The 60,948-nt window shown below is 35.4% G+C and overlaps 1 protein-coding gene across 1 annotated transcript; it reads left to right on the top strand.

Annotated features, from left to right (window-relative positions):
• The first annotated feature begins 780 nt into the window (after nucleotides 1–780).
• LOC150108251 (RAB6A-GEF complex partner protein 2) lies at nucleotides 781–30,617 on the top strand. Its single transcript, XM_090415700.1, has 2 exons — nucleotides 781–2,081; nucleotides 30,597–30,617. The coding sequence occupies exon 1, from the start codon at nucleotides 882–884 to the stop codon at nucleotides 2,034–2,036; it is 1,155 nt and encodes a 384-aa protein (XP_090271826.1). The 5' UTR covers nucleotides 781–881; the 3' UTR covers nucleotides 2,037–2,081; nucleotides 30,597–30,617.
• Nucleotides 30,618–60,948: the final 30,331 nt, after the last annotated feature.

Below are 60,948 nucleotides of genomic sequence, written 5' to 3'. Positions count from 1 at the left end.
TAAAAGCGCATTAACATTACCCACACCACACATCACACTCATTGAAAATTTGTCTTTGACTCATGGATATGTGCTGAGAAAGAGTACATATTTGTGCACGCTTTCTTGGAGATGTATCCATTTTATAGCTACACATAATGAATAAAACATTATGAATGTCAACTTGTTTACACTATTAATAAACATTGTAGAGACAGTTAAAGCAGTTAAAACACGCAGCACTTAACCAAAATAGTGACCGAAGACCAAAACCGAAAATAGTAAACCGAAATTATTGTGAACTGAAACAAAAGCCAAATCAAAACAAAAAATTTGACGAAAATTTGATTTGTTCAGATTAATTTGTTCACTACTGTAAATATACGAAGTTCATTTTTTTAAGGCAGAAAATTTGTTTTTGGATCAAAACATTGTAAATATTCACAGGCCTTTGAAGAGCGCAAAGATGTTAGTATAGAATGCGTTATAATATATGTCATAATCGTTTACTCATCATGAATCTTTCTGCTTATCATTGACTATCAACGCAATAATAGTTAATAAATATGTTGCACTGTCACATCAATAATTTCGTAACTTGAGTCATCATCTGAAATTAACCCTTAACAAGAGCTTTTATGCGAATGCAAATGTTGAACTAAAAGACGCTGTTTGTCTTTTACTTTAACCTCGATACCCTATTTTTGTTTAATAAAACATCATTGTCACGTTAATATCAGAAGTTTAGGTTAGAGGGCGCAATGGTCAGATATTCTAAATGTTGTGTGTATCTTTGTTAAATGTGCTTTTTTTCCGTATGTAGTTGTTACTTTAATTTCTATTAATGCGGTTTGTGTTATGTAAGTTATTTTTATGTGTTTGGTGTGTCATCGTGTGAGATTATGATAGAAGTGTTAGCTAAACTGACTCGTGTACCAGTATACTTAGCTGGGGAAGCAGTTGAGTGTTTAGTGACATTCAGGAATCCACTACCTCATCCGCAGACGCAGTCACAATCAAACATTGATGTTGAGGAAAATCTGGCTTGGGCTAGCGCACAGATTCATTGTCAGTGCTCAGTTGTTGATAGTATAGTTAAATTTCCAAGTTCAGTCTCGCAAGAAGAGCTTGCTACAGCATCAAAAGACACTTCATTCATTCCTTGTAGAGGAGAAAGAGGTCACGTTGTGTTTTCTACGAAACCAAAGATTTTATTTTGTGATCTAAGACTCCTACCAGGAGAAAGTAAAACATTTGTTTATAGAGAGAGCATACCTAGCGATGCTCCACCGTCATATCGCGGACAGGCAGTGAAATATGTTTATAAAATTACTATCGGTACCCAAAGAGTAAATGCTGTAATCAAATTATTGAAGATACCAATTAGGATTTTAATTTTGTGCGGCCTCTCAGAAAGTCTTCTTCACACCGAAAGTGAAGAATTACAGGTTGCACCTACAAATCCTTTTCTTCAAAATCAACAAAAGCAATCTGCCTTGGACATAGCATTACAGCTCTTGGAAACTGTTACAGCTAGAAGGAGTGCAAGCTATTATAATATTACCAATCAGCAAGGAAAAGTTGTGCGATTTTGTCTTCTGAAGACTGCTTATCGTTTGGGTGAAGATGTTGTTGGGGTATTTGACTTTTCCCAAGCAACAGTGCAGTGTGTGCAATTTTTGGTTACTCTTGTAAGTGATGAAGAACTTAAGGAACACTGTAGAATGCAAGAAAAGCAAGCTGTAGCTACAGTAACTTATAATAAGTATCATGAATTTTGTTTACATTTAAGTCACACTCAAATGATACTTCCCATTCCTCTTTCAATTACACCTGCATTTTCAACAGACATTGTGTCACTTAAATGGAGACTACATTTTGAATTTGTAACATGTTCCAATCCAAGAAAATCTGCTGAAAAAAGTTTATGGCAAGGGCCATCATCACTTGATGTTCAAACTATGGTGTGGGATCTGCCAATTACTATATATCCAACACATCCGCTGCAGGTGTCTTATGGATTGCCATCTAAACAAGAGCATACACTCACTATATGAGAACTGGTTTCTGGAGATAATTTCCATTGTTTCTGTCCATCATTGGTATATATGAAAAAATTATCAACTTAAATTCATACTAAATACAGATTTAAAAATCAATTAAATATAATTTAGTGAATGACATAAGTAACTGCAATTTAAAAATCATTTAATTACTCCATAATATTGAGCATTTAATATAATTAAAGGAAAATTAACTTGTGTGAAACCTCAGAAACTAGGTAATATTTTCAGGGAGCAGAAGTTGAGAAATGAGACCAATATTACTTTTATTCACAACAATCTCTTGATTCACTTTTGTGTGTGTGTGTGTGTGTGGATATATTGCTTTATATGTGACTGTACTAATGGAAGAAGTATTAGCTTGTTTACCATGAAAAATATTGCCATCAGTATATGTTTTTGGTACATGTGCCAACTTTAATATTAAACAGAAGTTTACTATAGGAATACATTTAATGTGTTGACTTTAAGTTCAAATTATTTGGAAGAATTATAGAGGAACTTATATGAATGGATACTGTTATCTATGTTAGCAAAAATGAATTAAGATTATTTATTTGATTTATAAAACAAACTAAAAATTTTTCATAAGACATTTTTAAATAGCTTAATTGTTGGATTAATTATAATCTTACTTTTAAGGATCAATTTTTCAAGTGATACTCATATTTAAAGGAGGTGAAATGTTATTGCAATTTTTAATCTACATGGTTGTTCTTAGTTGTAGATTTTAATTTATAACAAATAAGTTCCATATGATAACTTGGAAATTTTATTTTATAAGATTGGCTGGCTTATTAAAGATTTAATTAAGATATTCTTAATTAAAGCATGTGTGAACTTTTAAATTTCACTTCACTTTATAGATTTGTACCTCTGATAAATACAGTCAAGTTTAACTTTTTGCTTGATAAATAGCGGTAACTGCCTGAGCTTCTTTTGTAGATCTTTTAAAAACCTGTCTTTGTTATGCCTTTACACAAGTTAGGAATAAATTATACACTTCTGTTGAAGTAGGTATGAATCATTCTATCCCTAAGGGATGAATGATTTTTAATACACTCTTTCTATATTTGTAACAGTTTGTGTGTGTGAGAGAGAGAGATGAGAAATATAAAAGTTTTGCATTATTAGTAATAGCAAAAACACATTGGTTTGGTGTTTTTTTGCTATTCACTAGTTTTTGCTATGCAATATTTATGATTCAGGTTACATCAATGCTCTTCGATCTGGGTGGTACTCCCCACTAGTGGGCAATTTAAGCTTTCAGGTGGGTGGCAGAATAATTATATGCTAGTGTTAAAATAATCCAGAATTTACAAACTCAAATTTGTGAGATAATATATGTGAAAAGAAAAAGTTACTATCATAAATAAACGACCCTGGAATGGAAAAGGTAAAACAAAAATGGAAACGACAAAATATAATTCACTTAGCAAACTGGAATGCAAGAGGAATAGCATATAAAGAAATACAATTAAATCAACTATTAAATGAAAGAAATTTTAAAATAGCAGTAATCACTGAAAGAAAAAAGAAATTAAAAGGAACTGTGAGAACCGAAAATTTTAATGTGATATACAGTGGAGTCGACAGAGACCAAAAGAGCACAAGCAGGAGTCATGATTTGGATTCATAACTCCCTTTCAAAACAGTTAAAACATTATAAATTATGGAATGAAAGAATAATAGAAGCTAGAATAAAAATAGATAGAGGCTAATTAACAATAACTGGTTTATATGCCCCAGAAGATGGAAGAAAACAGGATAATATTGATTTTTATAATCAGCTACAAAACATATATAATAAAATAAATAAAAATGATTACGTAATTTTAGCAAGAGACTTAAATGCAAGAATTGGAAACAAGAAAATTAATAATAATATAGGAATACATGGAGAACACACCGTAAACAGGAATGGTAAAAAATTGTTTGACTTTGTGGTTTATAATAACCTAAAAATAATGAATTCCTTCTATAAACATAAAGACATATATAAATATACTTGGGCAGCAAGAGGATGGAAATCAATATTAGATTATTTTATATTAAATGAAAAGACATTAAAATTTTCACTAGATGTTAGAGGTCACAAAGGATATGAAATAAGCAGTGACCACTTCCTTGTTAAAATAAAATTAAGATTACCACCTAAATGACTACAAGTAACAAGAACAGAAAGAAAATTTGAAACATTTGTTTATAAAACTAGACTGTTGAATGACACAAATGTATAATGGCTATATGAACAAAGAATTAACAATATCTAGATAAAATAAAACAAAATGAAGAAATAGAATGGCTTAATATAAAAACAATACTAAATGTAGCAGCAAATGAAAGCTTAGGAAAGACCAAAAATTTTAATAAAAGGAAAAAACTGAAGATCTGGGATGATACAATCAAAGAAATAATCAAAAAGAAAAAAGAAGCCTATCACAAATGGTTAAGCAGTAAAAGATTAAAAGATGAAATAGAATATAAAAGAAAATATAAAAGAATAAGAGCCATAGCTAAAAAGCCATAGCTAATTTAGAACATGATTTATATAAAATAAGACCCATTGTATACAAGATTTTGACACACTTAAATGCAGATACCAAAGAAAACATAAAATTAAACACCTAATTGAAATTAGAAGAATTTCTAAATTACTACACAGAATTGTGGACAGACAAATATTTTAAAAAAGACAACTGGCAAACAGTTAACGAAAATGAAAAGGAAATAACTAAAGAAGAATTAGAAACCAGCCTGAAAGAAACAAGAAACGGAAAATCACCTGGAGAAGATAAGCTAGGTTCAGAACTGTATAAATATGCAGGAAAAAGATTCAAAGAAAGACTTATTATTTTTAAATAAAATTTATTCAACTGGTATCCCCCCAATAGAATGGAAAAAAGCAATTGTGATTCCTATCTTTAAAAAAGGTAATAGAGATAACCCTAAAAACTATAGAGGTATCAGTATACCAAATTCCTGTTACAAAATATATAGCAGAATCTTAAATAGCAAACTAATGCAATATTCCGAAAACTTTATTTTAGAAGTACAGAATGGATTTAGAAAAGGACGATCATGTATAGACCCGGCTTTTTGCCTAAAATTAATAATAGAGAAAAGAAGAGAATACAATTTAGAAACACATATTGCATTTATTGACTTTGAAAAAGCATTTGACAAAGTTAAAAGAAACATATTATTTAACATTAAAAGAAAGACAAATACCAAATAATATCCTAAAAGATATCACAAGTATATATGAAAATAATCAAATACAAATAACATTAAATCACGAGCTATCATATACGAGAGAGATAAACCAAGGGGTCCGACAGAGATGTCCCCTCTCAGCAACTCTTTTTAATAACTACTTAAATGAAATAATAATAAAATGGAATAAAAATTTACATCAAGGAATTAAACTTTCTCCTACAATGCACTGAAACACTCTCCTTTTTGCCGCCGACCAAATAATAATTACAAATTCTGAAGATAATTTACAGAAAGCTATTTTAGATCTAAATGAGATAGCCAAAGATTATGGTATATAATAATATCAACAGAATAATCAAAAACTGTGGTCTTTAAAGGACAAGATCCAGCAAGAACTAAAATAGTAATAGATAACAAGATCTTAGACCAGGTGAATTCATTTAACTACCTAGAATGTATGATCACATATGAAAAAGATGTAAATGTAAAAATTGCAAAATATTTAAAAATAACAGGTGTAATTAACTATATTTAAACCAAATCTAGTTCAAAAACAAACCAGACTAAAAGTATACAATACATTAGCTCTACCAGTCTTAATGTATGGAAGCGAAATCTGGACAATAAAACAAAAAAGACAAACAAAGATTAATAACAGCAGAAATGAAGTTTATGAGAAAAACTGCAAAGTATACCCTATTTGATCACAAAAGAAACGAAGAAATTATGAAAGAATTAAACCAAGAACCAGTAATAGAAAAAAATTAAAAAATATAAACATAAATGGATGGAACACGTTCAAAGAATGAAAACAGAAAGATTACCAAAACAAGTCTTAAAGTCCAAGCCATTAGGAAAAAGAAAACCAGGACGTCCTCTTAAACGATGACTTCTAAGGCCGGAACAGGCCATGCTAGGCCTAAATCCTTGATATGCATGATGATGATGATGATGATGATGAGCAAGTAATATAATACAAGATTGTTCCAAAACAATTTTATTTGTTGTGCCATGCTATTGGTTGAATGCCGGGAGTGCATACAGTTGTACAGGTATTGAATATACATAAAACAAGTTTGTGCCAAAACATTTTCATTCAATGCACCATGATATTGGTTCAGTAGTGTACACAGCCTCTGTGACTCAGTCAAAACATATATTGCTAGTGCCTGGTATTGCTATTGATGAGATTTCTGATTTTTTTCATATTATTATTATTATTGTGAAGTGTCTGAAGAATTGGTTTCATCAAATCTGTTTCAAACATAGAACTTCCAACGTGTTTACTGTGCCACAAGACATTTTCTAACAAAGCAATGAAACCAAGTAGTTTGTGAGAACATCTTGCTACAAAGCATTCAAAAGATAAAGATATAAGCCCTTTGAAAATTTTCAAGAACTCTATGAAAGATTTCAAAATCGTTCTACAATAACTTCATTCAAGAAACAAAATGCAAAGAACAAACATGGATTAACTGCAGCTTATTATATATCACAGTTAATTGCAAAAAGGGTGAAAGTTATAACATTGGAAAAACTTTGATAATACCCTCTATCAAAGAATTTATATCAGCAGTAATGCATCAGGATCTAATTGAAGTTATAAAAACATTGCCCCTTAGCAATGTTAGTTTGTTAGCAATACCACAGTGAGGCAACACATTGACAAAATGGAGGTTAATATTATTACTATTATATTATTTGACACCTCCAGGGAGTCCAAAGACTCACTGAGGGAGGGCACCTACTCTACAACTCTCCGGCTCCATCGCTCACCTCATCATATACACCAACGCCATCTACCGTCCGCCACCATCACTATTATTTTCACAGACAATCACAAACATCCATGCCCACGGCAGGATTCAAACCTGCAGCCTTTTGGCTGGAGAGTGGATATGCTAACCACTCAGCCAACCAGGCTGGCAATTAATATTGAAAATAAACTTATAGCTATCCTCAAAACTCATAATTTTCCATGCAGTTGGATGAGTCTCCATTGCAGGTAATAATGCTTTATTGATGGCATATGTAAAGTACCTTGATGAAAACAGTATATTGCAAGAAGAAATGTTATTCACTTTAATCTTATTAGAGATACAAAAGGATTATCAATATTTACTGCTGTGAAATTGTACTTTGAAAAAAAAATAATATAACCTTGAACAATATTGTTGCATGCATTACTGATCATCGATGATAGGTCACTATCGTGGTTTTGTTGATTATTTGAAGGAGGAAGTGCCAAACGTTTTGTGTATTCATTGTGTGGTACATAGGCAACATCTTGTAGGAAAACATTTGAGTACAGGCCTTCAATCATCATTAAGTATAATAATTAGGGCTATAAATAAGATCAAATCGAATGCCAAAAATGATAGAATATTTTTTTTTTCTACTTAAATATTAATGGGTGGTAAGGAAATTTTACCCTCATGAAAGTTACCAAAATTGGCACTAAGCATTAAAAGGCAGAAGAGCACTGGGATAGATGAAAATTTCATTTTTCTTTTTGTTTGTTTGTTTGTTAAGCAGAGCTCTCTCACTCTGAAATGCTGCAATCCTTTTTTATTTGATTGTTGTTAGTGATCCTAAACTAATTAAACAGTGAGCTGTCTGTATTTCCTAGATTAACTCTTGTTCCACCACAACAATCTGAAACCTGGAGATGGTACATATTTCTACTCTTAGGTTTCTGCTGTGCTTTACATTCTTTTGCTACATTTCTTCTTGTGGATTTGCAATACAGCACTGTTCAATTTCCATGCCAGTTGGTTTGGCACTGACAGGTAGGAAGAAATTCGTGTGTAGAGGCTTAAGTGCTGTGAGGACATCATGTTGGAGGCTTAATGGATTTTTTACAACACTCAAAAAGAATTAAAATAGAATTTAATGCTTCCTATATTTCGTCCTAGTCACGAGGACATCTACGGGGATTACAAATTATTAAATTTGTTACTTAAATTAAGGGGATATTAAATTTGTAATCCCCGTAAATGAAGTATTAAATTCTATTTTAATTCTTTTTGAATGTTGTAAAAAATCCATTAAGCCTCCAACATGAGGTAGGAAGAAAGGTAGTCAGATAAGATATTGACTACTGCATTTCAGCTTTTGTTTTTGTGATTCTAATGCAATGCTTCCCAAACTTCTGGATGTCAGGGCCCCCTTTGCAAAAATTAAAATATTTCATGCCCCTCCTTGAAAAAAAAAATCGTAATAGAGACATATATTATTATAATATTTATTGTATTTATATTCAATATAAAACATACACAGTGAATATTGCAAAAATCAAATGCATATATTACATTTTTTGCCTCTTACCATTTGGTTCTGAAGACGATGCAGGCTGTTCTGGTAAAATATGAAAAATATGAGTCTGTTTCTGCTTCTTCTGATTGTTTGCGAGAAATTTTTTTTATTTTTTATCAGCCACTTATCCATCTCAGGGTTAAATTTTTTAACATAGAATAGATCAAATAATATCACCATTTACTGATACTGGCACACCACAGACTGATAACATGAAATTAGTGAATATTACCTGAATAAGGGAATCCCCAGACCAGGAACATTTTTCTCTTTTGTGACTTTTCTCCCTTTAAGGTAATTAAGCCTAACGCGAAACAGACAGCAAAGGCAGGTTATTAAAACATGTATATGATTGGTGAGGTATTAACAAAAGATCGCGCAACCGAAAGATAAAAGCATAGCTGACAATTGAGTTGAAATGTTAACTCTCTTCAACCGAATTCCATATGTGAAACTGCCATAACATTCATTATATATATATATATATATATATATATATATATTACCTAGTTTTAACACTTTTATGAATTTTAACACGTTCAGTTGAATTTTATTGCTGCCTTGGGAAATCGAACTCGCACACATCTAATTAATAACAATAGTTTTTAGTTAGATACTGTGTTTGCCCATGCAACATATGGTTTTGTTTCAGTCTATACAGCATAATTTCTGTATGAGGGGGACGTGATCATTAATTAGTGTGTTTTTATCCCAGTTGTCTCTAATTGCACTATTTGTTGAGAAATATATTACACAGACTCCTCATACCTTATTCACTGGCATAATAAAAGTACTTGTTTTATCGCCTCTGCAGTATAGTGGCTGTTAGGGAGGGCGTGTTGTTTACCACTGCAAGCGAGTTACTATCTCTCCACATGAACTTGTTTAAGCTTTTTTTCATGTGTGAAGTATATGCGAAACTTTTATTGGTAACAGAAAACTAGCTCGGATGACAGGGATAATATAAAACGAGTTTTGATATGTGTATAAAGTCAATATCAACAGTCCCTGATAGGGACAGGAAGATTTGGAGCTTCCCTGGAGAGCATTCAAAGTAAATACAATTAGCCACTGCTTTGAAATGAAACATATGAATAAGCAATATTTACTAATATTCATTAAGCGCCGAAATACGCAGGAAGTAAAGTTTGTGAACCAACACCAATGTGTGAATTTTTCCATTAAAATATAAAAAATAACAAAAAAGAAATAAATAATAATAAAAGTTAAATACGTTTCTTTTAAAATAAAAAAATCTACTTAGTTTTAAAACATTTTAAATTTGTTTTCATTATTTCACGCCCCCCCCCTCATTATTTCACGGCCCACAGTTTGGGAAGCGCTGTTCTAATGCATATAGTTCTAATAGAAAGAATCTCTATTGCTGAAAATCCAGTGCTCATCAGTTGTATGGTTCTTAGTCTTGCACTATATTTTCTTCTGAAGCAGTCACTGTTGGCTGCATCTGTGTCCTGTAGAATTTTTTATATTCCTCTTTATACTATTTAGTATAACAAACTGAAATTAAGGGATGAAGTGTTATATTATGAAGGCTGGATTCTTGAATACTTGCTTATAATAACATGATTTTCTGCACAAATACTCATAAAAGTGTACTACAAATTAACATTTGATGTGCTAAATATTAAGTTCAAACTCTTTATGTGTGTGTGTGTGTGTGTGTGTGTGTGTGTGTGTGTCATATAACAATATTCAATATTATTCCCACATGCAAGAGATTTCTGGGTCTGTAGCACATTAAGGCCATGTGGGTAATTAATATGTTGGGTTTACACAGTATTAACATAAAAAAAAAAAGTTGGTAGTATAACCATAATTGAAATAACAGTTGAATCCAATGGTATTCCCTTCTTGCATATGAATTTTTCAGTTTAGATAGTTAGTTGTTACCCTGTGTTAGAATAACTATCTAAATGGCCTTGCATTACTACTAAATAATACCGACTCTTCATTGTGGTGAAAATATGGTGAACAAATTTCACCATATTTTAATTTTCTATGCAGAAACTGGCCATCCACAGCATGGTTCATACTCCAGGGACTCTATATATCTCTCTCTTTCTCGACTCTTTAAATGTTGAAAACACCTGTGCACAGCTCAGACAGTCATCACTATAAACTTTTTTTTTAGGTCTTGATAAATTTCTGTAGCAGTTTTTCCTAACTTACAGTAAACTTTTATCACAGCTCTTTATTTCACGATGCAACTTTTGACATGCTCCACTCACACACTCTTACTTCAACAGTTGTCACATGAAAACTGTTGCGCCACCTGACTCGAAAGTTGCATCTTTGATTACAACATGCTCTAGCAGTCTAAACTATAAACATGTTTGTTACTTTTATTCAAAGGACTGTTCTGAAAAAAACAATCTCATTGCTTAATGAGATTGGGATGGGGGATAAAAGAGTTCAATAATCTTGGGATCTTACTCTAGACACCAAACAGAATTTTTTCAAGTCACTTCATACCTCAAATAAGCAGGGCAATGCCCTAGCGGCAGATAATGAAAATCTTGTACCTCCTAAAACATTCACAGCTATCTATGCCACAGTGAGTAGATTTTTGAATGGATAGAAAGAAGGGATAATGCTATCAATTTGACCAGGCTGATGTGAAATCTACCAAAATGATTCCATGTCTTTAAATCATTTTAAAAGATAACTACTATCTGTTCTGTACTTTTCATTTTGAAGTTTTTATAATTGGAAAAACTGAGATACTTTCATGCCATAAATTCTCCTTTTTGCACTTGGACAGTAGCAATAGTGGTAAATATTGCTACCCTGCATACCTTCTTGTGATTATCAGTCCAGCCATTCATGAACATGATCTCATATGCTACCATGCAAAATATTAAATATCTTCCCCAACACTGCTTAAGTCACTGTCTGCTTGCACTGCTAGATTGATATCATCATCATCAAGCTGTGATGATGACTTTCCACCCACACTGTTGTTTTCTTCTTATATGCTTATTTGGCCATGTTCATAAAAAAAAAAAAATTAAGTAATAAATAATTTAATGCCATTTAATCTACAGAAAAGTAAGTCAAGTTTTTTTAGCCAAAACCAATTTCTCAGAAATTGGGGCCCATGACTATCAATGATTTCAAAAACATTGGGGCAAGAATATGGCAGACAACTGTTGCCATCGTGTGATCCTCAATCCTAACACTATACTGTTCACAGTAATAATGCAAGTTCTACAGTTTTTTGATATGCAAGTTTAAAATTCAGAGATTTACAGGAGAAAAAATCTTACTTGTCTGTGCCAGACATCAACTAATTCAATGTTACCAGCCTATGTCAATCTCTGGCATAGGCTGGTATCATTTTCTCTGATAATTTTCTGACTTGTGTTAGTACACAAGTCAGAAAATAGCATGTAACATGCAAGAAAACCTTTGCACGTTACTAACTAATGTACTGATATATTTAGCCAAAGCTTTTGGTGAATTTCTATTGGTAGGATCCTCTTTGTCTACTGAAAGAAATTACTGTTTGTCTTTATTCCTTTCTACATTTGCCATTTTCCAATTAATCTGCATAGGCACAAAGGAATTTCTTCATGCTGTCACTTACACAAAAGCAATAATAATTATATCACTGAGTTAGACATTTTGGGCCATTTTTCTTTCATAATCACCAGTCCAAATATCATTGTTTGACACACTGGTCCAGTTTGCACATACAACATTCCTGTTCTTCCCAAAACTATTTTTATAAAGTTGGATTTGGGATGTTTTTCATACCTGTTGTGATTTTTTTCCAAATAATTTTCCTTAAGCCAAGTCAGATGATAGATATGGATGATTCATATTGTTCTAATCTAATATTATTGTTAAATTAATAATATTAAATTATATTATCAGTGAAACCTCCTACGATGAGTGCCCCTTTGACCAGGGCACTCATCGTAGAAGGTTTCACTCAATAAGCAACAATATCTAATCTATCAAGTTAAACCTTAAACTCATTCATTACCAGGATGTGTGAATTCCATTCATTTGCTGCTCTTTTCTTCACTATACCTTTATACAACTTTCAGAAATGGCCTCTTGTTCTTAATCTTACTAACAAATTTCTTTCACAGCACCTATTTTCCAAGCTCTACAGTTTACATTCCCTCAACCTCTCCCCATAATCAACATTCCAGAGTCCTGATAATGCCTTAGTCATTTGGTTCCACATCACAATGGCAACTAGGTGACCATATCTGAGGCCAGTCCATCTGGTCTGACTAATGCGATATATAGTGGATTGCCACCTTGTGATCCTTACCTCTCAGTGTGCTCCTTATTACAGCAGCAATCTGCTCTCTTAAACTTCTAATCTGATCACTTTTGAGCATCATACCCAGATCTCCACTCTCATCTACTGTCTGAAGCACAATATTACAGCATTATTTTTCTGGATAGTAAAACAAAAGTCTAACTCCGTTATGGTTATGCCAAGTCACAAAATGATGCACTCTATATAAGTTATTCCCTAGCATCTGCCACATTCACATGTTCTCATCTCACTGGTGGGTGGGATGTAGCATGATTTCTCATTCTATAGATTTCCATTGTTCTGCAGATCCATTGCATCTCCTTTACATCACTTGAATATGCATTGTTGATTGCTATGGTTTAGAAACAGGCTCTGCAACTCTTACATAGGATCTTACTACTAATTCAAGCATTTATAGATTCTTTGAACTTTTGGTTGTTTCTATGTGAGACTGCTGAGATTCCAGCACTGTTCCTTAACTAAGTGAATCATCCTGTGTATTTCTTGGCTGAGGAGCATTCTTACATTACTATCAACAGATAATGTTCCATAGTTAATTTTGGATCATGCTACTTGATTTCTGTCACAAGTGTATTGTTGGCAGTTAACAGTTAACTGATTATATGCATACATTCCAGGCAATTATATCTGTTTATCTGGAGTCTATGTAGTATAAATAAGGGGAAGAATAAGAAGAAACATATTCAAGTCTAAAAAGCAGGCAAGAGTGATCTACCAACATCAGTTTGCTATCTTACTGGTATACTATTTGACACTCATGACACTTATATTTAATCATATGTACTGTATTCTGTAAAGCGATGTGTTACTTTTTTTTGTGGTTTTCGTAATTATCTAAATACATACGAAAACTATGTTTAATTCGTATAAAATCATATACAACTTATTAAACTGAAACTTATTACACTGAAACAGTCAGTTTCATAACAATATATAATACCTGTTTAGTTTAATATGGTATGTAAGCTATTTTTTGGTCATACCCCATTACTCCCACCCCTGATCTTATCCCATCATATCCTCCTCCTCCAAAAATTTCCATCTTTCACTTCCCCTCCCAAAGAATTCTCTGCCTACCCTTAAAAAACCCAGGTTTAAAATTCATATACCTCTTGCCTCACTGATAATTCTCCCACATTTCCATCTCCCCCTTCCTTTCAGTCATACTTCAATAGCAGATAAATGTATATTGCCATATGCCAGATGCCACTAAATAAGAAGACAACCAGAAACATCCTACAAAGGTATGTCTGGATTATTATTCCTATATTCCTATATATTCTTCATATATCTGTGTTTAAAACATCAGTAATGCCCTAAAAATTAAGTAAAAAGCCAATGACATTATAAAAAAGGGGTACTCCTACACAAAAATAGGCTAAATAACCATAAAAATAATATTTACTTAGAGGTGTAACATGGGAATTTTTCTAGAAAAATTCCCATGTCCATATCCATAATAACTGACATTAAATTAAGAGCCTGCCAATTCTAAAAATTACCCAATAGTTCAGTTGGAACGATGACACAACATCTGCCTGTTAACTGGAAATGTCCTGGAGTCATTTTTCATTGCTGACATAAAGAACATTTCCCTAAAAATCTCAGGTTTTCAGCTGAATGTGAATTAGCATGCTTCATGTGGAAGTGAACAGATTTTTATTACACACATAAGCTGGCCTGTGACCATAGCCAAGAGTCATTCAAGAACACTGGGATGTATATGGCAAGATACAAGAAACTTGGGTGCTGGGTATTGCTTTATAAAGTTAATTTCTGGGATCAGCATTGGGGGGGGGGATATCTAATGTGGGACTGATTTGGGAACTGTAAAATATAAAAATCTGGAATAACAAAGTGTCTTATTCAAGTGAATTTCGAAATGAGGATTGACCTGAGGGCTGCACAACAGTAACTAGCACCTCAACTATAACAACCAACCAGCATGCAAATTCCAAAGCAAAGACATCATATTATAACATGACAAGCCATTAAAATTATATGAAATTTAGCAATATTAAAATTATGAATTCATGCATATACTTCTATTTCTGCACTCACATAACTGGAATGACAGTTTTGATGGATAGAAAAGCTCCCACAACTTCATACAAGTTCTCTCATTGTTAAGAAAATTAAAATTATTGTCACCATAGCAATTAATGTGTCAGGATCAGAATTTGGATAAATTGGGAACACATCTAGGAATACACACACATCTTAATGTTTTAATCACAAAATGCTTTAATCACCGTGATGAGTCTTCTGACTCCATGGAGATATCCATATAATAATAAAACATGCTACTCTCAATGAAGCCCATACTACTGAATATGTCAAAGGTAATTTTCCAAGTGACCCTAGCCAGTTGCTAGGGTCACTTGGAAAACAATAAAATATTTTATACAGGAAAACCTACATAGCATACAACAGTGAAGTATTATGTTAGAGCATTTTTAACAGGTCAGCTTTTGCTATCAACCAGCCTCTGGTTTTAATATCAGTCAATCTTTTTAATATTAAATATCAGTTATCTTAATATTCCTTTTTCTATATTTAATTACCAAATAAAATTAAAAAACAATTTTTCTTAGTGTAAAATGTTAAAAATTTAAATAATAACCAAATTATTATTTATACTTACTCATAAATTTAGCAACTTTACCTATTGTCAGTTGTCTTTCTAATTATCTTCCTTTATGACACTTGGATGGTTCAGTTGCAGCAATATAGATATTTGCTCTATATCAGTTTGAACAACTGGATTCAAATCCTATTTAGGATGCTCGATTTCAGCTGATTCCTTTATCAGTCATTTCTCATGATTGGTAAAAGTGATTCACATTCATAATGACTGCAAATAACAAGTCTGAAGATCCTCATCATGTATTGATATATGCACATGGCCAAATGTTACCTGTGTGTACCAGGTTAGAGACTACAACAAAAGTTAGAAGAAAAATGCTGACAACCCATCATGTGTGGGCTCTCCATAATAAAAATAAACAAAATTTATATATGTATATATATATATATAAGCCTGTGTAGCTCAGTGGATGTGATGTTTGCACACCATGGCGCTTGGCCGCATGAAGGAAGACTTGGTTTCGAGTCTAGTCGGTGACTAGAGGAAATTTTTCTAAGCCTTTTTTCAACCGGTTCCCAAGTTAGTCGATCTCTGGCATGGGCAAGCGGGTTTTTTCTTCCGGAAACTCGGGTTTTTCGTCCCGTAAACTCAAGAAAATCGACCGTAGAACCCACATTATTTCAGACGTTAAATACGAGTGTTAGGGTTAGAGACCACGAGATGGTGGCACCTGTAGAGCTGTCTCTCTTCACTGCATGCCACTTAATTGGTGATAGCCTTTGGCCAGCTATCTCTGATTGGGTACCAGTTGAGATTGAACTGACCACTCAGGCTCCAAAAAGTTAGATGGGGCTAAAAACGGCCTCGCCTCCTCCCTGTATATACGGGAATAAAACGGCATTAGCTGATTTATATATATATATATATATATATATATATATATATATATATATATATATGAAAGGGATGAAGTAACCTTGGCGAGGATGTGGAGATAGATAATAAAAACGATATCAGGACTGTTCAATGTTGGTTATGAGACTGTGTACACTACAGAGCTTAGTGAATAGAAGAAAAAAAGGGGAGGGGGAGACATTTAAGCTATTGAAATATTATTATTATATTAACACAGTTTTTCATATGGCAGAATAATGTGAAGGAACAGGGGCCATTCCTGGATGTTACAAAAGGAAGTAATGAGTAAAAGGATAAGAAATAAGTTTTTTTGCATGAAAAACTGGAGAGGAAACAGATAATATTAATGGATTAATGGCAGTATCATATTAAAAATGAGGATATTAGGAAAGAAGTTGACATTGTTAGCATTTGGGAATGTGTGTCAACAGATTAGGAGAGGAAAGGTTAGTAAAACAAGATTATTTTTTGTTAAAGATGCCAAGCTATTTTAAACCTGGTTTTACTCCATTTCCCAACTAAGCAAACAGACAAATAAGGCAAGTTTGTGCCTGCATGTATTGCAAGTCTAGGTGACACCTGTAAAGTAGTACAAGTCTAGGCAACTCGTGGTAAAGGGTGGAATAAGCTGTGATCACTATTCTTAATATTTATCCTTAATACAAAGCCCATCTCCTTGAGGAGATGTATGATGCTATGTATTAAAGGCAAGGGGCCACTACCCAGACTGGTTTCGACCTTTATTGAGGTCTCATCAGTGGGAGTCAGGCTTAGAAATACCAAGGCTAAGTAATACAGAACTTATAAGTATTAGGTCGAAACCGGTCTGGGTAGTGGCCCCTTGCCTTTAATACATAGCATCATACATCTCTTCAAGGAGATGGGCTTTGCATTAAGGGTAAATATTAAGAATAGTGATCAGAGCTTATTCTACCCTTTACCACGAGTTGCCTAGACTTGTACTACTTTACGGGTCACCTAGACTTGCAATACATGCAGGCACAAACCTTGACTTATTTGTCTGTTTGCTTACTTGGGAAATGGAGTGAAACCTGGTTTAAAATAGTTTGGCATCTTTAACATATATTATACCCAAGGTAAAAAACTTTCTACATCTATCTCTCATCTGAAGATTTTTTTTAATTTTTATTATTATTATTATTATTATTATTATTATTATTATTTTTTTTTTACCAAGATGGCAAGAAAAAGATCCGGAGGAACACTGAGATCTAAGTTTGTTTGATACAGTAAGAAATAAGATCTGATAACGTTGGAGTCTTGAGATATAACAGATTAATTTGGGACAAAACTATCAATAGGAAATTAGTAATTATGTAACTTTCATGTCATACTATAATAATATCATGTATGGCTATGGGGCAGATTCTGCATGTCTAATTAGAGGCTTAGCAACAATGATATAATAAGAATATATGAGAGACATCCAGAAAGTAAGTTACAATGAGCTGTCAGAGAAACAAAAATATACTTACAAAAAAAAAACTTTATTGGAAATTAAAGTAGACATCTTTCACTACTTTTCTTCATAATTTCCGCCATTGTTCAGGCACTTATCATAATGGGCACCAAGAGTTGTATACCTTTGTCGTAGAAGGTTGCCGTCTGTGATGCAAACCACGTATTGACTGCTTCTTTGACCTCGTCGTCGTCGTCTTGAAACTGCCGCCCACCAAGGAAAGATTTCAGATGTTTGAACAGGTGAAAATCGCTTGGCACAAGGTCAGGACTATATGGGGGAGGATGGGATTGTTCCCAACCGAAGGTGGCGAGAAGTTGTTGTGTTACGTGTGTTCATTGCGTGCTCTCCGTAAACCTCAATAATTTGCTGATGAATTTCAGCTGCTTTAACATTCCTCGCATTCAAGAAACAGATAGCTGACCTAATTTCACATGGAGTGGGTGATTTGATTTTACATGCGGCAGGTGATTCAATTTTCTTAGACATTATAAACACACACCAAGAAGCGTACGCACTCCAAGAATGTCTGAAAATGGCACCAACACCTTGCTAACGAATCGACAAACTCAGCATGAATGCGCACCATTGTAATTGCAGCGCTGAGTGAAAATATTTAAAAACGGAACTTACTTTCTGGATGTCCCTCGTATTTCAAGTCACATGACTTTTTTATGTGTATTTTTTTTAGGTACAAATTGCTGCAGTATGCTTTTTAATCAATACCATGTAAGCAAGGTTATGGAATTTATAGCATATTAATTGTCTATACTTGGCACTAAGGAATCATAGTTTCTTAAATCTCTTGTTTGTGTGTGTCGATGGGTAAGATTGATATTAAGTTAAAGAATACATTTTATTGCTACTATAGGTTGGAAACAGAAGGAATCTGTCGAACTCTTCTTAAATAACTGAAGGCTGTATTCCTCAGGGAACAATAAGTGAGAAAGGCAGTTTAGAGAGATTGAAAGGAAATGTAATGAAAGAAGGAAAAGGAGATGCTAGTTTGGTAATTTTTACTTGGATTATGGAAGTATATATATGTATGCTACTTGCATCTCTTAACCAACAGTCAGTGATCTGGATAGTGGGCAGGATTTTTCTCTGAAACTGGAAGTGAAGATTTTTATTCCAATAATTAAATTGGTAAACTTGATTAGATCAGGAGAGGATTATCAAAATCATGGAAAGGGACATTTAAGGTTATATTTTAGAGAAATGTTTAAGAAAAGTGACACAATCATATTGCAAGGCTCATCTTTGTGCATTCAAAACATTATATAAATTTTCAAATAAACATATGATATGAAGCACATCTCATACTGATTTGACACAAAACATATGAGAAAATGCCCTAAATGGAAGAAGGAAAAAAAAAAAAAAAGCAGCCCATAAAATACAGAATGTTGAGGGCATCTTGTACTACAGCCAGCAGCAGTATATAGTATTTATATAAATTTTATTTTATTTTATTTTTTTCTGCCAGTTTTTTCCCCAGTTTATCCTGGGGTTTTTCATCCTGCAAAGCAGGCAAACCAGCCTTGAGAACTCAGCACTACGGACATAGGATACACCGGGGCGTAGGGCTCCTTATCCTGTGAACGGTTTGAGGTCCGATGATTAATAAACCCTCGACACCATAAGGTGAAAGAGGGAAAAGAAAGATGAAATGAGTATCTCATAAGAAGGGATTTTTAGTATTTAATGTTTTACAGAAAATGCTTTCACTTTTTTGAGCAGTAGGATATATAATGCTCTTGCCTTCCATGTTCCATGGGAAGAAAAAAGAAATGTTCCATAATTTTTATAAAACAGTCATGTTATACATCACTGTTTTGCTGCCATAATTCTTCAATTTCAAATCTTTAACAAATTTCAGATTTGTTTATCATGTAATGGATTTTCAGATTAAAATCCTGCTTTTGAAAATATTATGAAGAATCTTAGCAAAGCATCAATTTCTAAAAGTAGGTTTCACTTTAATGAGGTGCATGTGATTTTTCTATATACTGATATGAATGTGTCGTCACAAAATGTGTATTTGTAATTCAAATTTGAGCATTCTTCAGGATGTATAAAAAAGATACCTTGCTCCACTATTGGCATATAGTGCATGGTTTCAGCATTATTGGAATTACTTTCACTCTATACATTCTATATTTTAAGCATGCTTGTTGCCATACTATTCTATTAATGGTATAAAACAGGTTTATCTACAGCCTTACAGCTATTATTTTGCTAGTGTAACACTTAGCATGGCAAACATTGACAAAGCAGACAGTTAATAAACATTAAAATTGAGTCATTTTGATAAATGAAATTGTCAAGTGACTCTTCTTTGTTTTTATATTTAGAAAAACAAAATAAAATTGAATTAACATTTTAAAAAAATATATATTTTAGGAATATTTATTTATTTTTTTTTTTAAATCTTCATCTTCAGGATAATGTTCTCCCAAGTGTGAGAAATTAGCCTTGTTCAGATTTGGCTGGTGTAGAATAAAAAGGATTGTTCAAATTTGAAGAATCTGTGATGAAGTGCTATTTGAGTGCCATGGTCACCCAATTCCAACATATGATGGAATTGGGTGACCATGGCATAAATAGTGACCACTCAAATGCATAACAAAGTGACCATTGACCTGTTGTGTCATCCAATTCCAACATATGCTGGAATTGAGTGACACAGCAATACTGGCCCTTCTATCAGAATGACCAGTATTGCTGTGTGATTCAGGCCACATTGAGTAGTATGGAATTCTGTATACCAGAGATGTACTGCATTTGATTCGTTGGGGGAAACATAAAGAGCAACAGAAAAATTAAATTTACATGGGATATGAGCATTTCTTGCAGAATATTTTGATATAAGGGATAGTTAACCAACTTTCATTCCCACCAGAGGTTATTTTGGTAAATGGTTTATCAGTATCTTATTGTACTAACAGTTTTTTTTTTTTTATTCTAAACGAATCTTAGGATTATGTAATTTAAATTTTCCTTCTGCAAGTTCTGTTTTAAATTTTCCTTAAATTTTGAACTGCAAGTTCAAAATTTGATTTTTAGCAAAGCTTTTTAGCACCTGTCTCCTCTTGATGTTATACAGGAAAGTGCTTCATTACCTGTTGACTCCAAAAATAGCCTCTTAGACTGTAACAACTTATAGGCAGTGCTATAGTTTTCTTTCATTTAATCCTGTGTGACAGATTGTCCAAAGTATATTCTGCCAGTCCTGATCCACCATAATGATAGCAACAAATATATTTCTTATGTTCTTCCAGGTGGATGTTAACAGTTCTTCCTCTCTGTCCATATTTAAAATGTTCTGTAAAAAAAAGTGCTCTGTGCCTACAATAAGTTGCAGGCACAGCAGGTGAGAATTAATGGTTTAATATGTGGTTAAAAGTATTATGGATATTATTATTTGGATGTATCTCAGATCGCTTCCATAGCGCAATTGGAAGAACGACAGTACGTTGCGCCCTTCAATTGGAAAAGGCCTAAGTTCGAGTCTCGTCATGATAGGAGGAATCTTTATATGGACTTTTTCAATTGAAGATGAGTTAGCCGATCTCATACGGAAGTAGCAGGGATTTTTCTCCCAGAAACTCAGGTTTTTCATCCTGCATACAGACAAATCGGCCCTTCAGAACACATGCAATTTATAGACAAAAATACTAGCTGTGGTGGTGGGGGTGATGGGCAGTAGATGGTAGTGATGTAGACGACTGGTAGTAGAAGTGGAGACGGAGAGTTGCACAATAGGTGTCCTCTTGCGATGAGTCTTCGGATTCCTTGGAGGTGTCACGAAAAAAATTATTTTCCTAACGTTTAATCATGAGTAAAAAGTGTGAAAATGATTTGAAAAGTAATCTGATTGGAAGAAAAACCTGAAATAATAAAGAAAATGAACAAAACGAGTCCAGAGCAAAGATAGGACAAGAACACAAAAATGGGCGAATCAACTGCTGAATACAAAGAGATAGGTAAGGCTGCTTCAAGTTGATCCCGCTAAACCCTGGCCTTATTAAATCAGAAGCATTGTCTCTTTGTAACCTGGAAAGAAAGGACTATCAATGCCAGCCTGGTTGGCCGAGTGGTTAGCGTATCCACTCTCCAGCCAAAAGGCTGCAGGTTCGAGTCCCGCCGTGGGCATGGATGTTTGTGCTTGTCTGTGGAAATACTAGTGGTAGTGGTTGGCAGTAGATGGCGTTGGTGTAGTTGTGGTCAGTTGGTGGATTGAGTGGTTGAGACAGTTTGTAGAGCAGGTGCTCTCCCTCGATAAGTGTTTGGACTCCCAGGTGTCAAATAATAATATAGGCATTAACAGATCTTTCTCTATTTAAATAATTATAACTGAGTCAAAACTGGTAAATAGAAAGCCCCCCCCCCTCTCTCTCTCTCTCTGTCTGTCTCTGTGTGTGTGTTAATGTTAGGGTGCTGTATTGTTTGCTTGGGTGATGATGTAATTGTTTATGGATGTTCTATCTGTGAGAGAGCCCCCTCTCCCCATAAACAGAAAAAGATAAAACATTCACAAGATATGTGACCTGTTGTGTCTAGGAATGGCAGAGAGTTATTTGGTTCTTTTCTATTATAAAGTTTATTTTAGGATGGTTGTTGTTTTATAGCACTAAAAATGAATTTAGTGTCTCTAGAGGCCATGGTGCCAAATACTTTGCAAACATATGCTCATGTAGCCTCAATTACTGTAATCAAACTGGTAATTCTGCTGAGATTAAATATAAAGAACACAGTATAAATACTGATCATTATATCAAATGGCAGGAAATGAAACTTCACCATAGTTCCTTGAAACTTGTGAGATTAAGCATGAATTTTATGAGAGTTTTCTATACAGCAGAACCTTAAGACTATTTATGGATGTCTTGCATTTGGGAAATAGTTATCTATAAGATAAAAAATTTTTTTAAAAAAGTTCTTAAAATTCTTGAGTTCCAGCAGACCACATAATTCTGAGATGGGGGAAAAAAAAGAAACTTTGTTAGTACTGTACACAGAACAAACCTCCATAACTCAGTTTTGACCCTTTGGTTGAAAAGACCTGAGATCAAATCCCATTGACACCAAGAACCTTTATCAGGACTTTACCTCCTAGAAACTCAGGTCTTTCATCCCACAAACCAGCCAGAAGAATATGTGCAATACAGACATAGCAGATAGGATTAACTGCCCTGTCTAAAAGAAGTGATAAGGTTTCTAAGGTGCCAAGTTACTTGACTGACAGGCTATTGAGCCTAAATTGAGAGTACTACACTTTTCTACTGATTTTGTGTAATTTTTTTTTTTACACTTCTTCAGGAGGTTTCTGTTAAATGACAAGAGACTTTTTCTATATCACAGTTAGTAGGAATCGAATCAGTGGTTGAAACATGGTGCTGGAGCTATGCATCATATTTATCATATTTAAGGTCAGCATGTGAGAATTTTTGATAAATGATAACCAGACTTAGTGTAATGCAATAAAAACCAAGATGTTATCTTGGTTTTTATTGCATTGGGTAGATGTGTATAGCATTGCTGAAGCTTTCTTGAATTTTCTGACAAAGCAGTTGTGATCTGTATGTGGCATTTCTATTTTCTATCATATTACAGGATGATCTTCATTGATTTTATGATAAGCTGATCCAGATTTCTGTTTTTTTCTTCCTTTCCACATTGTTAACATGTTCTGACATGTGGATCTCTCTAAAGTTGAGGAAGATGTAGCATCTTGTAAAGTGGGGTAAAAGCTACTTTAATGTAATATTTTGTTGGCTGTGGGTAGGGTGGGATGTACAAGATCTTTTCATTGAGTCTTGCACCCATATTTTAAGACAGGCTGAGGTATGTAAGTTCTTGATCCTTCTTCCCTATGTTAGTGTTTTAATTTCCTATCTTTTGTGAGGAGTGGTGGTGAGATGTACCGTAGAACTATCTTCCAGTATTGGTAAGCTTTCTGTATCACCGAGTAAATGAGTTTTTTTTTTTTTCCTTTGGAAACCTCCAGGAGTATATCGAAAATGGTAGAGATTATTTTCCAGTTCAAGCTGGAAACTGAAATAGAGATGAATCCATAGTAATACCACCCTCTGTTCAAAGAATTTTTCTTGAAACTGGAAAAAAAAAAGTGTTTTTATGTAATGGTTTGAAGAGTTGTTTGGTGTCCAAAGGAAAAGATTTTGAAGTAGTTGTAGAGTTTCTTCTTTGAGACATTTCTAAGCAAATTTGTAACACCTAGAGTTGTTAGAAGGTTGGATGGTTCTATCACTAGTTCTTTCATTTTTCAATGAAATGTGAACTCTATAATTTCTCAAATGAAAAAAATTCATTTGAGAAATCATGTGGAGAACATGGCAGAAGAAGCACAGATGGCTGCAATATATTAGGCACACCAGAAAAATGTGTGAAGTGACAAGGAAAATATGCTCCGAAAGATGCAAGTAAATGCTATAAGAGATAAAAATGGTAGTGTTTAGTGTTCTAAATGAACAGGATAAGATTGTTAAAAGATGGAGAAAGCACTTTGATATTTTAAACGTGGAAAACAGTATAACTGACATAATAAGTTCAATAATGGAACTACCTGTGAGAATGGATTTAAATATTACATTAGAACCATTATCTGAAAAGGAAATAATGTCATATAATGTCATATAAATATAAAGATGATATAGTGTACTGTATCTATGCAGTAGCAATTTCTTTATGTAGTGTACTGGTCCACAATAGAAATACTTAACACAACTACAGAAATTGCTACTGATAAATTGCAAGTGATCGTTAATATTGTGCTAATAACTGAAAAGATACTCAGACAGTGGATAGAAGCAATGATTACCATAATTCCAAAGAAAGGAGATCTCACTAAATGTAAAAACTGGAGGGGAATTAGTCTCCTGTCAGTGTCTGCACAAATATTTTGTAAAACTTTATTTAATAAATAGGATTAAAAGTGAAATAGAAAAGACATTAAGGCATGAGTAATTTAAAATAAGAATAATTAAAGCATGAGTAATTCAGGTGGAAGGTACCATACACATCACATTTTTACTTTAGGGAGTATTACTGAAAAAATATAGAATTTAGACCCTCCTGAAACCTCAGTTTTATAGATTTTTGCCAAAGCTTTTGACAATATTCATAGAGAAAAAAAATATGGATAATTATTAAAAGCCAGAGAATTCTGATAAATATGTGAGAATAATGAAATAAAGATATTTCAATGTATAATAACATAAGGAGAGATGTGAAACAAGGTTGCATAATGTCTGAACTGGTTTTTAGCAGTTATTGAATGGATTATGAAAAAAATTACAGGTTATAAGGAGAGGAATAAAACAGAATCTTATATCACACCTGAAAGATCCAGATTTTGCAGGTGATATAGTTATATCATCATCAAATCAAACTGATATATATATGCAAAACCAGAGGCATTGCATAAAACAGCTGAAAAAGTTAGACTTAATATAAATAGAAATAAAACAAAAATATTCTTAAACTGAACAACATATGCCAAAATAGAAAGAAAATTAATGAACATGCTGTAGAAGTTAAGAATTTTACGTGCTTGGGAGCTACTAATGTTAATAGTGAAGGTGAAACTGACAAGCATATAACATAAAGATTGACAAAAGCAAATATTGCTTTCAGAAGATTGAATAATACATGGCAGTCATCCAAATATAATAAAATCGAAACAAAGAGCTTCAGTAGCACTGCTGAGACCATATTATTATCTGCATCAGAGACATGGAAATTGACAAAGAAACAGGAAGCTAAATTAAATCTTTTTCCAGTGAAATGTTTGTGTAAAATATTAAAAAAATTTCAATACCAATGTATAGCAAATTATGAATTATTATACAAACTTACAGAGCAAAAAAAAAAAAAAAAGTATCACTATGGAAATAAAAAGATGCAGGTGGAAATGGATTGGACATGTATTGAAAATAGACAGAGGAATAACTCCAAGAGTAGCTTTGGTATTTTTTCCAGATGGAAAAAAGAAAAATGTGGGGAGGGCCTAAACTAATTTGGCAGAGATGGCAGAAAAGGAAAGGAGGACGGCTGGCTGGGAGAACTGGAAAGCAGCAAAATTAGTTGTTTTGCAACTAATTTTGGGTTAAATGGAGAAGTTGGATCTTGGCCTTGTGCTATGGAAAACAGAATAGGTAGGTCTAGTATGTTGAATGCCAATTAGGTCTGCTGAATCTTTTTGTAATTTTCCAAGTCCTCCTTCAAACTTCAATTAAAACCTTTTGATATATATGTTCAATGTAGCATGTGTCAAGTTCTGTGAAGGAAGAGTAAATATGACTTTCTTGTGAGGTGTTTGTCCTGCTTCTCTTTTTCACATTACAGAAAGCTGAATTTCTTCTTGTTGTTTCTATTCCTTAGAATAATTGATAAAACTTTGTTAGCAGACTGTCTGTCTCTGTGATTCTGGAACTTTGTGGAAAGGGTAGATATCATTTCTACAATAGAGATTTCAAGATTTTTACATTTTCCTAAACCACCTCATCCATCCCTCAAGAAAGAAGGTGTTTATAAAATCTTCTGTTTGTGTGGCATATGTTATCATAGGGTCATAATATCATAATAATTGGTGGCCAGTAGGCCAGACCTGCTTGTTTGAACATTTTAAAGATGTGGAAGGGAAGAGAAAATACAGATCTGGATTAGCCTATCATACAACCAATGATTGTCTCTTAATGGAAGAGGCAATTCTCTGATATTCAGAGTGAAATTTGTGTAATATAGTAGGGGCGGGAAGGGTGTTGTGCCACATTCTCCAGTGTATGTCAGTATCAGGTTTCATGGCTCTGTTTTGGTAAGGCAGATCTTAATGGGTGTTTGTTTAGATAATGAAGGATTCTGTGGTGAAGTTGATCACTGTTCTTTATGATTAGAAATTCATACACTTTGCCCTTGTTGGATGAGGTGAGTGCCACCATCATCTTATTGTTTAAATGCATTGGGTTTTCTGCTATTTGTTCTTGAAGGGGCCTGCTTCAGATGTGATATCTAGCATGGCTATGTGAAGTACAGATTTGATGGCATCCATCTCATTAGCTTGTTCTCATAGTCAAGGATTGCTAGGAATTGGAGACAACACCACCTGAGGTTCAGGGATAAAATATCTGCTATGACTCTCACCCTTTGCCAACTCCATGCAGAAAAGGGGTTCCCCTTGTCAGTTTGAGGTGGTTCTCATTAACATTGTTGAAGTGACTTTGGATGAACTCTAGTAACTTTACTGCAAGCTGTTCATCTTATGGTACATATACATACAGGGTGTTCGGGATAAATTTGACAGTTTCGTAAGGAAAAAGAAAATCTTCTTTGTATCTATTAAATTTAATGAATTGACAAAAAAACATTACAGGCAGAGTTAATTACAATACTATCAACAAGATTTACTCAAAATAACCACCATTAGCATCGATCACAGCTTCAATTCTGCTTCGGAATCTCGAACAAGCTGATGCTACAGTCTTCCTGGGAAGGGCCGCAAAAACTGTTTTAATTTTATCCATTAACTGGGCTTTTGTATTACTGGAAGTGCGATTGGTGTCTTTTTCAACTGCGCCCCATACAAAATAATCCATGGGGTTAAGGTCTGGGGAGTTTGGAGGCCAAACATTTGGACTGGTGAAGTCGTAGAAATTTTCAGACAACCATTTTTGACTTTTCCCAGAGGTGTGGCAAGGGGCCGAATCCTGCTGCTATACATACGGCCTACCATTGGCTACCCTTGTTATCCAGGGCTTGACTACAGTTAGCAACTCCACGAACAAAGCCCGAATTCCAATGCCAGGGTTCTTCAACACCTGTTCCTGCAGATTTGCGAGGAATTCTGCTGTACGAACGCAATCAGATCGTCTGCTAGGGATCTTTCTTCTTGCTACATCCTCGTAGTCACCATTGCAAGTCTCTAGTTCATGCCTGATTGTTTTTACTGTATTCAGGGAGCATTGGGCAGCAGTCGTAATATCCTTATTTTGATGGCGGGCACGAATCATCATGATACAAGTTATTCTCTTCCATGATTCAGGTGGGTTCCAGCTATCCATCCTTTCTGACATCTTGTATATGAATGAAGAAGGGTCCAAACTTTTAAATGAAGAGAAGTGTGTGTTAATACATGTAACTTACGGAAAAATATAATTAATTATAAATATGTCAAATTTATCCCGAACACCCTGTATATTCTCTTCTCAGTTTGAGTTTTGATGATTGCATAAATTGCACAACCAGGAAAGATGCTGAATATCTTTAATTTTAGTGGCTGTTTTAGTATATCCCAATAGTGAATTTTGATCCATGTAGTTGTATGGCAAAACAGTAGTGCATAGTATATTGGCAGTGCTTCTACTGGTTTGAAGGCTTCTGTGTGTGTGTTGGGGGGGGGGGGATTAGTTTTCTGTAGCATAATTACTTTTGGGCAGTGGTCAAGGATATGCTGCAGGATGAATCTGTTTCACATCAAATGCAAGAGGAATACATCCTCTTGCATTTGATGTGACAATTAATTTTTGGAAGACTTGCTATACTTCGTTTACCATATGGATAGTTATGCTGCCACTAGGACTCAAGCCCAATATATTCTTTTTCTGAGGTTGATGGTTCTTTTTCCTGCCAGAAGGTTTCTTAGTTCTTCTAGCTGAGTAATGAGACCACTGATGTCAGCAGTATAGTCATTTGCTGTGAGCAGATTTTGTGATGAGTCCTGAACTCTTAAGGAAGCTCTGAAGCTGCTCAGTTGTTAGTGTGAGGAAGACTTGCATTTTTAGTTTTCTAATGCAAATGCAGTGATTCATCTTTGGTTTGTTTGGATAGCTTTTCCTGCATTTGTTGTACTATTCTTTTCTTGCTCCTCTTCATTATTTAGTTCATATGATTTGTCTGTTTTCAACTTCCTTTTCTCTAAGACTGCTTTTAGATGGTACAGGTAGACATTTTCCGAAAGCAGAATTTCATTGACAGTATTTGATTTGCTACTCTGTTATATTTTTGGGGTCAATTTGTTAAGCTTCTGGTTTTCTAATTTGTTAGTGCAGCTGGTTTCTCATTCTGAAAGCATGTGGTCATGCGTTCCTTATATGTCCCTCGTTGTAGAAGCATTGAGCAGCTACAGTAATGCAGAATGTGTATGCTACTCTATCAGTTTCGATTTTTCGAATTTACTATTTTTGATTATGGAGTTGGTATTGCCCGAGGTGCATCAAAACCCACCTTCCAAAGCTCTTAATGTGGACGAACTCAAGCCTGGTGGTGGAGGTGCAATGGGTGCACATCCAGATGGTTTGGTAGCTGATTTCAGGTGACACATTTGAAACGTTACTTTCATTGGAGGAAGGCCAGTAGGTGACATGTTAATATGGCATGAGGCAATGTTAATTCCCTTTCCTATTAATTCCTTGGACCATGATGTTTTGTTAAAATGCATTTGCATAGTGCCTGTGACTCTTGAAACATGAGTAATATTTTTTGGTGGAACTTATTTTTCTATAGTTTCAAGATATTGCTCCAATAGTGTATTTTCAATAGCAAAAATGACTATTTCTTTGTCTTGGGAAATGTGGTTATTCAACTGTGAATTAATGGGATATGCAGCTATGCCAATGGAAGATTTTGCATATGATTATTTAAGACAAATATATGCATAGGAAGGAGAAACTCCTCACCTTTGTCTGATGCTATGGTTTTGGTCCTGGGTGGTGTCCTTTTCATAGTTATCAGAAAATTCTGTGACTGACTTTTAATCAACTCCTGCTGAGCCAGGGTGGACGACTGTTGCTGGTGAAGTATTGGTGCTCATTGTTGCTGTGCTGGCTGGTGAACTTTTGCTGGCTATCGATTTGGGTGGATTCAGGTAACATATGACTAATGCCCGAAACTCTGAGGCATACCATTGTAGGATGGCAAAGGAAATTAAAAAAAAAAAAAAAAAAAACCTCAAAATAACTTTAGCTAACTTTGTGTATTTAAAAACTAATTTTTTATTTTTTACGCACGCACGCAGTAGCAGCAGCAGAGAGAACACTGCAATTTCGCTTCAGTATCTAAATGACTCAGTTTTAATGTTTGTTTGTTGTCACTTTGCTCTAATGATGGTAATGTTACAATAATAAAATATTTTTATGTGTGAAGTTATAATAAACTTTAAGTTATTTAATGAACTATATACTTTTTATCCATTTTACATCATTAACATAAAAATGACATATACATCTATAGACTATTCTATGATACAATCAGTATATAAATAAATTTATAGCCATTTTTAATCTTTGTATGATTGATGTTTCAAGCATGATCTTTTTGTAAAATCTACTTTTACATCATTGTGTGATTATTAATATGATTTATAAATCACATAAATATTTGATTTGATAAGTAAGGAAATTTTATATATTTTAAACTTTGATATAACTTTAGAAAACAACTACTGGTTGCTTTACTTGTTCATCTTATTACTATTGAGAAAAAAGATTGTAATTATTTTTCTTGACCATCCAAATGTTACTTATGATTGGTTAAGTATATATACTATTAAAAAAAATCATATAGTTCTTGAAAGAATATTATGGTTTTTTTGGACTAATTTGTTAAGAAACATTAAATAATTTGGAAAAATATATCATTAAATTTAATTATGTGATTAGTTTGTCATATAAAATCTTCAAATTTTTGAAATTTTTATTTTCCTAGTTGCTGTTTTTAAAGAGGATTTTCATTATCTGCTTTTCAGCAACCAGCAGTCTTACTGTGTGCATTGTGAGTAACTCTAAGGTTAAAAGAGTGAGTTTTTGTAATATGTTGTGGGTTTGAGTAATATTAGGTCAATAAGTGCAAGAATGATACCTCAATTGAAATAAAAATGGTTGTTCATACTGCAGAAGAGGTAACAATAATTTATCATCATCATCATCATCAAATTCCTGACATGTACTCTCAAGTGGTGTAGAGGATATTATGATAGTACTACATGAAAAACTTACATCATTACTAATTTCCTATCAACAATTTTCTTTTAAATCAATCTGTTATCTGTCAAGACTCCAACATTATCAGATCTTATATTTCTGTCTTCTAAGGCACTTTTTACTGACTCATTCCACCTATATCTTGCTCTTCCTCTGGGTCTTTTTCCTGCCAACCTGGCAGAGAACACTTGTTTTGCTAATCTTTCCTCTCCCATTCTGTTTAAGTGACCATACCATCTGAGATTAGCTCTGCTAACAATGACAAGATCGTTCCTAGTATCCTTATTTTTAATGTGATATTGCTGTTGATGCTATCTGTTTATGTCCCTAATCTTTCTCATGACTCTCATATCTGTGGTCTCTAGCCTTTGGTCAGGTGTTTTATTTCTAATCTAGCTCTCAGATCCATAAGTTAAAATGGGTTTGAACACTGTCTTGTATTTAGCTAATTTAATGTTTTGACTAATTTATGTCTTATTCCATATAAATTTATTCAGTTTACTTCCTACCATACCGGCTTTGTTGATTCTGTCGTCTGTTTCTATATTTAATTTACCATCTTCACTAAAAATTGTGCCTAAGTAGCTGAAATGTTTTACTTGTTTTGTAGGTTCTCCATTCATGATGCATTTGATATTTTCAGTGTTTCTGTCTGTTTTCATTGTCTTTCTCTTGTTATTGCTGATTTTCATACCAAATTTATTACAACAGTTATTCAGTTTAGTCAGGAAATCTTGCAGACTTGTACTGGATTTATTTAAAAGTATCATATCATCTGCATAAAGGAAAGAGCTGAGATTAGCATCTCCAATTTTCATATCAAGTTTAATACTGCGTTTCTTCATAATGTGATCCATATAGATAATGAATGACACAGGGGATAACATACATCCTTGTCTGACACCAGATTTAACATCATATCATCTTGCTGTACCTCCTTCAATTCTAATAGCTGATTTACAACTCAGATAAAGATTAAGTGTTGCTTGATATAATGCCCCAGTGACACCATATAACTGTAGTGTTTTGAATAGCTCTTCTCTTGGCATCTTTCCATATGCTTTTTGCAGGTCTACAAAACTTAAATACAGATCTTTGTTATATTCCTATGATTTCTCAACTATTTGTCATAAAGTGAAAATCTTATCCTGACAGCCACTATTTGGCCTGAATCCAGCTTGTTCTTTGCTAAGCTTCCCTTCCACAATCCTCAACCTTTTCTCAAGTATACTTGCATAAATCTTATCAGGAACACTCAGTAGGGAAATACTTCTGTAATTCTCGCATTCTGTTTTATTTCCCTTTTTGTATATGGGTATTTCAAGAGCTGTACTCCAATCATCTGAAATTCATCCCTCTATCCAGGCCTTCTGAACTATGCAGTGTAGACACTGTAAGACTTTTATATCTCCATACTTGATAATTTCTGGTCGAATATCATCTACTCCAGCTGCTTTTCCAAATTTCTGGCTTTTGATGGCCTTTTGAACCTCAAGTATGGTATGTATTCCTGAATGCATGCCTGTTGAGTGTTTTTTTTACCACTGTTCTGTCACTGATTGTTTCATTTAGCAATTTTTTGAAGCAATCACTCCATACATTCAAGGATATCTTTTTCAACAGTTTTCACATCATATTTATCATCTCCCTCTACCCTCCATTTCCAAGCCCTTTTAAACAGCTTCCATAACATTTCTTCCACTTTCCTGACACTCATCTTCCAAATTCTTATCAAAGCTCCCCCATAAATTTTGTTTAGCTAGTTTTACACAGTGTTTAGTTTTCTTACATTTGTCTCAGTATTATCTAAGAGCACAAGCTAACCCCAGGAACCCTCAATATGCCTTCCTATCCTCCTCCTCCACTGCCTCTTTAACCTCCTGTGTCCACCATGGAGTTCTGATTTTTCTATCCTTGTACATAACCTCACCACATGCCTCTCTGGCTGAATCAATCAATGTTTTCTTTAGGGCTTGTGACTGAATCTCCAAGGTTTGGTTCCTGTTCTTAAACTTTTTTATTTTTTCCTTTCCCTTAATGTTACACGGTGATCAGCATTCATTTTACACAAATTATAAACTCTACAACCATGTTATAAATAATTATTTTAATTTCCCAACATTTCAACCTTCATATTTAGGTCATCATCTGGAGTATACATGTATATATACAAAGACAAGCTAAATTACATTTCACATAGTATGCTGAAGAGACAATGATTATTCTACTAGCCTAACCTCTAGTGAAAATAAAATAAAGTACAATAAATAAATGAAATAAAATAAATTAATTACATCAAAGCTATATTCTATTTAAGACAACATCAGAGAAACGTTCTTTCGTATAGATAGTTTTCTTACAGTAAAAATGATGTCCTAATTTAATGTGGCAATTGTTATATTAGATTTAGGATCCTGGATTACCTATGATCCTATTTATAATTAATTTTTAGGAAGAAAGGTTAAGTAGGTAGAATGCCTTCCATATTCGTGGGATTTTTCTATTCCACATATTCTTTCCACTTAACCTTTCTCCCTAAGAGTTAATTATAAATTGGACAATAAGTAATTCAGGATCCTAAATCTAATATAACAATTGCCACATTAAATTAGGACATCATTTTTACTGTAACAAAACTATCTATATGAAAGAACTTTTCTCTGATATTGTCTTAAATAGAATATATCTTTGATGTAGTTATTTTATTTTATTTATTTATTGTAATTTTTTTTTATTTTCACTAGAGGTCAGGCCAGTAGAATAACCATTGATTAAATCATTGTCTCTTCAGCATACTGTGAAAAATGTAATTTAGCTTGTCTCTTTCATTTTTTCTTGAATAATGTTTGTGTTTCTGTGTACAGTTCACATCTGAGAGCTGCTCAAGTTTTATTCGCTTGAAAACTTTCTTACATGTTCTTCTTTTCAATATGAAATTCAATTTTATCCTGCTCAAGACTAAATGGTGATCACTTCCAATTCCAAATCCTCATCACTATGAGGATTTGAAATTGGAAGTAATAGTGATATTGTTGATAGTGAGAAAACATCACTATCAACAATAGCATAGTCAATGAGACTTCTTATTCCTTGCCTCTTCTCTCCATATGAATTTATCCACATTTTTATGTTGGAACATGGTGTTAGTAATAACCAGTCCATGTCCTGAGCAGAAATCCAACAGGTATTTGCCATTATTATTAGCTTTGCTCTTTTCTCCAAATTTTCCCAAAATATTTTTGTATGTCTGATAGTCATTCCCTACTCTGCTATTTAGATCCTCAACAAGGACCAACTTTTCCTTTTTTACAGAAAGCAGCTGCTTTCTGTAAAGCCTCAAAAAATTCTTCCACATCTACCTTAGTAGAACCTTCTGTGGGACCATAGGCACAAATAAGTCTCATTGTCCAGTTCCCCACTCTGATATTTGCCCACATCACTCTACTTGATGTTGCCTGCCATTCAAGAAGATTAGCCTCGTATTTAATGTTGAATACTATAGCTACTCCTTCTTTTCCCTGATACTTATTGCCTGAATATAACATTTTGTATTTATTGCTTAGAAAGAACTTGTAAGGTTTTGTCTTTTTTGTTTCAGTCATGCCACTGTGTTGATCTGGTACTTATCCATTTCTTCTGCTAGTTCAATTTCTTTGCCATTTGGGCTTCTTATGTTGACAATATCAATCTTGAACTCTGGTGATGTTGAGTTGGGGGTGTGTTTCAAGATTTGTTCCAGTAGCTGACTTTTTGCTGTTTGCCCTGGTATGTATATATATATATATATATAAGCTAATGCCTCTTTATTCCCGTATAGGGAGTAGGCGAAGCCATTTAGCCCTATCTAACTTTTGGAGACTGAGTGGGCAGTTCAATCTCCACTGGTACCCAATCAGAGATAGATGGCCCAAGGCTATCACTAATTAAGTGGCACACAGTGAAGAGAGATGGCACAACATGTGCCGCCATCTCGTGTTCCCTAACCCTAACACAATATATTTAATGTCTGAAATAATGTGGGTTCTACAGTCGATTTTCTTGAGTTTACGGGACGAAAAACCCGCTTGTCTGTGCCGGAGATCAACTAACTCGGGAACCGGTCAAAAAAAGGCTTAGAAAAATTTCCTCTAGTTGCCGACTAGATTCAAAACAAAGTCTTCCTTCGTGCGGTTAAGCGTCGTGGTGTGCAAACGCCACATCCACTGAGCTACACAGGCTAAGTTTGCCCTAGTTCCCTGGCGAAAACAATGGGGTCTTGTTTATCTGAGTGATGTCCCAGCTGGCATGGAATTTTGCCATGTTGTACTATCATTTTACTTGTGGTTTAAGTCGGTAAGAATACAATTTGGGTACTTAAATCTCAAATTTCCAGGTCATCCTCATTTGTTCAGTGTCCAGATAGATACCTAACAGTTTGCACCATGAAAGATGAGGACTGGACATTAGGTCAGAAGTCCTGGTCTGTTCTCTGCATTCCTTTAAAGGCTATGTGGAAGTCTCCTCTCAGTTATACAGCTTTGATCCTTAAGCACCCCAACATAATTTATAAAATTAATTTAATATTGGAAGAAACAGCTTTTTGCCAAACAAAGGATATTGTTCATATATGCGTGCATGCACATGTATATGTGTGTCATGTGCACATAGATTTACAACATGTGAATTCTCTTAAAACAGATTACAGTCTTCTGAATATATATTTTAATCTGTTATGTATTATATTATACAGAGAAGGAACAAGGTAATATAAGTTCATATTCTGGGTTTACTCTCCTCTGAAACTCATATTTAATCATGAAAAAAATTCAGTTTTTCTCACTATTATACTAATATGATTTATATTATTATTGTCATATTGCTTAAGAATTGAAGATATATAATTGAGAAAAGACCTCCACATGGTCTCTAAGGAATGCAGAATTCAGCCCTTGTCTCATTCACACTTTCTTGTGTACTGTCAGTATGTAATCATCTAGGTATGCTGTGCTATCAAATAAATGATTTGGATTGGATAATTTGAGAATTAGTTGGCCAAACTGTATTTTGTATTGGCTTAAACCAAATAAAGAACATGATCAAAATGTCATGCCATGTAGCAATTGCCCTGTTAAACAAGACTCATGAGACATTCATCAAAGTAAGGGACAAACAATAAAAAAAGATTCTGGAACAACATGATATTCACTAGAATTGAAACCATTCATCATTAATTCATATTAATTGGAATTGTGTCATATCAGATATTTTATTTGCATTAGAAACATGTAAACACAAATGTTGAATAATACTTTATTTACAAATATTTTGGCTTGAAGTCATCATCAGTGTACAAAATAAAATTAAAATATCAGAGTTTTATAATCCTTACTTCAGAGCAACCACCAGTACACTGCCCTTACTTAAATCAGAGCTATTATATGTCTTTCCCAAAAATATTGGAATGTCTCATCAGTCTTCTTAGTCATCACTAGTTTTTTTTTTTTTACTCATATCTCTATGTTGTCACATCATATGCACATACAGTGAATATCATTTTGAACAATCCATTGTGATCATTCTACTTTGTGTAACTATTTTTTAACTTACACTGATGATGGCTGTTCGTTTCAAGCTAAAATTTGTAAATAAAGTATTATTCAAGCATTTCTTGTGTTTACATATTATAAATGCAAATAAAATATTTGATATGACAATATTCCCTCTAAAATAACATTTACTCATTCTGCACAGGGAAGAATCGACCAACAAAAATTAGGCAAACTCGCAGTTAAACAAGGTAAGTTACTTGCTCACACTGACTACCTTTCCTATCACTATTATCTTTTATCCTTCTTAACAACCTCCTGATATTCAATCTTAAATTCTGCTTGTTCCTAGTCAAGTAATTTGTCAAAACCGCAACTACCTGCTTTGCTTGCGTAGTCCTCATATCCAATGCCTCAATCACTCTATTCATATTACCTCCAGAAAACAATCCTTGTGCATCTTCTCTATTTCCATGCCTCTGATAATTGAATCGCAATACAACAACACTCACGGATCTTTCATTACCATTTTCATACTGACATTATTTAATTAAAATTATAATAATGGAATTAACTCACGTAAAATAAAACAAAAAGACAAACAAAGATTAACAACAGCAGAAATGAAGTTTATGAGAAAAACTGCAAAGTATACCCTATTTGATCACAAAAGAAACGAAGATATTATGAAAGAATTAAACCAAGAACCAGTAATTGAAAAAATTAAAAAATATAAACATAGATGGATGGAACACGTTCAAAGAATGAAAACAGAAAGATTACCAAAACAAGCCTTAAAGTACAAGCCATTAGGAAAAAGAAAACCAGGACGTCCTCTTAAACGATTCAACGATGACTTCTAAGGCCGGAACAGGCCTAAATCCTTGATATATGTATGATGATGATGATGAACTCACGTAAAATATTATTTATTAGAATTTTCGCCTGAGTATCACAGGCATCATTAGTACATGTATAAAGCTAATTAAACAATAACTGACAATTCCAAAAGGCACCACCTAAGTAGCTAATGTAAGATAACTAAAAAAGTTCAATAAATTTCATAACTTATTTTTAAAAAAAAGAAAAGAAAAAAGATAAATAAATTATATATACACTAGTGGCCAAAATTGTGGAAACGTTTTTGAAAAAGTGTATTTTTGAGGTTTGATGGCTCATAACACCACTTTTTTTGGCGTCATACCATAAAATTATATCAATGGAAAGATAATTTAATCAAGAATGTAATGCAGTAACTTCTATGAAGGATTTTTTATTAGAACAACAGTTATAAAGAAGAAAAGTGAAACAGAGAAAAAATGAGATATACAAAAATTCTCGCAATGTGAGTTAATACTTAGTTGGGTAAACTTTAGCATTAATTACGGCCTTACAACGCCTTCCCATGGAGTGAACCAAGTTTTTTAGTTCTGCAGCTGTTATAAATTGAAACCAAGATTGAATTATTGCTTCTATTAATTGGCTTTTATTGGTGGGTTGCTTCTGACTAACAAGTTTCTTTAGTGTGCTCCATAGATTTTCGATTGGGTTAAGAGCTAGGCTATTCCCAGGCCATTCCAGCAGTGGAATATGATTATCTTGAAACCACTTTTTGCACACAGCAGCAACATGACATGGAGCTGAATCCTGTTGAAATACAAATGCTTCATTATTTTGGAAAAGATCACATGCGGAAGGCTTCAGTTTGGGCTCAAGTATTTCATTTATGTATTTTTTGGACATTTATATTCCCAAATGTTATACAACCCCAGGTCATAACACTAAGTGGGTGTTTTACGGTAGGTGTAATGCAATCAGGATGCAAATCTTCTCCGATTCTTCTCCTTACGTATTTTATGCCATCACTACCAAACAGGGAGATTTTGGTCTCATCACTCCAAATAACACTGTCCCATTGTTTCACTGTCCAGTTAACATGGTTTTAGCCCAGTTTAATCTTTTCAACCTTTGTTTGAGAGATAAAAATGGCTTTTTTCATGGAATTCTAGCATTTAGACCAAATTCCTGCAGTCTGCACCGAACAGTCCTTGCACTCAACTTCACATTCTATTGTGCCATTTCATCTTGTATACACCAGATGATTTTCTTCTGTCACATAGGCACAGTCTCTCAATTCTTCTATCATCACTTGCTGTTGTGCACCTTTTCCTGCCTTTACCAGTTTGGTTTTGTAGTGACTGTTTCCTTATACCTTTTCAAAAATTTAGAAATGCCACCTTTAGTTACGTTTCCACCAATTTTTCTTCTAATTTCTTCATAACTGTAGCCTTGTTCACTTAATAGTACTTTTTTACATCGCTTTCTGGGTGACCAGTCAATTCTTTGTGCCATTTCTTTAATTTTATTACGTTTTACAAGCTCACTAAAAAAAAAAAAAAAAACACTGACAAATGCCCTCCTCTGAGCTCCAATACATGACATCAATAGCTGAATCCTACTGTGACCTTATTGGCTCATTGCCAAAATAAGATGACACCTGATTGGCTCTCTAAACACTCATGCTCATTGGCTACATTCAAATGAAGGAAAGCTACTTCATATCAACTTAAGCAAGTTGTGCTTCTTTTTTTCTGGTTAACTTTTGATAGAATACAGATAATTGAACTAACTTTGTTGCATTGCATTCTTGATTAAATTATCTTTCCATTGATATATAATTTTATGGTATTACACAAAAAAAAAGTGGTGTTATGAGCCATCAAACCTCAAAAATACACTTTTTCCAAAAGGCTTCCACAATTTTGGCCACTAGTACACACGCAATTAAAAAGTTAGGAAAGATTAGCTGATTTATAAAGTACTATCTCCCACAAAGGGGAAAGACATAGAACCATCGGATCTGTTTAAGTTAGGAGAGTGAAGTAAAGTTTCATATGTTTCTTTATAAAGCTGTTCCATGAGGAATCGACTTTTGTGAAGGACTCTTGTCTTGTTCCAATGAACTTTATGTCTAGTGTTGATGGCATGTTCTGCAAGTCCAGACTGTTCAGGTTCAAGGTATTGAATATAAGACTAGTGTTCTTCTAGCCGAATAAAAGCAGATCTTCCTGTTTGTCCAAAATAAGATAACCCCAAATAGCAAGGAATCTGGTAGACACCTGGAAACTGAGATGTGGAAGCTTGTCCTTTAGAGAAGTGAGAAAGGTGGAGATTTTTCTAATTGGTCAAAAGGCAACAAAAATATTTAGTGGTTTTAAAACTTTTGCTATGCGTTCAAGAATGCCCTTGCACATAAGGGATTGGAATATGTGTTATTTCTTCTGTATTTGAAGAGGAAGATATATCAAAACTACTCAAAGCTCCTTTCATAAAGGAATTCTTATATCCATTAGATAAAAAAGGAGGAAATAATACATTGCAATTCTTTCTGTAATAGATCGTCTGAAGAACAAAAGGAGTGGGCCCGATGAACCAGTGTTTTAATAGTTCCTGCCTTTTGACTGGGATGGTGATGAGATTCAGCATGGACATAATGGTCTGTATGAGTCTTCTTCCTATAGACTAAGAAATGTAGGTTACCATCTGGTTGGCGAAGAATTAAAAGATCTAAAAAGGCTAACTGCTTATTTAATTCTACTTCTAGGGTGAACTGGATCTTTGGATGAAGTGCACTTAATTTAGAGAGAAAATGTTGTAGTTCATCAGAAGAGCCATTCCAGATAGCAAAAATGTCATCTACCTATCTGAACCAATGAGTTAGGTCTAGGTGAAATGTTGTCAAAAATACGTTGTTCAAAGTGCTCCATAAAGAAGTTGGCAATAGCAGGAGAAATAGGATTGCCCATTACTGTTCCTTTGATTTGTTGATATAACTTGTTTTTAAAGGAAAAATAACCAGAATGTATTACAAAATCAAATATTTTTACGATGTCCAATTCTTGTTGGAATTGGAAGGAAATTATTGTTGCTGTAATTCAGTGCTGTCAAATAAAGGAACATTAGTAAATAATGAAACAGCATCTAAACTACTCATAATATCCGAAGCGTCCAGATGAAGATCCGAAATTTTTTATTTTTGAAATCCAAAGTATTTTTTATATAAGTAGCAGTTCTTCTAGTTGAAGAAGTGAATAAATTTGATAAAAATTTAGAAATTTTAAAGTGGGACAACCTATACAATATTTACGCACAAATTTTATTGAAGGTGAGAAATTAAATATAGAAAAAAAGTTGCTATGGTGGGAAGCCAGTTAAATAAAAATAAAAAACAGCATTTACAGCAATTCTGATTAGAGATTATAGATGTGAGAATTATGAGAAAAATTAGATTAGTGAACAGATGACATCATTGGTGAAATCATATTAAAAGTGAAGGTTAATTAATACCTTCACTTTTAATTGACATTTGTGAATGTGTAATTAGAGGTATTTTAATAGAGTGGAATGGGAGAGAATAATGAAATGTAAGGTCTTGACAGTGCTGAACACCCAACAAGTAATAGATTGATTTGGAAGAAAATTGTTGATAGCAGGCTTGTAATAATGTAAATGGACTACAACGACTACTCCTACTGCAACTGCTGGTGTTTTGGTTCCCTTATTGGCTGAGCGGAAGAGGCGATGACTCGGAGTATGTAACTGGAGGCTTAGCACCATCACCGCGATTCCTCTTAGAATGTTCCGGAAGACTTCCAAGGAGCGTCTGACAACATATGTCCTACTGTGTAGCTGACCACGATTCCCACGAAAGGTTTGATGTCAGGTCAACAAATAGCCACCAGTGGAGCAAGAGCAATAGAGTGCAAAAATGTCCGAGACAAGAACGTGTCCTGTGTAATGGCAAAGATTCATGATATCCTGACAGAGACTTTGTTCAATGAAAGAGGACTGTGCATTTACAGAAAGAATTGTATATAAGTGTTGTAAAAGATCAGTGGTAAAGTGTTGCACAGTATCAGGGTAGAGCAGGTGTATATGTAATATTGGTATAAGAAAAAGTCCTGAGGTATCTATGTAAGAGGGAATAGCCACCAGTAGAGGTTATCTAAAATACATACTTCTTTACCTTTTATAAAGTATGTATTTTATAATGCTAAGTAGAGTGAAGGTTGAGTGAATGCAAAATGCATACGGACAAAGAAATTAGCGCACCAAGAAGAAAGCATACGATTCAACTGAAATTTTATTGGTGTGCTGAAGCTGAAGGACAATTACAAAGGGAACTGTGGTACGCAATCCGGTCATCATCAATAGTGCGTTGCACCGCATCGTGCAGCATTACATGCTGCAATATGGTCCGGCATGGTGGCGAACAGACGCCTGATGTTGTCCTGTGGCAGACTGGCCCACACGTGTTGGATGCTGTGCTCCAAATCCCGGATATTGCGGCACGGTGGGAGCTGGTATTTCAGCTGCTCCCAAACATGCTCGATAGGGGAGAAATCCGGGGAGTGGGCAGGCCATGGAAGTGTCTGTACGTGACATAGGCAGGCCTGGGCAACCCAAGCGATGTGCAGACAGGCATTATCCTGCTGGTATAGCGCTCCTGGTATCCCAGCCAGGAATGGGAGAACATGGGGCCGTAGGATGTCGTCCACATACCGCTGCCCCATCAATGTGCCATGTACCACTACGAGGAGTGATTGGGTATCGTAGGCTATGGCTCCCCAGATCATAATGCCTGCAGTGCGGGAGGTGTGGTGCTCGATAGCAAGGTCGGGACCGTGTCCTTGACCAGGGGTCCTCCACAACCGGACACAGTGATCATCTGTCCCCAAGACGATGCAGCGGCACTCATCGCTGAAGACCACATGTCGCCAGTCTGTGGCGTTCCACGCCGCTCTCGCCTGGCACCACTGCAAATGGAGTCGGCAATGTTGTGGTGTTAATGGGAGCACACGCAAGGGGTGCTGGGATCAAAAATTCGCCTCTGTGAGGCATCGGGAAATGGTTCGTGGGCACACAGGAGCTCCTACATCTGCTTGTATAGTGGACCATTTGCATACCACACTCTGGCTATTTTTGCTTTGTTTCCTGTTCTACCATGTTTTCTTCCAGGTGCGCTAATTTCTTTGTCCGCATGTGTAATTTGATGATATATAATATTTTGCTGGAGTTTGATATGCTGAGAGAATCAGTTGCTTCCCATTATGGTTTTATCTCAACTGTTTAGTTAGAATAAAAATGTTTTGTTTGAACAACAATTGATCTGATCATTTGCAAATGCACTATCTCAAATAAATTTCAGACCTGTGTGCATGTGTTGATCTAGAATAGCCACGACTTGCTGTATGGTTGGGAAGATTTTAGCTGAGACCATACCTTGTTCCCTTTCTTATAATTCTTAAACCCCATTATTTCTTCCAGACTGGCACAGTCGTGCATAAAAATAAATTTGTCTGGCAGAAGATTCTGAGAAAATAAGTATACCACAATCGTATAGTTGGCGATAGTCAGATATAAAGTCAGCTTTGCATATGGTAGGAGCAAAGAGCAAGAACAAGTAAGAAAGGGGGGGGGACTCTAAGACAGAAGGGCTTAGAGAACAAAGAAAGTAGGGAGCGTTAGAGATTAACAAGATTAGGTAAAACTTAGTGAACAGCATAAGTTTTACATATGGCGCAGCCCAACTAGAAAGCAGATTAGTAACAAAATAGGAAAACCATACATACGAGAATAATGAAAAAAAATGGGTAACACCCCATAAATTTTACATTATCATTATTTAAATTAAGGGGATATTAAATCCCACATTGTTTTAAAACTGAATAAGAAACTCAAAGATTGGAATCAGAGAGTTTCATGCCGAATATAGTATAATAAACTATAAACGTGTCAGCGACTACTAGCATGAGCTAATGCAAGTAGTCCAAGTACGTAGTACAAACTCGGGCAACTCGCACTTCTCTGGAGGGTACATATTAAGAAATGATAATGATGATCATCTTATCATTTAAGTGTACAAGTTACGTTATATTAGACTGGTCTGGTTGATCAAATGATTAGCATATCTGCTTTCTAATCAACAGGCTGTGTGTTTCAATTCCACCATGGGCATGTGTATTTTGTGAATGTATTTAGATGAAGTGGCTTGAAAGAAAACTTGTATGTCATGTTTAGTCTCTGGAGCAGGGTTTGATTACCTAAACTGGAATTGGAGAAGGGGATTTAGTAAGAGAAAGAGCATGCACATAATGATCTGCAGGACTTTCTTATTTGTTACACTGTTCTGTTGGTTTTTTCTGATGTTGGCTGACAGGCTAAACTGATTTGGTCATTTCATATATTATTTGTTATTTTTGCACAGTCTCGATTTGTATCTGATTATTTTCTGAGATATGTGCTTGTTGTTATAAATGTATATATTTTTTAATGCATATAGTAATAAACAACTTGGGGGGGGGTGCCACTGTTTTTTACCTGGTTTGTCCATATCATCTGCCAGCTGTGGTCATGCCACAGTTTTCCAATGATCATATAAATAATGTATTTGAATTTCATTATACAGTTTCAGAAAGTTTTAAATAGACTGGCACTGCTAACAAGATATTCCTAAAAATATCACAGAAAATGAGAATCAATAGGTTTTAGGATGCACAAGGTCCATAGACTTGATTCTGATATCTTGAGATATTTCTCAAAATTTGATTATCATATGCATGAGATGGGAATGTGAAATGAATGCATGTTTAGGCTTACGTGCTAGTACACTCATAATAAAATTTAACGAAATGAATACAGAAAAAAGAGAAATAATTAAACAGCAGGTTTAATCTCATTCTGATATTTCATCTCTGTCACCGAGACATCTTCAGGAATATGAAGATGTCTCTGTGACAGTGACATGCTGTAAAAGAAAAAAACCTCTGCTTACCACAATTGGCTCAAGACCATAACTCCAGCTGCCTTTTCTGCCTATACTGCAGCCCACAACAGTTTTAAAAGAATCACCACCAATCCAAGTCACACTCTGAAAGAGTCAAATGCTGCAAACTCGCCTCCTGCTCAAATGGTAGTCGCTCCTTCTGGTCCCTTGCCAAGGCCATTCAGTGCAACTTCTGCCCACCCAGGTTTCCACCACTCTCACATCCAGATGGTACTTGTAGTCACCTCACCAAAAGACAAGGCCGACTTACTTGCATCACTCTTCTCTTCCACTTCCTGCATTGATGATCTTGACAAAGTGCCCTCCACTCCACAAAATACTGCTCCCTTCATGTCTCCTATAGTCTTCTGACAAAAAGAAATCCGAAGAATTCTTGCCAACTTGAACACAAACAAGACATCTGGTCCTGATGGTATCCCACCTATTGTGTTAAAAAATTGTGCACTAGAACTAACACCTATCCTGTATTGCCTCTTCAATCTATCCTTTTCAACTGGCATCTACTTGACAACATAGAAACAGGTCCACATCGAGCCCATCACAAAGAAAGGTGATAAAGGTCAACTAATGAACTACTATCCAATCTCTCTCTCTCTCTCACTTCTGTTCTCAAAAATTAAGGAGGTCATCAACAACCAACTCTTGAACCATCTAGAGACATACCAACTGACCAATGACCAGCAGCGTGGATTCTGCCACTCGCGATCTACAGCTGATCTTCCTGCTTTCACCACCCACCTATAAACTCAAGTCATGGAGAAATTTGGAGAAACTCACATGTGGTTAACCTCAACATTTCAAAGGCATTTGATTGGGTTTGGCAGAGGGGGGCCTACTCACCAAACTGCCTTCCCCACTCTGCAACTGGATCGCCAACTTTCTCACTGGTTCACTACATGTCATGGTGGATGGCTTACTCTCCTCAAAATTTCCTACCAATGCAGGAGTACCCCCAGGGTTCTGTTCTTTCACCCATTCTCTTTCTCTTATATATAAACAACCTGCTCTCACAGACTTTTAGTCCTACCCGTAGCTTTGCTGACAGTACACTCCATTCCTCCTTTTCATTTGACAAATCTGTTAGTGTTCAAGTATTAGAATCCTGAAGATCTGTCAGGACCAGGGACCTGAACTCAGATCGCCTAGCTATATCCCAGATGGAGCAAGGACAATCTTGTAAACTTCAGTGCAAGCTGTTTTGCAAGAAAGAACTTGCATCTCTCCTTCTTACCTTCAGTAATATTGAGATATCCAAATAGATCAGATTTCTCTTCTTGGACTGACTTGCACCTCCAATCTTTCCTGGCACAGCCATATTTCAACCCTAGCTTCTACAGCTGCCAAAAAACTTGGTGTATGTTTTGCACAAGACACTCTTCACACCTTCATAGTTGCAAACTCTATACAAAGCCCAAATCTGTCCCAGTCATGGAATATTGCTCCCATATTTCAGGTAGTGCACCAAAATCCTGTCTATGATTTGCTCATTTCTATCCAGAAGAGGGCATCTGGCTAATTAATGATCTTTCTCACAGATCCACTTCAATCCCTCTCTCATAGATGTTCAGTTTCTGCCTTGTGCCTCTTCTGCAGATGCTTTCATGGACAGTGCTCTGCTGAATTGGCCACTGTTATTACTTCACTCTCCTCCAAAATCATAAAAACAAGAGCCACTGCTAACCAACACCCTTTTGCAGTCTATCTTAAAACTTGCCTCTTCTGTCCTTTGGAACAGTTTCCCCCACTCTGCCTTCTGCAAAGATTACAACCTTTAGCTATTCAAACAAAATGTGAACAGACTCCTACTTTCTTCTGTTCCTCTTGCCGACACATGGCACTAGTGTGCTATAGATCTTGCAGCCTTTCATTTGTGAACCAGATATATTAAAAGAGAAAAAGCGGAAAAAATTCAGAGTATTTTAAGCTTAAAGTCCTATGAGAGGTGCTAAGGCTACCAAGAGCAACCATGGAGGCACCTCCTCATAGGACTTTAGGTTTAAAATAGTCTAATTGCTTCCGCTTATTATTTTTTGTGTTACTACTACTATATAAATATTGTATTCTTGAAGATATCTCTGTGATAAAGATGAAATATTCAAGTTATTAAACCTGCTGTTTAGATGTTTAATTATTTCTCTTTGTGTTATATTCATTCCATAAGATTGCAGAGAACCTCTGCCATGTTACATTTTAAAAGAAAAACTGTGGTGAAATGGTGGACTGAATGACAGAAATTATGTGCCATTTTGCTATTACATAAATCCCATTATACATTTTTTTCATTATTTCCCAAAATGTAGATAAATCATTTTTGTTTGTGTCTTCCACACAAAAAAAGGTTGTAAATCTATAATACATTATTACCGTGGTGGTATGTATGTGTGTGTGTAGGGGGAGGGGGGTAAGAATCCCCCCCTGTTTTTTTGTATTTTTATTAAATTTTATTTAATCCAGAAATCCTGCTATAGAGAACTGACATGAAATTTTTTCAAGCCACTTTGGACTTAGTATGCAGGGAGGTGGTCCCATGCCATCTGATGATATTCATATCCCTCTTTTAAGAAATTCGCTTCCATGTCCATGGTGAGATAAAACTTGTAGACTATAGGATGGAGAGGGATACACTAACTACTCTGTGAACCAGGCTGGCATGAAAACAACTTGAAGGATAATTTTGTCAGTATTCAAGTTATCATTTGTACATGGTTTGTGTATGAGCATTGTTTTTCAAATCAGAGAAGCACCACTATTCTTTCCCAGTCTTCCATGGACTTGCACCAAGCAGAACAACCTGCATTCACCACAAACATGGGCACCCACCACTGGCTCGTAGTGACTCTTGGAACACCTTAACTACAGTACTCCATGAAGAGCCTACAATATCCAGTTTCCTGGATACTGCCACACCCCATGTCCATGTTGATCAGCAACTTTGAAAGAACAGTGCATCACACAGCTAGTATCATATATACTGACAATGCCACTGGAAGAGGCAGAATGAATAGTTGTGAAATACCAGGGATGATCATATTTTGACTGAACTGTGTCTATATACTTCAGTCTATACTGAAGTATATAGACAGAAAAAAAAATAACCATTATGAAACAGATTTTTTTGAAATCAGTGTGATGGACATGAAACAGCATATTTTAGTATCATGTATGGCTGAGTTAGATAATCTGGGAACTTTGAAGCATGGAATTTTTTCTAGTCATTTCACATTTTCAGTGAAATTGGGTTATGTAAAATATACAATATATATATATATATATATATATATTATGATCAATAAAAGAGAAAAAAATCCTTAGCCCACCCAAGGTATATACTCTAGGTTTACAAATAAACCTTTTGCAGGTGGGAGCCACATAAAAAAAAAAAAAAAAAAAAGAAAATTAATGCCTAATTAAAGGAATTTTGGGAGTCCATTTTCTTTAGAAAAAAAACAAAAACAGAAGTTTTTTGGGATAAAGGACACCTACTTGCTATGCTAAATTGAAAACTGGTTTTAAAAAGATCTAGTAAAAGACCTTAGTCTATGACTAGAATCGAACCTGTAATTCACAAAATTTGTAAATGACAAAAGTAATCTTGTTCTTACCTATTGAGATTTATTTATAAACAGGCTTTTATTCAATGGTGTGACTAGAGCTTTCTGCTGCTTGGGGTGGTCCCCAAGTTTGCCACCCTCTCAATATACACCAAAAATACTACAAAAAGTCAAAACAACGTATAGGAAATAAATTAAAACACTATGTTTATTTTTGAAGTAAAACTTTAATTCCAACATTCTAAAATGTTGTTTTTTCTTGCTTTTCCATTAGCAAAATCGCTGATGACATTGTCGAAGTCTATTTCATCACTCAGTTGTGATTCTATAGACAGTGGCAAGATTTCTTAAATGCAAATTGCCGCCCCGGGCAGACCCCCCCCCAAGCTACACCACTGGGATTATTTTATTTATTTCTTTAAATGGAATAGCTAATTTTTATGATTTGAACCTCAATACATTTGTGCCTTAAATTATTGTTTTGGTATAATACTGCACAGAGACTGAAATTACTGTTATTTAATCAGTGACTTCTGTAGATGTAGAAACTTTTATTTTATTATTATTACATATGGACATCTCCATGCACTAATTGCGGGAGGTCCATTACCTAATTAACCATCAATATCTATCATATTTTGATTTGAAATCATTCACCGACACAGCACTCACAAATGATTCTAGCAACCCATTCCTCTCCTTTTCCAGTCTCTAAGTAAAAATTCATCCAGACCTTACTCAATTTCTATTTTTAATTCTCAATTTACTTCACTTTATTCATGTACTGAAATATTGCCTCCACATCAATCATATAGCCCCCCCCCCACCTCAAGTAACTTATGTCTCTATCAACCCTCCCCCACCTCACCAATCTGCAGATCAGTCTCTGTACCTACAAATCTGCAGAAGCATCAGACAGATCTACCACAATCTTGGACACTCACCTCTGAATCCGATTCACATCTCCGAGAAACCCAGGTAACCAGATCTGTGAGAAATAATTCAGATGAGGCCTTATAAAGAGGAACAACAACAACCTATTTATATCTGCATATGAGAGTATTCAATAACCAGCAAATCCTATGTGCTATTTTAGCCATTTTTGCAATGTGCCCTATGAATTTCAAATCTCTAGCTTCAACAGTTTCCTAGAGTACATTTATATTGTATACAGATGGTAATTTTTCATTTAGAAAAGCATAACCTTACACTCTGCCACACTGAAGTGACATGCCTTTTCCTTATAATGGCAGCCTATTTAAAACATCCTGTAAGATATCAACCTCACCTTTGGACTATGTTGTACCTAATTTTGCATTACGTGTAAAAGATATCTGTACTCGTATTTATCCACACACACACCTGCTTGGAAAAAAGTCAACGGACACCTTATTGTGAGGAACAAACAGCCATGGTGCCAACCTTAATAAGATGTAGGACCTCCTTTCCCTATGATTATTATTATGTGACACCTCCAGGGAGTCCAAGGATTCATCGTGGGAGGGCACACTACTCTACTTCGCTAGTACATCTCATCCTCTCCACTACTAGTTAGTTCTCCAACTACAACACTATGTCATCTATCACCCATCATCGCCAACAACAGTATTTTTTGTCTGTAAATTATGTGGGTTCTGAAGGCCGATTTGTCTGTACGCAGGATGAAAAACCGAGTTTCTGAGAGAAAAACCCTGCTACCGCCGTATGAGATCGGCTATGATGAATACAGCAATTCTATTGAGCATATTTTCCACAGACATACAATAGCAATAAATGGGAATTTTGGACCATTCTTCCTGTAGGCATGTAATCAGGTCCTGGACTGTGGTGGGGTGGATGTCTCTTGACCTCACCCTATGCTCCAGTTTGTCCCATAGATTGAAAGCAGGTCTCTGTGGAGGCCAGTAAAGTGTGGTGACATTCATGTCTACAAACTGCACAGCTACTGCAGCCACCTTATGAGTGGTTGCAGTAGCTGCCCAGTGTCTTGCACTGCACTGTCTTGCTGAGAGACAATGGTCAGTTTTGTAGAAACCAAGTAAGAAGCATTGCATTGTCCAGAATGTTCAGATACTTCTTGGGATTTAATGTTCGTGATACCACTGACAGAAGTGCAAGGCCAAACCAAGAAAAACGACCACACTGCCACCTCCGAATTTCATTGTAGGTTACGCACCCTGGTAAGAGACGTACACCGGGCATCCGCACACCCATTCATCTGCTCGTTGGTGTACGTGGGTGAGCGTATTGGTTTTTGTGGTCCTACCATGGAAACTCGTTGAGTCTCGATTCTGAATGTTTATGTGCAGATTCGTGTTCCAGTCGAGGCCCGGATCTCTGCACTGAACGTGTCGGCCGAAGAATGACAGTTTTTACATATTATCCTTCGTAGCAACCTACGGTCACGTTTGGTGAGTGTGGCAGATCGTCCACTGCGGCTAGCACTTGCGATTGACACCCTGGACTTCCATCTCAGTATAGTATCACTAATTGTTGATAATTGGGCCTGGGATGGCCCAATTTATCAACAACTTGCCGAACAGAGGAGCCTGCAAAATGGCATCCTATCACAACGCCTCTTTCAAGCTCCGTCAGCTCCCTTCTCGCACCCAGACACAGTTGCACTGACTTGAGAGGATCATATTCCTCCAATTTATACCGGCTGCAACACATGACTCGTTACGTGGCATGATGCCCCTTGCGCGTGGGGGGGGGGGGGCGTCCTCTGACTTCTTTCCAAGCACTGTATATTGCATGTGCATTTGCACGTCACATATATAGTGCAAATTATATACATTGCATATATAATGCAAAATATATATTGCACATGCATTTATAGTGTGCATTTACTTATCCATTTATAGTGCGTTGTTTTAAATGCTATATACTTTTTGCTTTAATTGGAAAAAAATAATACTTTGTTATAAAAAAACTACCTATTTTTCGATTAAAATCATAAATAAAAAAACAAATTATATCTAAGCCGTACATATAACAAACATAATTTTAAAGAAAAAAATCATTTAATGGAATAACTACTATTAACCGTTGATTACCAGATTTTTAAATTGCTTACTTGTGATCTCTTTCCGCAATTTCGTTTTCAGTAATTTTCGCTATTATGGCGTTCTGTCTTTCCCGTAACTCATAATAACCTCTAAGCACTTCCTCCTTACTTAAAAATTTAAGAACCCTTTCGTCGAATTTTGGGTGTTCACTAGTCATGTTTTCAAGTGTAATTGATTTACTAATACTGAATGAAGAAAACAGAAACTGATCTAAATGTTTCTATTCTGAGCGCGCCCCCTGCTTGAAAATTTGATTACAGAAATGTAATATAAATTGCTACGATATTGGAAAGATATTTTGCTGTTATGCATTAAAAATATTATCATCAGATCTCCATACAGTCAGTTGACTCATCGAGGATGTACCCACTATTACGCCCACAGTTCATCATACCGTGCCTTAAATATATTCACAGTCTCTGCATTCACAACTCTTAGGCACTGCATTCCAATTATCCACCACTCTCCATCCAAAAATGTTCTCTTCACTCATTGCTCACACTTTCTTTATAGTTTCCAGGGATGACCTCTTTTCTCTCCCTGTCTTCACCCATTCTATGCAAAACCTCATCCACATTAATCTAGTACTAACGCCTTAATATCCTATACGTTTCAGTCATATCCCTTACTCCTATCCACCAGTTTCTGCAAAATACTCAACATTCCACAGACCAGAAACCACCTTAGTCAATCGTCTCTGGATCCTTTTCAATACATCAGCTTTTTGAAACCAGATGACCAAATCTGTGCGCAATAATCCATATACGGTCTGATCAAAGCCTTATATCATGGAACCATAACATCCTTACTTCTACAAGCCAGTGCCTTCAGCATTATTCCCATTATGCGCTGTGCTATCCTCAGCAATATGTCCCCGAGATATAAGATACTTATCCATTATCACTCCCAGATTTCATCTTCACGACTTCACCCAAGATATTGTACGAATTGTATACTCTGCATCCCATCATTGCTTTCCAAATTTTAAAACTACACTTTGCAACATTGAACTGGTAACACACCAATCAATTGCCCATTTAGACAGCGTGTTCAAGTCCTCTTGCGAAGCCACGACATCAGTTTCATTCCTCACTGTTCTTCCCAACTTTACATCACCTGCAAACAATCGAATATCACCATTCAGACCTCTCACGATATCATTAACATACACGTTAAACAGCAACGGCCCCAATACAGACCCTTGGGGTAAACCACTAGTAACTTTCCTCTTCTCGGATATCGTTCCTCCATACACAACTCAGTGATACCTATCAGACAGCCAATCTCTTAACCAACATACCAATATGCTATCGAACTCCATGCTTTCCAGTTTAATCAGCTTATCTATCAAAGGTATATGATCGCCAGGTAATCTATCAAAGGCCTTTGCAAAATCTAAATATACTACTGTGTAGTATATTTAGATTTTTTAATGATTTTACATTTAATGATTAATCATGAATGTAAAGATTTTAATATCGTACGACTTCTAAATTTCCATTTTTTTTTTAATTGTAAGGTTACCAAATAACCTCGTTAAAAACTATATACGAGTGTGATCTGAAACGTTCTCAGCCTCCACCATAGATGGCAACACTATCGGCAAGATTTTTTTTTTAAGTTGGTACGTCTGTCATAAGCATCCGTGTAAAATTGCAAGCCATTCTATCAAGTAGTTTGTTTTATACAGCTATCTGAAGGCAAAAGTGTTGTCCGTATCTCTTGACATGGATAAAATTGAGTATCGTGCAGTTATCAAATTCTTTGTAAAGAATTTTATAACCGCATTTTGCAAAGAAGGTTTAACATCAAAAGAAATTCATTCGAAGTTCATAAACGTTTATTGGCACTTCGACAATTAAGAAATGGACTGCTGAGTGTAAACGTGGTCGTACCAGCCTTGAAGATGATCCCACGTGAAGGACGTCCAAAAAGTGTAATAACACCAGGAATCATTGATCAAGTGCACGATATGGTATTGCATGAACGGCGAGTCAAAATGCGTGAAATTTCTGAGACTAGGCATTTCAAAAGACCGTGTAGGATATATTTTGCATGAAGAATTGCAAATGAAAAAGCTTTGCGCAAGATGGGTGTCGCGTTTGCTCACAGCAGCTCAAAAACACACCCGCATGAAAATCTCTGAACAGTGCTTGGAACGTTTTAACAAGAATAAAACTGATTTTATGCGTCGATTTATTACTATGGATGAGACTTGTTCACCATCAGAGTCCAAACAGCAGTCAAAACAGTGGACAAGCCGGTTGTTCAGCGTCAAAGAAGACTAAAGTCGGTTCCATCAGCAGGAAAGGTCATGGCAGCGGTGTTTTGGGATGATAAAGGCATTTTGTTTATTAATTATCTTGAAAAGGGTAAAACGATAACTGGGGCATGTTATTCCGATCTTTTAACCAGACTGGACGAAAAAATTCGTTAGAAAAGACTCGGTTTGCAAAAGAAAAAAAAACATCTTTTATCAGGACACTGCACCTGCCCACAAAGGTGTTTTGGCAATGGGAAAAGTAAGGGATCTGCACTATGAATTGTTGGAACATCCACCCTATTCCCCAAATTTGGCTCACTCTGACTTCTATCTCTTCCCAAAACTAAAACCTTCCTCGCTGGTCAGCGTTTTTCTTCGAATCAAGAGGTGATCTTAGTTGTACAGGGGTATTTTGCAGATCTTACTGAAAACCATTACAGTGAAGGGATAATGGCGCTGGAGCATCGCTTGAATAAATGTATTAGTCTTAAGGGAGATTATGTTGAAAAATAAAAATAATTTTGGAGTTATAAATTCGTTTTTTCATTGTTAGACCGAGAACTTTTCAGACCACCTTCTTATAAGTTCTCCCCCCCTCGGGGTGTGGGAGATGGGTTTTATCATACAGTTATAGAATTATTCAATCAGAATTTCAAAAAATCCTTCTCAAATACCTTTTATTCGTCTCATGGAGAATATGGAAAACTCTTTTAATATCCAATTAACTTAAACAGAGATATAGGTCGTATATTTTCTTTAGTTGCGCGGTTAAAAATCAGAAGATTTGGAGATGAAAAAGCGCTACTTGCCATAAACATAGATCGATAACTGGCCGAAAAAAAAAAAAAAAAGGTCTACGGAACATTAATTCAGTCAGCGATTAAGAATCGAACCTATAATAATTAAGCGGTTTATGCTATGTGTGCAAATACACGGTTATAAGAACACATCATTATTATATGAATTATCTTTATAATTCATATTATAATTATTATAAAAACACAATGACAAATGCAGTTTTTAAATAAAAGACAATTTTATTTCTGTAATAATAAATTATTTTGAGTAAAGTGTCTGTCAATATTGTTAACTATTCACTCAAAAAAAATGAAAACGAATCATTTCTAACCGATTTTAGATAAGATTCTTTATCTTTTTTTTTTTTGTGGACTAAATTCAATTTTTGAATTGCATTAAAAATCACATACAGTATATCTTCAGTTTCTGCTATTCTACTTCATAAATATCGCAATTTTATTTTATTTACAATTGCTGTGCGCTTCGCAACCATATGCCTTGGGAAGGAGTGTCCTAGGTTCGATTCCCGGAGCTGAAGGATCAGCCATAGCCAAGTTAGCCGGTCTTGGGCGTGGACAGTAGGATTTTCCTTTAGTTTATTCTGGGGTTTTTCATACTGCAAACAGGCAAACCGGACCCGTGAACACACAGGATACAATCATAGGACATAGCACGACGAGGAAGGCAACTGGAAACCACCTTGCTTATAGTCACTTCCCTAGTATGGTAGCATAGCTACCCCCTACCATCCGTTAGGACGAAAGGAAATCATTCCATTCCATTTTATTTACAATTTTAATTTATTGCAGTCAAACTAAAATAAAGGTAATTCAGTAACAGTTTTTGATTTCAATACTGAAAACAAATTTCATAGACCGTAGAACGCACACTGTTTCAGTCAATAACATGTTACGTTAGGGTTAGGCACAAAGAAATGGCTGCAGTTGTCTGCCATACTCTCTTTACCGGATGCCATCAAAAGTCATTGGGCATTGATATTTTGGGACAGCAATCTGTGATTAGTTAAGTGTGGAGATTGACTCCCCCCCCCCTCAGTCTTCTAAAGTGAGATAGTGCCAAGCCATCTTCTTTGAGGAATAAAAGGCGTTAGTAGATTTATTTTTTTTACAAGTTAAAACGCACACACACACACACACATTACCAAGCTGGAGATAAAAACACCTTGTTTTTGTGTTTTGGGGAGAGTAACTAAATTTGCATATCATATGATTGTATTCAGATTCGCCATACTCTTTTGGAAACAGTTATTCAGAAAAGGTAATGACTTAAAACAGGATGGACAAATAACTTATTACTTTACATGGTTATCATATAAAAACTACTCTTCGCTCATGAACTGCAGCAATATGCGAGACGATAAAGCGTACGGAGAAGCTACTGGCTAAATAAAGTGTAACGCAGGTATGCGAGGGACCAGTGGCGCACCCAGAGAGGGAGAGAGCCAAGGGGCCCTGGGCCCCCAAAAGGAAAAGGGAAAAAAACACTAGAAAAATTTCCAAAAATCTTTTCCTAATTAAAATATTATTTTATTTTATTTATGTTATGTCGTGTCTTCTATTTCTATGCTATTTATGAATTAGCGATCATCGCAGATGCTCAGTCATAGGTCGTATGCGATGAGTAGTGTGTATTCTCAAATCGTCTTCCCCCCCCTACTCAACTCCCCCCCTCCCCCAAGATTAAACCCTGAGTGCGCCACTGCAAGGGACCAAATATATTTCGTATTATAAGAATAAGAAATATTATTTTGTATTATAAGAATTTTTCCCAGTTTAATTTACATGTCATTTCATCCATGCCATAAACTCAAGGGAAATGATCAATCATTTGATCAATCATTTACGGTTTGCCGTATTCCTAATTTATTTATTTATTAATATGTGTATCGAGTTTATAATATATTTTAATTTCCGGAGAAAATCACATATCGCCAAGCTCCAGTAGTGTAGGAATTACAATCCGTAAGGGTTTTATTTTCCGGAAATTCAAGATTTTCATCCCGAAAAAAATTATACGTCTTTAATTATTAAAAAGATGTTTACTTTCCAGCATTATTTCTTTCGATATCATTTCCAGCTTATTCCGAGAGAAAAAAAATAATAATAATGCAGTTCTAAAAGTTGACAGTTACGAATGGAGTGCGTTCGAATAACTACTATTGTCTTCTTTGCTGATTTCAAAAATTATTATTATTTTTTTGTTATGTAATGATCTTTCACAAATCTAAAAATATGTAACAGTGCTTTTCGTCTATTTCTTTATTTTCAACTTAATATCCCAATAAGCATTTTATTCATATTATTAATAAAAGTAATCGAAGACAAAAGATAATTAAATAATGTTTATTTAAATCTAAATATAATTATTTGGGAAAACAATTAAGGATTCCAAATGAAAGGTTATCGGAATCTCAAATTGTTTATACAAATCACCTTCCACGATTCCATGGAGGTCTGATGTTAATAATGATCTTTGAATTACCGATTTATGTTTCTTTCCTCTTAGGTATGCACAGTAGTTTCACCGTTTCAAACACCAACAGTAATTTGTCATCATGCTGACTTTGCCATCATGCAGTCCATGCTATCTTCTCCCTCCTATCTCTTCTACATCCTTGTATGCAATATTTTTGCCCTCTTCGCTGACTGCACTATTTTTTTTATTTTATTTTATTTTATTTTATTTTATTTTATTTTTTTACTATTACTCCAAACATTTGCTATCGATCATACTTCCCAGTTCCCCCGCTTATGTTTTTTTTTATTTTTTTTAGTCGTTCTTTTGCTTGGAAAGAATTCAAATAACACTACCATTAGGCAAGGTGAATCGTGTCATGTAATGAGTCACGTGCTTATAACCAGTATAAATTGGAGGAATATGATGGTCCCAATGTCAATGCAACTGTATCCGAGTGAAATGGTTTGAAGAAGAGAACTGATGGAGTTTGAAAGAGGTGTTGTGATAAGATGCCATGTTGTAGACCTATCTGTTCTGCAAATTGCGGACAAATTAGGCTATTCCAGATCAACAATTAGTGATACCATACTGAGATGGAGACGCACGGAGTGAAATGCAAGCGCTACCCGCAGTGGAAGACCCACCACACTCATCGAACATAACCGTAAGGTGCTACAAAGGATAATTATTACTATTACTATTATTACGGGCAACTCCAGGGAGTCATTGGACTCATCGAGGGAGGGCCCCAAATCATATTCATCACAACTATTTGACATTCATACAGTATCTATCATACCTCGCCTTAAACTCATTCACTGTCACAGCATCCACCACAGACTCAGGGAGCGCATTCCACTCATTCACTACTCTAAAAGTAAAGAACCCAGCTCTAACACCTTTACTAACCACACTTTTGCCCAGTTTCCATGGATGTCCCCTAGTCCTCCCACAACCAGCCCTGTTTTCAAAAATATCTTCTGAATTAATTTTATAGAAACCCTTCAGTAATTTGAATGTCTCAATCATATCTCCCCTCCTCCGCCTATCAACCAATTTTTGCAACCCACAAATCCTCAACCTGTTCTCATACGGTTCATTCCACAGACCTGCTATCATCTTGGTCACTCGCCTCTGGATCCTCTCCACCTCCTCCCCATCAAGAAGAAACCTAGGTGACCAAATCTGAGCACAGTAGTCTAGATGGGGTCTTATCAAGGCTCGATACAGAGGAACAATAACCTGCTTGTCTCTGCTTGTCATCGTATTCTTCAGCAACCAAGTGATTTGATGAGCTGTTTTGGTCACTTTTGCAATGTGTCCCCTAAATTTCAATTCCTTATCTACCAACACTCCTAAATCTCGTGCCTCATCAATTTCCTGGAGCACGGTTCCACCAATGCAGTAAACTGCCGCCAATCTTTTCACCCCAAAATGCATAACCTTACATTTTGCCACATTAAACTGACATCCATTCTCCTTAGCCCAGACCTCCAATCTATCCAAATCATCCTGCAAAATTTTGACGTCATCTGCATTCACTATTGCCCTACCCAACTTCGCATCATCCGCAAACAAATGAACTGTTCCTCTCAGATCATTTCCTATATCATTTATGAACAAATTAAACAGCAGTGGTCCAAGAACAGATCCTTGTGACACACCACTAGTCACTGGCCGTCTTGTGGACTCTACTCCCGAGTAAACCACTCTCTGATATCTCTCCGTCAACCACCCTCCTATCCATCTCACCAACCCTATGTCCATTCCCATATGCTGCAATTTACTGATTAGAATTCCATGTGGAATCCTGTCAAAGGCCTTGGCAAGGTCCAGTAGAATCACCGTAAACCCATTACCCTTATTCAGTTCAGCCGTCACTGTGTTATAATACGTGAGCAAGTTACTGAGGCATGACCTACCCTTCACAAAACCATGCTGTCCCCGATACAGTATTCCATTTTCTTCTATCCAATCTTGTATTTTCCTCTTGACTATTTTCTCTAAGACCTTGACAATGATTCCTGATATGCTAATCGGTCGGTAATTTACTACAGCAGTCTTGGAACCACCTTTATGCAGTGGAACTATTTTCCCCTCTTTCCACCCGCTCGGGACTAACCCAGACCCGAGACTCAAATTAAACAAAATGGTCAAGGGTACTGACAATTCTTTAGCTGCTTCTCGTACAACACGAGCTGGTATACCATCCAATCCCACAGATGTATTGACATTGAGGTTATGCAATAGACTACTCACCTCCACTTCATTAACCACAATTCCCGTATAATCTACTGGTTTATTCGTTTCTGCAATGTCACCACCTGGATGATATACTTTTGCAAAGTGCTCACTCAGTAACTCAACTATCTCAACTGATTCAGTTACCTCCCTACCATCGGCATTCTTTAAAATCAATCTGCCATGTACATTTTTCCTTTTACTTGCTACATATCTAAAAAACTGTTTAGGATTCTCTTTAGCCTGCATGGCCAATGTTCTTTCGTAATCCTTTTTTGCTTTTCTTACCACACTCGTCACCCTTCTGGCCTGTGCTTTATACCGTTCATGTGCCTGCCGGTCACCCTTCTCCTTAAATTCTCTCCATAGTTGTTTCTTTTTTTGCAACTCAAGCTTAATGGTGTTATTCATCCATTTAACCCCTACTTGATTTATTATTCGGACTCTAGGTATACAGTCAGCCATTGCTTCATGCAAGCACTTCTTAACTACCTCCCATGCACTATCAACTTCTAGTCCTTGCAGTTGTACATGCCATGGCACTGAACCAATCAAACTCCTAAGCTTGTCATACTTTCCAGCCCGATAATTCCACATGTACCCTGTCTTAATTGAAAATTCTACACCTTTAGCCACTTCCCAAGTTAAGACCCTATGATCACTCTCACCGATTGGTGGCAATGTGGTCATATTTGTTACAGCCAAATCCTCAGATGTAATTACTAGGTCAAGCACTCTCTTACCCCTAGTATTTTCCATTACATGCTGTCGCAGATAGTTATCCCTTAATACCCGCATAAAATCCAGTTCCTTCCTCCCGTGTGTCCTCTCCTCACTCCAATCAATGCGACCATAGTTGAAATCTCCCATAATAATCACCCTCCTTCCACCCATTTCTTCTATTTGCTTGTGCATACTGTCACCACCATCTTTTCCATCACCTGGTCTATAGCAGCACCCAATTGTATATTTAGTTCTGCTAGCCACAATCTCACACCAAATGGCCTCAAATGTGCTCTTTTCTCTATCCTGCAATTCAACTTCTATTCTCCTTGGCTGGAGCTCATCAGCTATCATCAACAATACTCCTCCCCCCATTTTATTCTCTCTGTCATTCCTGAACACACTGTACCCATCACATTCAATCCCACTAGTTATATCATCTACAGTCAGCCATGTTTCACTAATACTTATAACCTGTGGTCTGGAAGTGCCAACCATGGCCAAAAACTCTTCCTTCTTGTTCCTAATACTCCTAGTATTAGTGTACATGAATTTAAGACCCCCATTAGCCCCAACCCTACCTTGATGCCTTATATTAACTATCCCACTCAGATTTGTTGTCCTTATTTGCTCTGGCATATTATATTCATTCTTACATTCAACTGCCTCTATAAGGACTGTATCTCTACTCCCCCCCCCTAACAAATCTAGTTTCCCTGAATTTGCACATCCACTACATTCAGCAACACTTTCTCAAGTCTTCTTACACCGTAACCATTCAAATGCAAGCCTTCCATCTTATATAGATCCTTTCGCCCATCAAACTCACTCCACACATCCACAAATTCCACACCACTCGTCATACATAACCCACGCATAAAGTCATTTGCAATTATAGCCCTCCTTTTAAACATTTCACTGTCATACCGTGGCAAAAGACTAATCATTCTAACTCTCTCACTCTTTTCTTTTGCTACCTCAAACAATTCATTCAGGTCTTCTATCATTTCCATTTTATCTCCTTTCAAATCATTCGTACCTGCCACAACAATCATTTCTTTCTCCCTTTCCTTTTGCTCTCTAATAGACGCAGTTACGTCCTTTATAGTCGCACCAGGTTGGTACGATTTTGTCAAATCCTCTACTAACACACCTCGTACTAACGAGTCTCCATACAGCACTCTATCCTTCATTTTGTTCATGTTCACATTCATACGTCTATTTTTCCTGTCATACCTTTTATTATTGGTTGGTTCATTCAGTCTACTTTTGTTCATGCACTCTAGCTGCTGTTTTGCTCTTTCTATCGCACTATTCAACAACGCGATCTCACTCAATGCATCTATCTCATCTTTTTTGTTCTCTGAGAAACCATTTATACTATCATTCACACTTTCTACATTCACACTCTCACAATTTTCATGTACAACCTTGCCGTTTCTTGTCATATCCCTGTTTCCTTCATTCTGAAGGTTGACAAAAATATCACACTCACGATCCGAAATACACTTCAATTCCGCATTCTCCCTACATTTTCTACACACATTCAATCCTTTATTATCATCTAACCACACTCCGACTGTA

Source organism: Typopeltis vanoorti, chromosome 3 (assembly GCF_054136105.1).
Source record: "Typopeltis vanoorti isolate ZY-2024b chromosome 3, IOZ_Tvanoo_1.0, whole genome shotgun sequence".
NCBI lineage: Eukaryota > Metazoa > Arthropoda > Arachnida > Uropygi > Thelyphonidae > Typopeltis > Typopeltis vanoorti.
Note: the sequence above shows the minus strand (reverse complement) of the source record. Positions and strands in the feature narration are given on the sequence as shown.

Excerpts from the sequence above, each read along its gene's own strand:
- LOC150108251 (XM_090415700.1), top strand. The coding sequence starts at position 882 with ATGATAGAAGTGTTAGCTAAACTGACTCGTGTACCAGTATACTTAGCT.